General features: G+C 42.9%; 2 protein-coding genes across 2 annotated transcripts in view; both read left to right on the top strand.

Moving 5' to 3' along the window:
- Nucleotides 1-12,422, top strand: part of LOC311124856 (uncharacterized protein) — a 12,937-nt gene extending 515 nt beyond the window's left edge. The window contains exon 2 of the mRNA XM_084198958.1: nucleotides 10,745-12,422. Within this exon, the coding sequence (XP_084055084.1) occupies nucleotides 10,745-11,550 (806 nt within the window). The 3' untranslated portion in view covers nucleotides 11,551-12,422. The remainder of the gene's footprint in view (nucleotides 1-10,744) is intronic.
- A 21,416-nt stretch (nucleotides 12,423-33,838) lies between these two features.
- LOC311124845 (uncharacterized protein) lies at nucleotides 33,839-54,847 on the top strand. The gene is made up of 2 exons (XM_084198948.1): nucleotides 33,839-34,348; nucleotides 52,760-54,847. Exons 1-2 carry the CDS (start codon nucleotides 33,958-33,960, stop codon nucleotides 53,398-53,400), a joined length of 1,032 nt encoding a protein of 343 aa, XP_084055074.1. The 5' UTR covers nucleotides 33,839-33,957; the 3' UTR covers nucleotides 53,401-54,847.
- Nucleotides 54,848-72,089: the final 17,242 nt, after the last annotated feature.

Here is a 72,089-nt window from a genome sequence, read left to right as displayed (position 1 = left end):
AACAGAGTCACACTCCCACTATCAAAACGGCCATATCTTTTTTTTTTTACAATCAGGTCCAAGTCTTGGTCTTGTGAACCCTTATTCTTCTTCATGTGACTCTTCGTCAGACTAGACGCTGTATTGCTGCCTTCCGCAGGTCGGAGTGTGGTTTTGCACAATTTGGTCACAAAAAAAAAGGGGGAAATGGGAAGAATTGAAATTGCACCACCATCTAACCCTGCAACTATACACTAAAAACCCACCAGCTCATCCCACTACTTTGGCCCTAAACGATCCCCCACCAGGCCATCCCAATACTTTGGCCCTAAACGATCCCCCACCAGCCCATCCTACTAATTTGGTCCTAAACGATCCTACACCAGGCCATCGACCTGGGAGGATGGAACCCCTTCCCTTAAAACAAAAAAAGAAAGGCTAGAGAAGAGCGGAAGAGAGCGTCTTTCAGCGGTCCTTTTGCATTTATTGATGGAAACAAGATCGATTGCCATGACTACAAGTGAACGTCTCAATCTGACTTGAGAGGACTGACTGACTTACAGCCCAGGACCTCCACATCAGTAAAATCGTTGAAATTGTTGCATGTTGTGTTTACAAAATGTAAATAGTCCACTGTTTCATCAGCTCTCATCAGGTCTCAGAGGCCACTCTAAAATGTGCAGTTTTGTCACACAACACAATGCCACAGATGTCTCAAGTTTTGAAGGTGCGCGCAATTGGCATGCTGACTGCAGGAATGTCCACCAGAGCTGTTGCCAGATAATTTAATGTTAATTTCTCTACCATAAGCTGCCTCCAACATCTTTTTAGAGAATTTGGCAGTTCATCCAACCGGTCTCACAACCTCAGACCATATGTAACCACGCCAGCCCAGGACTTCCACATCTTGCTTCTTGACCTGCGGGATCATCTGAGACCAGCCACCCGGATAGCTGATGAAACTGTGGGTTTGCACAACCGAAGAAGTTCTTCACAAACTGTCAGAAATCGTCTCAGGGAAGCTCATTTGCGTGCTCGTCGACCTCACCAGGGTCTTGTGGTCCTCTGTAGCTCAGCTGGTAGAGCACGGCGCTCGTAACGCCAAGGTAGTGGGTTCGATCCCCGGGACCACCCATACACAAAAATGTATGCACGCATGACTGTAAGTCGCTTTGGATAAAAGCGTCTGCTAAATGGCATATCATCATCATATCATTGACCTGACTGCAGTTCGGTGTCATAACCGACTTCAGTGGGCCAATGCGCACCTTCGATGGCCACTGGCACACTGGAGAAGTGTGCTCTTCACGGATGCATCCCGGTATGGAGTCAGGTGGGCCAGCGGTTTGCTGATGTCAACGTTGTGAACAGAGTGCCCCATGGTGGGGTTATGGTATGGGCAGGCATAAGCTACGGACAACAAACACAATTGCATTTTATCGATGGCAATTTGAATGCAAAGAGATAGCGTGACGAGATCTTGAGGCCCATTGTCACTCCATTCATCCGCCTCCATCACCTCCATCACCTCCATCGCCTCCATGTTTCAGCATGATAAATCACGGCCCCATGTCGCAAGGATCTTTACACAATTCCTGGAAGCTGAAAATGGTCCAGTTCTTCCATGGCCTGCATATTCACCAGATATGTCACCCATTGAGCATGTTTGGGATGTTCTGGATCGCAGTGTATGACAGCGTGTTCCTGACAATATCCAGCAACTTTGCACAGACATTGAAGAGGAGTGGGGGAACATTCCACAGGCCACAATCAACAGCCTGATTAACTCTATGCGAAGATGTGTCGTGCTGTGTGAGGCAAATGGTGGTCACACCAGATACTGACTTGGTTTTCTGATCCATGCCACTATTTTTTTTTTTTAAGGTATTTGTGACCAACAGAAGCATATGTGTTCCCAGTCGTGAAATCCATAGATTAGGGCCTAATGAATTTATTTCAATTGACTGATTTCCTTATATATAAACTGTAACTCACTAAAATCATCAAAATTGTTGCAAGTTGTGTTTATATTTTTGTTCAGTATATACAGGCTATATTTATCCAGTTATTCATACCACTGTATTTTGGTTATATATATTTTTTTGTGCTTTAGCAGACGCTCTTATGCAGAGCCATTTACAAGAGCAATTAGGGTTAAGTGCCTTGCTCAAGGACACATCAACAGATTTGTCACTTAGTCTGCTCGGGGATTCGAACCAGTGACCTTTCGGTTAGTGGCCCAACGCTCTCTTAACCGCTAAACTACCTGCTAGAGGTTCTGCAAAACGTTGAACTCGACGCACTAAATGTTGTATCTCCAAATGCCTGGGGTTTACGAGACATAACTAAAAGAAAAGCACCGTTTTTTAAATATATTTTTTGTAAACACATTAATGCAGATTTCATTCTACTCCAGGAGACTCACTCCTGCAATTCAGATTCAACGTTTTGGAAATTCTGTTTATTATAGTCACGGATCTAACCAGTCAGCTGGTACTATGATATTGCTTCATAATTGTAGAGGCGATATTTCAGAGTCTTCTGCGTCCAAAGATGGGAGATGGGTTATATTTATCTCTAAACTAGAATGCTTGTTTAATTATATGCACTGTGTATGGGTACAATTCTCACACCTCAAACAATACCTTTTATTTTTCGGATTTTGCTGATAAGCTTACTGAGCTGCAAAACAAGTATACAAATGCATGGCTTATAATAGTTGGAGACTTCAATTAAACACCTGACAACTCTTCAGATAGATTTTCCACCTAGAATAGCTCAAAGATCTCATAATAGTGACATCGTCACCTCATTTCGCAGTAAACTGATAGTGGTCGATGCATGGCGTTTCTTTAATACAAACTGAAATGAATACACCTGGTGAATGACGGTCAGATCCAGAATTGATGTGCTTCTCATTTCACACTTTTCCAATAAGTAGTCAAGCTTATTACACACGGTAAGGAACTAAACAAGCATAAATGTTTGGAAGAACATCCGCTTTTGAATGAATGTAATATTTTTGGGGGGGAAACTGATAACCGTCAATACCGTTGAAACTATTCCTTTTGAAGTTTTTTTTTAAATACATTTGAATATTTGTAGCTGCTTTTTAAGTAAATACCTGCAGTCGAATTGTCAGGGTTCATACACATTTTGACAGATGGAATTTCATGACGTTTCCGTTACTTTTAACCAGATTTCCATGACCAATAATTGTCTATGTACGCATAGAAAAGTAAGCGTAATGTCTCCACTGGGGTTCTCTGCCTCTAACCCTGTTACAGGGGCTGAGTCACTGGCTTGCTGGTGCTCTTTCATGCCGTCCCTAGGAGGGGTGCGTCACTTGAGTGGGTTGAGTTACTGACGTGATCTTCCTGTCTGGGTTGGCGCCCCCCCTTGGTTTGTGCTGTGGTGGAGACCTCTGTGGGCTATACTCGGCCTTGTCTCAGGATTGTAAGTTGGTGGTTGAGGATTTCCCTCTAGTGGTGCGGGGGCTGTGCTTTGGCAGAGTGGGTGGGGTTATATCCTTCCTGTTTGGCCCTGTCCGGGGGTTTCTTCGGATGGGGCCACAGTGTCTCCGGACCGCTCCTGTCTCAGCCTCCAGTATTTATGCTGCAGTAGTTTATGTGTCGGGGGGCTGGGGTTAGTTGGTTATACCTGGAGTACTTCTCCTGTCTTATCCAGTGTCCTGTGTGAATTTAAGTATGCTCTCTCTAATTCTCTCGTTCTCTCTTTCTCTCTGAGAACCTGAGCCCTAGGACCATACGTCAGGACTACCGGGCATGATGACACCTTGCTGTCCCCAGTCCGCCTGGCCTTGCTGCTATTCCAGTCAACTGTTCTGCCTGCGGTTACGAAACCCCTACCTGTCCCAGACCTGCTGTTTTCAACTCTTAATGATCGGCTATGAAAAGCCAACTGAGAGACCTGAGCCCTAGGACCATACGTCGGGACTACCGGCCGTGGTGACTCCTTGCTGTCCCCAGTCCGCCTGGCCTTGCTGCTATTCCAGTTTCAACTGTTCTGCCTGCGGTTATGGAACCCCTACCTGTCCCAGACCTGCTGTTTTCAACTCTTAATGATCGGCTATGAAAAGCCAACTGAGATTTATTCCTGATTATTATTTGACCATGCTTGTCACTTATGAACATTTTTGAACATCTTGGCATGGTTCTGTTATAATCTCCACCCGGCACAGCCAGAAGAGGACTGGCCACCCCTCATAGCCTGGTTCCTCTCTAGGTTTCTTCCTAGGTTTTGCCTTTCTAGGGAGTTTTTCCTAGCCACCGTGCTTCTACACCTGCATTACTAGCTGTTTGGGGTTTTAGGCTGGGTTTCTGTACAGCACTTCGAGATATTAGCTGATGTAAGAAGGGCTATATAAAATAAAATTGATTGATTGATTAATGTGGTATCGACACCATGGGAGGCTGCTCTCTGATCCCATGTGTTGCGGATTCGATTCCCACGGGGGTATGAAAAAAAAAATAATGTATGTACTCACTAACTGTAAGTCGCTCTGGATAAGAGCGTCTGCTAAATGACTAAAATGTAAAATGTAAATGTAATGTACCAGCTCATTAAATATATCAAAGGTCAAATGGCTATGGTAGGCTACAAATCTTTTTATTCAGATGAAGCAAGCCCACAAATTGTCTTCAGGAAATATACCTTTTCTAGTTTAGTCATATTTATCTTAGCCACCTTAGAAGTATTTACTTTGCAGGCTGACTAGCATTTATTGAGTTGCAATGTCCCATACATTGGATGCCCAAATCAACTGGAAGTATATACAGTGGGGGGAAAAAGTATTTAGTCAGCCACCAATTGTGCAAGTTCTCCCACTTAAAAAGATGAGAGAGGCATGTAATTTTCATCATAGGTACTCGTCAAGTATGACAGACAAAATAAGATTTTTTTTTCCAGAAAATCACATTGTAGGATTTTTAATGAATTTATTTGCAAATTATGGTGGAAAATAAGTATTTGGTCAATAACAAAAGTTTCTCAATACTTTGTTATATACCCTTTGTTGGCAATGACACAGGTCAAACGTTTTCTGTAAGTCTTCACAAGGTTTTCACACACTGTTGCTGGTATTTTGGCCCATTCCTCCATGCAGATCTCCTCTAGAGCAGTGATGTTTTGGGGCTGTCGCTGGGCAACACGGACTTTCAACTCCCTCCAAAGATTTTCTATGGGGTTGAGATATGGAGACTGGCTAGGCCACTCCAGGACCTTGAAATGCTTCTTACGAAGTCACTCCTTCGTTGCCCGGGCGGTGTGTTTGGGATCATTGTCATGCTGAAAGACCCAGCCACGTTTCATCTTCAATGCCCTTGCTGATGGAAGGAGGTTTTCACTCAAAATCTCACGATATATGGCCCCATTCATTCTTTCCTTTACACGGATCAGTCGTCCTGGTCCCTTTGCAGAAAAACAGCCCCAAAGCATGATGTTTCCACCCCCATGCTTCACAGTAGGTATGGTGTTCTTTGGATGCAACTCAGCATTCTTTGTCCTCCAAACACGACGAGTTGAGTTTTTACCAAAAAGTTATATTTTGGTTTCATCTGACATTCTCCCAATCCTCTTCTGGATCATCCAAATGCACTCTAGCTAACTTCAGACGGGCCTGGACATGTACTGGCTTAAGCAGGGGGACACGTCTGGCACTGCAGGTTTTTTGTCCCTGGCGGCGTAGTGTGTTACTGATGGTAGGCTTTGTTACTTTGGTCCCAGCTCTCTGCAGGTCATTCACTAGGTCCCCCCGTGTGGTTCTGGGATTTTTGCTCACCGTTCTTGTGATCATTTTGACCCCACGGGGTGAGATCTTGCGTGGAGCCCCAGATCGAGGGAGATTATCAGTGGTCTTGTATGTCTTCCATTTCCTAATAATTGCTCCCACAGTTGATTTCTTCAAACCAAGCTGCTTACCTATTGCAGATTCAGTCTTCCCAGCCTGGTGCAGGTCTACAATTTTGTTTCCGGTGTCTTTTGACAGCTCTTTGGTCTTGGCCATAGTGGAGTTTGGAGTGTGACTGTTTGAGGTTATGGACAGGTGTCTTTTTTACTGATAACAAGTTCAAACAGGTGCCATTAATACAGGTAACGAGTGGAGGACAGAGGAGCCTCTTAAAGAAGAAGTTACAGGTCTGTGAGAGGCAGAAATCTTGCTGGTTTGTAGGTGACCAAATACTTATTTTCCACCATAATTTGCAAATAAATTCATAAAAAATCCTACGATGTGATTTTCTGGATTTTTTTTTCTCATTTTGTCTGTCATAGTTGACGTGTACCTATGATGAAAATTACAGGCCTCTCTCATCTTTTTAAGTGGGAGAACTTGCACAATTGGTGGCTGACTAAATACTTTTTTTCCCCACTGTACAAAACAAGTATTGAATTGGCTACCTAGTAAGTCTGTTCTCTGTCACATTTTATAGACTAGGCCTACCTGCTGCTGCTATTCGACTGTCTCTCTGGCCTTGAGCAACGGCCAACTCGTCTTGCGCACACACACAGGTGATGCTTGCAAAACACAGACGCTCTTCACTGTAATTCCCATCCTGGCTGATAGGTTGATTTTTTTTTATTTGAGTGATAAAATAGTTTTTATTTAAACGTCCTAAATAAAATTGATAATTTCCCTAAAATTCCATGACTTTTTTCCAGGTTTTTCATGACCATACAAACCCTGAATTGTGCAATATGTTAGGAGAGATAAAGAAGATTGTCACTTGATGTCATTATGTAGCTTACCGGTAGTTCCCAGTCATGTGGTGCTGGTTCACACCAACTAGAGACCGGAGCCTTCTGAGTCACTCACTGTTGTTGCAGCATGTGGTGCTGGTTCACACCAACTAGAGACCGGAGCCTTCTGAGTCACTCACTGTTGTTGCAGCATGTGGTGCTGGTTCACACCAACTAGAGACCGGAGCCTTCTGAGTCACTCACTGTTGTTGCAGCATGTGGTGCTGGTTCACACCAACTAGAGACCGGAGCCTTCTGAGTCACTCACTGTTGTTGCAGCATGTGGTGCTGGTTCACACCAACTAGAGACCGGAGCCTTCTGAGTCACTCACTGTTGTTGCAGCATGTGGTGCTGGTTCACAACTAGAGACCGGAGCCTTCTGAGTCACTCACTGTTGTTGCAGCATGTGGTGCTGGTTCACACCAACTAGAGACCGGAGCCTTCTGAGTCACTCACTGTTGTTGCAGCATGTGGTGCTGGTTCACACCAACTAGAGACCGGAGCCTTCTGAGTCACTCACTGTTGTTGCAGCATGTGGTGCTGGTTCACAGCAACTAGAGACCGGAGCCTTCTGAGTCACTCACTGTTGTTGCAGCATGTGGTGCTGGTTCACAGCAACTAGAGACCGGAGCCTTCTGAGTCACTCACTGTTGTTGCCGCATGTGGTGCTGGTTCACAGCAACTAGAGACTGGAGCCTTCTGAGTCACTCACTGTTGTTGCAGCATGTGGTGCTGGTTCACACCAACTAGAGACTGGAGCCTTCTGAGTCACTCACTGTTGTTGCAGCATGTGGTGCTGGTTCACAGCAACTAGAGACCGGAGCTTTCTGAGTCACTCACTGTTGTTGCAGCATGTGGTGCTGGTTCACAACTAGAGACCGGAGCCTTCTGAGTCACTCACTGTTGTTGCAGCATGTGGTGCTGGTTCACACCAACTAGAGACCAGAGCCTTCTGAGTCACTCACTGTTGTTGCAGCATGTGGTGCTGGTTCACACCAACTAGAGACCGGAGCCTTCTGAGTCACTCACTGTTGTTGCAGCATGTGGTGCTGGTTCACACCAACTAGAGACCGGAGCCTTCTGAGTCACTCACTGTTGTTGCAGCATGTGGTGCTGGTTCACACCAACTAGAGACCGGAGCCTTCTGAGTCACTCACTGTTGTGCACCTGGTGATCTAGTTACAGGAGGGAATTCACAACTAAATGTTTTTGCCAGCTAGATATCTTTATAACTAAAGTCAACTGTCTAAAACGTGCTAAATACTCTGCAGTTGTCCATTTGGTTGACTTGATTTAGTAGCTAGTTAGCTTTAGTGGGTAGCTGCTTCCAAGATCAACTGCAGAGAATCCGTCCTCCTGGACCAAGAGCCTTGCTGGCTAATATTACTTAGATAGCTTTATGAGCTGGGATGTCTGTCCTCCAAATAGTTTAGTTACCTATATAGCTTTATGAGCTGGGATGTCTGTCCTCCAAATAGTTTAGTTACCTATATAGCTTTATGATCTGGGATGTCTGTCCTCCAAATAGTTTAGTTACTTATATAGCTTTATGAGCTGGGATGTCTGTCCTCCAAATAGTTTAGTTACTTATATAGCTTTATGAGCTGGGATGTCTGTCCTCCAAATAGTTTAGGTCAGAGACTATAAAATGTTTGCAATGCGCTCGTTAGCTAAGTTAGCATTCTCTATGGGATTTTACATGAAGGTATGACAATATGGATACCTCCTATTAACCTGTCTCCTCCCTTTCATCTACACTGATTGGAGTGGATTTAACAAGTGGCATCAATAAGGGATCATAGCTTTCACCTGGATTCACCTGGTCAGTCTGTCATGGAAAGAGCAGGTGTTCATAATGTTTTGTACACTCAGTGTATTTAGTATTTTGTCCCTGTAGGTTCACATGTGGAACTGCATGAAATGTGTTTTTACTTTTGTTTCAAATCATTTAGAAATGTGATCCCAATGTCACACATTGTCCTCTTTATTAATAGAGAGACTCATATACAGTATAGCATTAGTTTTAAAACTAAAATGGATGGACCAATCCTGGATCGCCCCCTGTATTATCAGCCACTGAAATAGGAGAGACTCTGTCCCCTCTCTGTTTGTCTACTCAACCCAGAGTGAAACTAAAACACCCCATGCAGCCCATGGCAACCTGATGACTCAGAGTCACGTCATAAACAAGTACAACGGCCACCGTGGGAGAAAACAACTGCTGTTCATCATCTGGGACCATTCAACATCCTATATTTACCAGGTTATTACTTCTAAATAAACTGCTGTTCATCATCTGGGACCATTCAACATCCTAGATTTACCAGGTTATTACTTCTAAATAAACTGCTGTTCATCATCTGGGACCATTCAACATCCTAGATTTACCAGGTTATTACTTCTAAATAAACTGCTGTTCATCATCTGGGACCATTCAACATCCTATATTTACCAGTTTATAACTTCTAAATAAACTGCTGTTCATCATCTGGGACCATTCAACATCCTAGATTTACCAGGTTATTACTTCTAAATAAACTGCTGTTCATCATCTGGGACCATTCAACATCCTAGATTTACCAGGTTATTACTTCTAAATAAAAACTATTTTTGGGGTTCTCATAGGCTTAAAATTGTTGTTTTGATTATTGCTTTAACAGTCACTAAGATAATATTTAGTTGTGATAGTTGTAAAATATCTATTTTGGATGCAGCACTTGTTAGCTTGAATGCTAACGCTCATTAACAGACTGGTAGCGAAGCTAGCCAAAGAGCATTTTACTGGTTGAAGTTGAAGTGTTTTTTTAAATATAAAGCAGTTGATTTGAGACGATGGCACAAACATTATATTAAGCAGGACATTCAAACGAGCCTTACAATTATAATCCTAAAGTAGTGTGAAATGCAGTCATAAGCCAACCTGTAAATGGAGGCTATTGTTGCTGTCAGCCTCTGAGAACTCCCCTGAGTTTTCCCCCACGGTGGTGAATTAGTGAATAGTGACACATAGCTTAATGTGAGTTTCCTTGAGTAGCACTCCTGATCTTCCACTGATAGTGCGCTGTAATATTCAGAATACGTTGTGAAAAACTAAAATCTTCGCTCACCATTGTTGCTCCATGCAGATATACTACATCCATAACTAGAGGTTTCTGTATTAGCAGGGAGGAGTTCAGATATACTACATCCATAACTAGAGGTTATTAGCATGGAGGAGTTCAGATATACTACATCCATAACTAGAGGTTATTAGCATGGAGGAGTTCAGATAAACTACATCCATAACTAGAGGTTATTAGCATGGAGGAGTTCAGATATACTACATCCATAACTAGAGGTTATTAGCATGGAGGAGTTCAGATATACTACATCCATAACTAGAGGTTATTAGCATGGAGGAGTTCAGATATACTACATCCATAACTTGAGGTTATTAGCAGGGAGGAGTTCAGATATACTACATCCATAACTAGAGGTTATTAGCATGGAGGAGTTCAGATATACTACATCCATAACTAGAGGTTATTAGCATGGAGGAGTTCAGATAAACTACATCCATAACTAGAGGTTATTAGCATGGAGGAGTTCAGATATACTACATCCATAACTAGAGGTTATTAGCATGGAGGAGTTCAGATATACTACATCCATAACTAGCGGTTTCTGTATTCTCAGGGAGGAGTTTCTGCAACCAAATTGCATGTGTATCGCCCTCATGCCCCAATTTTAGCAAACACAGAAAGGGGCCAAAAGTGGTGACCAAAAGTGGTCTGGTGCATTGCCACTGCTTAGAGTTTCTGCAACTGTAGTAACGTATTTCTAGCCTAGGATCATCAACTTTACTACTAAAGTAAAATAATACGATTAAATATGACTGTTGTTGTTCACTGACTGTCTTATTATGACAATTGTCAAATAAGTTTGTAAAAGCATTTAAACATTCATTAAAAAGTGGGTTTCTGCTGTTGTGGGACTTTAACCATCTGTCTGACTTTGTCGTTCACACAGGAGAGAGACGTGACTATTGTGGATCCTCTGGGGAGCCTCAACAACATCATGAAGCTGAGGAGGCAGAGAAGAGTCCCTCCAGATCAGAACACCTCAAGAAACACCAGCGGAAACCCACAGGGAAGAAATCTCACCGCTGCTCTGACTGTGGGAAGAGTTACTCAAGATCAGATTCACTAAAAGTACACCAGAGAATTCACACAGGCGATACAGCTCACTGCTGCTCTGACTGTGGGAAGATATTCACTTCTTCAGCAGACCTCAAAAGACATGAGAGAATCCACACAGGGGAGAAACCTTATAGCTGTGATCAATGTGGGAAGAGTTTTAATGTTCCAAGCAGCCTGAAAACACACCAGAGAACACACACAGGGGAGAAACCTTATAGTTGCGCTGTCTGTGGGAAGACCTTTTCGAAATTATATACATTACAATCACACCAAAGAATTCACACTGGAGAGAAGCTTCATAGCTGCTCTGACTGTGGGAAGAGTTTTTCAAAATTATATACATTACAATTACACAAGAGAATTCACACTGGAGAGAAACTTTATAGCTGTAACCAATGTGGGAAGAGTTTTACTCACTCAAGCTGCCTGAAGGTTCATCAGAGAACACACACTGGAGAGAGACCTTATAGCTGTGATCAATGTGAGAAGAGATTTGTTACATCTAGCAGTCTGACTATACACCAGAGAACACACACAGGAGAGAAACCTTATAGCTGTGATCAATGTGGGAAAAGTTTTACTTCATCTAGCCATCTGACTATTCACCAGCGGACACACAAGAGAGAAACCTTATAGCTGTAATCAATGTGGGAAGAGTTTTACCTAGCCAAACATCCTGATATCACACCAGAGAACACACACAGGAGATAAATCATATAGCTGTGATCAATGTGGAAAGAGATACTTTACCAGTGTATCTCTGAATGAACATCAGAAAATACATACATGAAGGAGTTGTTTCATGATATCAATAAAATAATGTCACAGTGTAGAATGTTTTTAACATTGTAGGAGGAGTATTTTAATGAATAATGTCCCAATGTAGAACCTTAAACGTTTGCCCCCCTGTTCTATTGATTTCAGCGTGATATGGATATTAGCCTCATCAGGGGGAAAATCCACTGGTCAAAACAACAGCGGTTTTTGGTGATTGTGAGGTTTTATAAGGTGGTTGTTTAAAAAAAATATTTAAATAAATACAAGTAATATGATTACTATTATGTTTCTGTAGATTTTAGGTTTAGGTTTTCATTATATCACTAACTGTTTTCGGGTATTGATTTGGACACATTAAAGGGGGTGTACGTTCGGTTTTGATATTTCATCATATTTACATTTCATGTAACATTTAGTAATCATAATTATTTATGCAACCTACTGACAATTTTTTGGTACAATTTATATTGTTTACAAACAATGTAGTAAAACTAGCTTATATTTTGGGCTGGATATTACATCATATTCTTACTGTTTTAACCAATGTTATTTCCTTAGATGCTCTTTAGTCTTTCAGCTTTTATTGTTATTCTTTAGTTTTTTTATCCACTGTTTGTTGTGTAGTAAATATTTGTTTTTATTTTCATAGTTTTTATAAATTTGTGAAGCCATTGCTTTGCATCCATGTCTGAAATGTGCTATATAAATAAAGCTTGATTTGATTTGAACATATTTTTAAAACAAATGAACCCAATGACTGACCGATCAACAGACTCCAATGAACAAATATGTGTAAAAGCAACACATATCTTGGTCCATCTTAGTATGAAAACAGTATCAATTCTGTATATCTAACACTATGTCAAAATTGTGCATGGTACGTAAGTTTATCACTTTTCAACCATTCCAGTGCATTTTGGTTGAAAATGACGTATTGTTGATTTAAACATTTTTCAAAGGATTCAACTACTAAAATCTGAAATGAACAAATGGATCAAACCGATCAACTTTTCAAGCCTGCTAAACTCTATTTAAAAAACAGAAACACCTTATTTACATACGTATTCTGACCCTTTGCTATTAGACTCGAAATTGAGCTCCGGTGCATCCTGTTTCCATTGATCATCCTTGAGTTGTTTCTACAACTTGATTGGAGTCCACCTGTGGTCAATTAAATTGTTTTGCCATGATTTGGAAAGGCACACACCTGTCTATGTAAGGTCCCACAGTTGACAGTGCATGTCAGAGCAAAAACCAAGCCATGAGGTCGAAGGGATTGTCAGTAGAGCTCCAAAACAGGATTGTGTCGAGGCACAGATCTGGGGAATGGTACCAAAAAATTTCTGTAGCATTGAAGGTCCCCAAGAACACCGTGACCTCCATCATTCTTAAATGGAAGAAGTTTGGAACCACCAGGACTCTTCCTAGAGGTGGACGCCCGGCCAAACTGAGCAATCGGGGGAGAAGGGCCTTGGTCAGGGAGGTGACCAAGAACCCGATGGTGACTCTGACAGAGCTCCAGAGTTCCTCTGTGGAGATGGGAGAACTTTCCAGAAGGACAACCATCTCTGCAGCACTCCACCAATCAGGCCTTTATGGTAAAGTGGCCAGACGGAAGTAAAAGGCACATGACAGCCCGATTGGAGTTTGCCAAAAGGCACTTAAAGGACTCTCAGACCATGAGAAACAAGATTCTCTGGTCTGATGAAACCAAGCGTCATGTCTGGAGGAAACCTGGCACCATTCCTACGGTGAAGCATGGTGGTGGCAGCATCGTGCTGTGGCGATGTTTTTCAGTGGCAGGGACTGGGAGACTAGTCAGGATCGAGGGAAAGATGAACGGAGCAAAGTACAGAGAGATCCTTTTTTACATGTTTTATTATTATTATTTAATTTTTTCGTGATATCCAATTGGGTTGGATAGGTTACTTTCTAAATGTAATATGTTACAGTTACCTGTCCAGAATTGTAATCAGTAACGGAGCTTTTGGATTACCAAAACTCAGTAACGCAAATCTGATTACTTTTAGATTACAAGAGGCACAGGTTAGTACCCCAGTCATAAAATCAGATTTAACTTTAACCACACTGCTAACCCTAATGCCTAAACCTAACCTGAAATAACCCTAATCTTAACCACACTGCTAACCCTAATGCCTAAACCTTACCTTAAATAACCCTAACCTTAACCACACTGCTAACTCTTACCTTAAATAACCCTAACCTTAACCACACTGCTAACCCTAATGGCTAAACCTAACCTTAAATAACCCTAACCTTAACCACACTGCTAACCCTAATGCCTAACCCTAACCTTAAATAACCCTAACCTTAACCACACTGCTAACCCTAATGCCTAACTCTTACCTTAAATAACCCTAACCTTAACCACACTGCTAACCCTAATGCCTAAATCTTACCTTAAATAACCCTAACCTTAACCATACTGCTAACCCTAATGCCTAACTCTCACCTTAAATAATGCTAACCGTAACCACACTGCTAACCCTAATGCCTTACCTTAAATAACCCTAACCTTAACCACACTGCTAACTCTTACCTTAAATAACCCTAACCTTAACCACACTGCTAACCCTAATGACTAACTCTTACCTTAAATAACCCTAACCTTAACCACACTGCTAACCCTAATGCCTAAATCTTACCTTAAATAACCCTAACCTTAACCACACTGCTAACTCTTACCTTAAATAACCCTAACCTTAACCACACTGCTAACCCTAATGCCTAACTCTCACCTTAAATAATGCTAACCTTAACCACACTGCTAACCCTAATGCCTAAACCTTACCTTAAATAACCCTAACCTTAACCACACTGCTAACTCTTGCCTTAAATAACCCTAACCTTAACCACACTGCTAACCCTAATGCCTAAACCTTACCTTAAATAACCCTAACCTTAACCACACTGCTAACTCTTACCTTAAATAACCCTAACCTTAACCACACTGCTAACCCTAATGCCTAAACCTTACCTTAAATAACCCTAACCTTAACCACACTGCTAACTCTTACCTTAAATAACCCTAACCTTAACCACACCGCTAACCCTAATGACTAACTCTTACCTTAAATAACCCTAACCTTAACCACACTGCTAACCCTAATGCCTAACTCTCACCTTAAATAATGCTAACCTTAACCACACTGCTAACCCTAATGCCTAAACCTTACCTTAAATAATGCTAACCTTAACCACACTGCTAACCCTAATGCCTAACTCTTACCTTAAATAACCCTAACCTTAACCACACTGCTAACTCTTACCTTAAATAACCTTAACCACACTGCTAACCCTAATGCCTAACTCTTACCTTAAATAACCCTAACCTTAACCACACTGCTAACCCACCCTAACCGTAACCACACTGCTAACCCACCCTAACCGTAACCACACTGCTAACCCTAATGCCTAAACCTTAGATTTCAGAGTCCAGCAGATGGAGCCACCGCCTCGTGACGTATACTCCATCTGTTACCAGGCCTCGACGAGTCTTCCCCTGGTGGCTGACCTGCTGTATGCGGGTGTTACGAGAATCGGATGGGAGCACAGCGCTTCCTTCAGACGGCTGAACGCCGCTTCTGTCTCTTTCCGTCCATTTCACTGTTTTCGGGAGGCGGGCCTTGGTCAGATCGGTGAGGGGGGGAAGCTATAGCCGCAAAGTTAGGGATAAACCGGCTATAGTATCCTGCAAGTCCCAGGAAGGACTTGACCTGTGTCTTGGTGCATTGGAACGGGCCAGTCTCGTACCGCGTGAACCTTCCTCTCCTGGGGCTTGACGTTTCCCCCGTCCGATCATATACCCCCAGGTACTCCACCTCCTCAAACGCTAGCTTGCATTTCTTGGGGTTTTGCGGTCAACCAGGCTTGTCTGAGCACGTCCAGCACCGCCTGGAGGTGCATCAGGCGCTCCTCCCAACCTTGGCTGTGGGTGATATCGTCCAGATAGGCCGCTGCATACTGCTGGTGGGGTCGAAGCACTCTGTTCATCAGTCGCTGGAATGTGGGCGGGGCTCCGTGGAGACCGAACGGGAGCACCCGGTACTGGTAGAGACCATCTGGTGTCGAGAACGCCGTCTTCTCCCGTAGAGGAGTTCAAACGGGGAAAACCCAGTGGAGGATTGGGGGTACTTCTCGGATTGAGAACATTAGGTGGGGTAGCAGCTGGTCCCAGTTCTTCCCGTCCTGCTCGATGACCTTCCACAGCATCTGTTTGAGCGTTTTGTTAAAGCGCTCGACGAGCCCATCCGTCTGCGGGTGAAAAACGGAGGTCCGGATCTGCTTGATCTGCATGAGGGCACACAACTCTTTCATGAGGCGGGACATAAACTCTGTAACTTGGTCTGTCAGGATCTCGTTTGGGATGCCCACCCGGCTAAAGAGGTGGAACAGCTCTCGGGCGATTCCCTTGGATACCGCCGCCCATAGGGGAATGGCCGCGGGATACCGGGTGGCATAGTCTACTATTACCAAGATGTACCTGTGTCCTCGTGCAGTCTTTACCAGGGGTCCCACTATGTCCATGGCGATGCGTTCAAAGGGCACCCCGATGATCGGCAGGGGGACCAGAGAGTTTCGGAAGTGTGCTTTCGGGGCAGTGAGTTGACACTCCGGGCAGCTGCGACAGTAGTCTTCCACGGCCCTCCTCATCCCGGGCCAGTGGAACCGGGCGGCGACCTGTTCCCGGGTCTTCTCCATTCCCATGTGCGCCCCCAACAGGTGGGTGTGGCCCAGCTGAAGAACGGTTCCTACGTACCGTCGGGTCAGCAACAATACCTCTCAAAGTTCCCCCTGTTGGCGCGAACCTGATACAAAAGGTTATTCTTAATTTGGAAATATCGCCAGTCACTCACCACCGGAAGTAGCTGTCCGTCCACCGCTATCGCTTGGGCTGCGGCAGCTTTCAAATTTGGATCCCCCCACTGGGCCGTCCCGAATTATCCCCTCAGTTGGCCTCCAACGGGGTCTCGACTGGCCCCTCGAAATCGAGAAGGGGTAACTATGGAGTTACCTCTTCACACTATCAAGACAATTCTTATTGCATGCTCAATATTTCAAGTACACTCGAAAACATATTTATCTGATTTCAGTCTTCGGGAGCTAGATATATCTGTTTCTCTTCATCAAACAGCAGTTTTCACAAGAGGCTGTAGTTACATCGTAGATAGAAGCAGGCCATTGGCTGCCTTCATCACGAGGGATATGTACTCTGATTGGTTCTGAGTTTAGGAGTTCGGCAATGTTGCATGAGCAGTTGAAATATATTTTTTATGAGAAAATGTGCAAGAATTGAAGGTGACAACAAATGTTATAGTCATAACAATATTTTACTGTCATATACAAAAAAGACCACAGATAGAACAATGAGCCAGATATTTCACCTGATGTATAATGTGAAGCATCCGGTTGCTGTTTCCACTCACTACCAAATATGGTGATGAGAGGAAGCCCAGTGGGAGAGGAAGTAGCCAGATGGATTCTGAAGACATTTTGCTAATTGTCTCATTGATGAAACGTTTGATCTCAATACAGTTTTCTGTTTCCATAACTACAATCTGTAACAAACAGAGTGGACTACGTTTTGTAGACTTTATCCTTTGCCAAAGTTTTTCAAAAAAATTGCATTGTTTAGAAGGAGTTCAAGGGCGAATTTAGTTGTTGCAGACATCACAGCATAGGCGTTCCCTAAATGAAATATGCAAATAAATGCTAGAACGGGCCAATAGGAGCTCGCTTGCACCTGCTTGGCTCTGCCCACTTCCTTGTTTGTTCTGCCCATTATGATTAATTTGCTCCTATTGGAAACGACAGGCTCTGGTCTTTCTTGGGTTAGTTATAAAAGTATTTGGCCACACAGTCTGAGAAGAGCATGAGGTGTGGCTGAGATTAGTCAGTTTGAGTTAGCATAGGATCTCGGTAGCACAGAGTAGATCAATTTGACATTGCAAAATCGTGCATTGTGGGTAGTTTAGAAGATATACGGAAATAAGTTAATAAATATGTAATAACGCAAAAACATAACTGTAGGTAACCCAATCCTGACTACAATTAAGTTACTAAGTCTTTAACCACAAAGTGTTGTTAAATTGGTGAGTAAAAACTCATGCTTCCTACCCTTTAACTTTTTGTCTGAAAATAAAATCTACATTTTACTCAACTTCGTTACCCACTCCAGTCAGCAGATGGCGATGTGGGGCTTTAAGGCTATGCTGCTAGTGTGACGTATAATCTAGTGGACGGGACGCTTCTTTCAACAGCAGCAACAGTTAGTCAGACACCTCGGTAGCTTGCTAGCCAAAATAGCCGAACCAATAAAGCTCTTTAGACGCTTTCGTGTATATTAGCCACTGTGTTTTAAACCCACTTCTGTCGTCTAGTTAGTTATCCCATTTAATGTCATATTTACGGTGTTGTTGTTATTGGTCAGCTATCTGGCTGGTTAAGTTAGCACTAGCCTAGCTAGCTAACATCCCCGACCATGAGCTCACTAAGCTACTCTCCTCCTGCTAAAGAAGAGGAGGTCTGCTGGACGGAGAAAGAAGCTCGAGTGAAAGAGGAGGAGGAAGAGGAGGATGTTACAATACAAAAACAAGTAGAGGGTGAAGCTGTTACCGTGAAAGAAGAAGAGAAATACGTTACAGTGAAAGAGGAGGAAGACGCGTTCAGAGTGAAAGAGGAGGAGGATGTTACAGTGAAAGAAGAGGGAGACGCGTTCAGAGTGAAAGAGGAGGAAGATGTTACAGTGAAAGAAGAGGAAGACGCGTTCAGAGTGGAAGAGGAGGAGGAGGAGATGACTGTCACATCGATAAAGGAGGAGGAAGAAGAGGAGGAAACTGGATATCTGGTTCCGGTTTCCCAAAGGCATCTTAAGGCATCCAATGGTTCTAATGATGAACTTAGCAGTAAGATGGTTTTGGGAAACCGGGCCCTGATTAACACTAGTAAGTACTGTCTTAAAAACAGAGACACAAACTCTGCAGTTGTTGAACTGATGTGTGGTGTTAAAGGGGGAATCTGCAGTTGCTACATCCATATTTGGACTTTTATATTATTTATATATATCCATTGATTCTTGAAGAATATAACACATGCCTCATTGAGCTTAGTTCATCTGTCGTACCCCATCAGATCCCAAAATAAGCTTTTTTTACTCCAATGTTTAGAAACAATGTAAATGTAAACCAACACTGTATCGCCTCAACATGGTTAAAACTATAATATTGATATCATGGATGGTCAGTCCTTGCATCCATAGGTCTGTCTATGATTTTGAGAGTAGTTACATTTCTCCAGTCCCATCCTCATCTTATTACCAAAACAGTGGTGGAATGACAGCTTTGTTATTGTTTGAACTGCAGATTGGTTGATTGATTGATGTGTGGCTTTTTTTAAAGGGGCAACCTAGGTTTTAAACAGCAGCAAAATTGGGGGCTGGAGAAATGTAACCACTCTCAAATTCATAGAGAAAGTTATTGTAGCAACCTTAACCCAAAACCTAGCGACCTCATCAAGAAGTTCAGACATCTTGGTATAACAGTTATAAGGTGTTGGCTTGACAGTCTCTGGACCCAGGTTTGAGTCCAGCTCAGGGCTACCCCCTGAATTCACTACACTATGAATACAAGGACTGGCCATCCATGAGGTCAAAATCATAGCTTTAACCTGTTTTTGAAGATATACAGTGTTTGTTTACAACAGTGGCATTATACAGTGGGGAAAAAAAGTATTTAGTCAGCCACCAATTGTGCAAGTTCTCCCACTTAAAAAGATGAGAGAGGCCTGTAATTTTCATCATAGGTTCACGTCAACTATGACTGACAAAATGAGAGAAAAAAAATTCAGAAAATTACATTGTAGGATTTTTTATGAATTTATTAGCAAATTATGGTGGGAAATAAGTATTTGGTCAATAACAAAAGTTTCTCAATACTTTGTTATATACCCTTTGTTGGCAATGACACAGGTCAAACGTTTTCTGTAAGTCTTCACAAGGTTTTCACACACTGTTGCTGGTATTTTGGCTCATTCCTCCATGCAGATCTCCTCTAGAGCAGTGATGTTTTGGGGCTGTCGCTGGGCAACACAGACTTTCAACTCCCTCCAAAGATTTTCTATGGGATTGAGATCTGGAGACTGGCTAGGCCACTCCAGGACCTTGAAATGCTTCTTACGAAGCCACTCCTTCGTTGCCCAGGCGGTGTGTTTGGGATCATTGTCATGCTGAAAGACCCAGCCACGTTTCATCTTCAATGCCCTTGCTGATGGAAGGAGGTTTTCACTCAAAATCTCACGATACATGGCCCCATTCATTCTTTCCTTTACACGGATCAGTCGTCCTGGTCCCTTTGCAGACAAACAGCCCCAAAGCATGATGTTTCCACCCCCATGCTTCACAGTAGGTATGGTGATCTTTGGATGCAACTCAGCATTCTTTGTCCTCCAAACACGACGAGTTGAGTTTTTACCAAAAAGTTATATTTTGGTTTCATCTGACCATATGACATTCTCCCAATCCTCTTCTGGATCATCCAAATGCACTCTAGCAAACTTCAGACGGGCCTGGACATGTACTGGCTTAAGCAGGGGGACACATCTGGCACTGCAGGATTTGAGTCCCTGGCGGCGTAGTGTGTTACTGATGGTAGGCTTTGTTACTTTGGTCCCAGCTCTCTGCAGGTCATTCACTAGGTCCCCCCGTGTGGTTCTGGGATTTTTGCTCACCGTTCTTGTGATCATTTTGACCCCACGGGGTGAGATCTTGCGTGGAGCCCCAGATCGAGGGAGATTATCAGTGGTCTTGTATGTCTTCCATTTCCTAATAATTGCTCCCACAGTTGATTTCTTCAAACCAACCTGCTTACCTATTGCAGATTCAGTCTTCCCAGCCTGGTGCAGGTCTACAATTTTGTTTCTGGTGTCCTTTGACAGCTCTTTGGTCTTGGCCATAGTGGAGTTTGGAGTGTGACTGTTTGAGGTTGTGGACAGGTGTCTTTTATACTGATAACAAGTTCAAACAGGTGCCATTAATACAGATAACGAGTGGAGGACAGAGGAGCCTCTTAAAGAAGAAGTTACAGGTCTGTGAGAGCCAGAAATCTTGCTTGTTTGTAGGTGACCAAATACTTATTTTCCACCATAATTTGCAAATTAATTCATTAAAAATCCTATAATGTGATTTTATGGAATTTTTTTCCTCAATTAGTCTGTCATAGTTGACGTGTACCTATGATGAAAAGTACAGGCCTCTCTCATCTTTTTAAGTGGGAGAACCTGCACAATTGGTGGCTGACTAAATACTTTTTTACTCCACTGTACAAGCTTATGTTTTGGTTTTTGATGGGGAAATACATTTGAGGCATTTATAAGTTATATTCTTCAAGAATCAATGGCTATACAGTATATGGGTCTTTCTATAACTGCCAGTGAGGGTTTCCTTGCATTTATGGCAGTGTAGTTCCCTTAAGGGTCAGTCAACTTTGGTACAACATACTATGGGGAGTCACACTCTCGCGACTTCGAGGCTATATACAGGGGGTACCGGTACCGAGGTAATGTGCTGGGGTACAGGTTAGTCAAGGTAATAATGAGGCTATATACAGGGGGTACCGGTACCGAGGTAATGGGCTGGGGTACAGGTTAGTCCAGGTAATAATGAGGCTATATATAGGGGGTACCGGTACCGAGGTAATGGGCTGGGGTACAGGTTAGTTCAGGTAATTTGTACATGTCGGTAGGGGTAAAGTGACTGTGCTTAGATGATAAACAGCGAGTAGCATCCAGTGTAAAAACAAAGGAGGGAGGGGATTAATTGTTCAGCAGTCTTATGGCTTGGGGGTAGAAGCTGTTAAGGAGCCTTTTGGTCCTAGACTTGGCGCTCCGGTACCGCTTGCTGTGCGGTAGCAGAGAGAACAGTCTATGACTTGGGTGACTGGAGTCTTTGACGATTTTCCTCTGACATGCCTAGTATCTAGGTCCTGGATGGCAGGAAGCTTGACCCCAGTGATGTAAAAAAACAAACAAAATATAACTATTGTAAAATAGATTGTGTCCGTAAAATGTTGGAAATAGAAGCCTAAGTGTTGTTGTTCATTACTTTGCTGCAATTAGGGGAGAGGTGGTAGTGTTAGTGGAAAATAATACATTTACATTTAAGTCATTTAGCAGACGCTCTTATCCAGAGCGACTTACAGGAGCAATTAGGGTTAAGTGCCTTGCTTAAGGGCACATCGACAGATTTTTCACCTAGTCGGCTCGGGGATTAGAACCAGCGACCTTTCGGTTACTGGCACACCGCTCTTAACCACTAAGCTACCTGCCGCCATAATAAAGGAAAATATATTTTAAAAAGATATATATATATATATGTCTGTGTATATTTATATGTGTATATTTACATTTGAGTCATTTAGCAGACGCTCTTATCCAGAGCGACTTACAGTTAGTGTACACTATGTACACTACCAGTCAAAAGTTTGGACACACCTACTCATTCAAGGGTTTTTCTTTATTTTTTACTATTTTCTACATTGTAGAATAATAGTGAAGACATCAAAACTATGAAATAACACATATGGAATCATGTAGTAACCAAAAAAGTGTTCAACAAATCAAAATATATTTTTTATTTGAGATTCTGTAAAGTAGCCACCCTTTGCCTTGATGGCAGCTTTGCACTCTTGGCATTCTCTCAACCAGCTTCATGAGGTAGTCACCTGGAATTGTCAAGGGGTGCTGAAGGTGGGTGTGGTGCAGGAATCAAGCGCAGGACGCAGAAGCTAAGTCCAAAAGACTTTAGTGAGTTATTCACGTAGTACACGAGAACAATAAGCCCGGAGGCGAAATAACGGCACACACAGGCGTCAAACAAACGGCGCACTAACATGTGCGAAAACCTCTCCAAACACGGAGGGAAGAATACGTAGCTCAGAACACCAAACAGACGAGCAATCACACACAACACCATACACACACAACGAGAACTAAATAGGACACTAATGAGGACTAACTAGACACAGGTGTACAACATCAAGACAAAACCAAACGAACATGAAACATAGATCGGTGGCAGCTAGTACTCCGGGGACGACGACCGCCGAAACCTGCCCGAACAAGGAGGAGGAGCAGCCTCGGCCGAAACCGTGACAGTACCCCCCCCCTTGACGCGCGGCTCCAGCCGTGCGCCGACCCCGGCCTCGGGGACGACCAGGAGGACGCGGAGCAGGGCGCGCGGGATGGTCCCGGTGGAACTCCGACAGGAGAGATGGGTCTAGGATGTCCCTCCGCGGCACCCAGCACCGCTCCTCCGGGCCGTACCCCTCCCACTCCACGAGATACTGGAGACCCCCCATCCGGCGTCTCGAGTCCAAGATGGACCGAACGGTGTACGCCGGATCCCCCTCGATGTCCAGTGGGGGCGGAGGAGTCTCTCCTATCTCACCTTCCTGGAGTGGACCAGCTACCATCGGCCTGAGAAGAGACACATGGAACGAGGGGTTAATATTCTTGTATTCAACAGGCAGATGTAACCTATAACACACCTCGTTCAATCTTCTCAGGACTTTAAAAGGCCCCACAAACCGCCGACCCAGCTTCCGGCAGGGCAGGCGGAAGGGTAGGTTTCTGGTAGAGAGCCAGACTCGATCTCCGGGTGCGTACACCGGTGGAGATCGGCGCTCGCCTTGTGACAACGGATGGCCCGCTGCAGGTGGACGTGTGCAGCGTTCCACATCTCCTCCGAGCGCCTTATCCAATCATCCACCGCAGGGGCCTCGATCTGGCTCTGCTGCCAAGGTGCCAGAACCGGCTGGTAACCTAATACACATTGGAAGTGGGTTAGGTTGGTAGAGGAGTGGCGGAGAGAGTTCTGGGCCATCTCGGCCCAGGGAATGTACCGAGCCCACTCCTCAGGCCGGTCCTGGCAATACGACCTCAGAAACCTACCCACATCCTGGTTGACTCGTTCTACCTGCCCATTACTCTCCGGGTGGTACCCTGAGGTAAGGCTCACCGAGACCCCCAAACGCTCCATGAACGCTCTCCATACTCGGGAGGTAAACTGGGGGCCTCGATCAGACACTATATCCTCGGGTACCCCGTAATGCCGGAAGACGTGGGTAAATAGGGCCTCTGCGGTTTGTAGGGCAGTAGGAAGACCCGACATAGGGAGAAGACGACAGGCCTTAGAGAACCGGTCCACAACGACCAGGATGGTGGTATTCCCCTGAGAGAGGGGAAGGTCTGTCACAAAATCCACCGAGAGGTGGGACCATGGTCGTTGTGGAACGGGCAGGGGTTGTAACTTACCCCTGGGCAGGTGTCTGGGCGCCTTACACTGGGCGCACACCGAGCAGGAGGAGACATAAACCCTCACATCCCTGGCTAACGTGGGCCACCAGTATTTAGTGCTAAGACAATGCACTGTCCGGCCAATACCCGGATGTCCAGAGGAGGGTGACGTGTGAGCCCAGTAAATGAGTCGATCCCGAATCTCGAGCGGAACGTACTTCCGACAACCGATAACCCAAAAAGGAGACCGACTCCTGGAAAAACAGACATTTCTCTGCCTTGACATATAGGTCGTGCTCCAACAGCCTCCTCAATACACGACGCACCAGGGCTATATGCTCGGCTCGGGTAGACGAGTACACTAGAATGTCATCAATGTACACGACCACCCCTTGCCCCTGCATATCCCGGAAAATGTCATCTACGAAGGATTGGAAGACTGATGGAGCATTCATCAACCCATATGGCATGACGAGATACTCGAAATGACCTGACGTGGTACTAAACGCTGTTTTCCATTCGTCGCCCTCCCTAATGCGCACCAAGTTATACGCGCTCCTGAGATCCAGTTTTGTGAAAAACCACGCTCCATGCAATGACTCCGTCATGGTCGCAATCAGAGGGAGTGGATAACTGTATTTCACAGTAATCTGATTGAGACCACGGTAATCGATGCACGGGCGCAACCCTCCATCTTTTTTCTTCACAAAAAAGAAGCTCGAGGAGGCGGGAGAAGTGGAGGGCCGTATGTATCCCTGTCTCAAGGATTCGGCTATGTACGTTTCCATAGCTTTTCTCTCCTCTTGAGACAAAGGATACACGTGGCTCCGTGGGAGCGCTGCTCCTGCCTGGAGATCAATCGCACAATCCCCCTGTCTATGAGGAGGCAACTGCGTCGCCCTAGCTTTACTAAACACGAGAGCTAAATCCCCATATTCAGGTGGAATGTGCAGTGCGGGCACTTGGTTTGGACTTTCCACCGAAGTCGCTCCCACGGAAACACCCAGCCAACGCCCCTCACACTGAGCAGACCACCCATTGAGAGCCCTCTGTTGCCACGAAATAGCAGGGTTATGGGTGCTTAACCAGGGAATTCCCAGCACCACCGGGTACGCAGGAGAGTCGATCAGATACAACTGTATAGTCTCTTCATGACCCCCCCTGCGCACACATCCTAAGTGGCGCTGTGACTTCCCTAATCAACCCCGACCCCAACAGGTAGGAGAGGGATCCCTAAATCTAAACAAAACTTCCGATCAACAAAATTCCCAGCTGCGCCTGAATCTACTAGCGCCTTATGCTGGGAATGAGGTGCAACCTGTGGAAAAAAAAAAACAGGTATACAAAAGTGCGCAACAGAGAGCTCTGGGTAAGTGGGGCGTCTACTCACCTGGGAGGGCTCCCCAGTGCGTGGCCTGTTGTCTCCTCCCTCTGGGAACCCTCCCCAGCACCTGGCCGCAGTGTGCCCTCCACGACCGCACTTGGTGCAGGGGACAGGCCCCCTCGGGCTTCTCCTCCTCCTCTCTCTAGCGCCAGCACCCCCGAGCTCCATAGGGCTCGGCTCGGAGGTGCCGGAGGGTGGAATGGACGGACCCCACTCGGGACGTCCACGGGTGGCCAGCAGGGTGTCCAGACGGATGGACATATCGACCAACTGGTCGAAAGTGAAATTGGTATCCCTGCAGGCCAACTCACGTTGAACGTCCTCCCGTAGGCTACATCGAAAATGGTCGATGAGGGCCCGTTCATTCCACCCTGCGTCTGCCGCTAGAGTCCGGAACTCCAGCGCGAACGCCTGTGCGCTCCTCCTCCCCTGTGTCAGGTGGACTAGACGCTCCCCCGCCGCTTTGCCCTCTGGTGGATGGTCGAACACGGCCTTGAAGCGACGGGAGAACTCGGCGTAGGAGATGGTGGTGGCGTCCATCCTCCTCCACTCGGCGTTGGCCCATTCCAACGCCTTGCCCGTGAGACAGGAGATGAGGGCGGAAACGCTCTCGTGTCCCGAGGGCACCGGGTGTACAGTGGCCAGGTAGAGCTCCACCTGCAGGAGGAACCCCTGACACCCGGCAGCTGTTCCGTCATACGCCCTCGGGAGCGAGAGCCGAATCCCACTGGGTTCCGGACCTGGGACTGGTGGACCGGCCGATGGGGGTGGCAGGGTAGGTGGAGGTGTGGGTACCCCTCTGGACTCCCATCGGTGCAGGGTGTTGATGACGTCCTGTAGAGCGGTCCCCAGTTGTCGTATCTGGTCATCCTGGCCGCGGACATGCTCCTCCAACGACTCAGGCGTGATTGTTGCTCCTGCTGATTCCATTATAAATGGTGTGTGATTCTGTCAAGGGGTGCTGAAGGTGGGTGTGGTGCAGGAATCAAGCGCAGGACGCAGAAGCTAAGTCCAAAAGACTTTAGTGAGTTATTCACGTAGTACACGAGAACAATAAGCCCGAAGGCGAAATCACGGCGCACACAGGCGTCAAACAAACGGCGCACTAACATGTGCGAAAACCTCTCCAAACACGGAGGGAAGAATACGTAGCTCAGAACACCAAACAGAGGAGCAATCACACACAACACCAAAACACACAACGAGAACTAAATAGAACACTAATGAGGACTAACTAGACACAGGTGTACAACATCAAGACAAAACCAAACGAACATGAAACATAGATCGGTGGCAGCTAGTACTCCGGGGACGACGACCGCCGAAACCTGCCCGAACAAGGAGGAGGAGCAGCCTCGGCCGAAACCGTGACAGGAATGCATTTCAATTAACAGGTGTGCCTTAAGTTAATTTGTGGAATTAATTTCCTTCTTAATACATTTGAGCCAATCAATTGTGTTGTGACAAGGTATACAGAAGATAGCCCTATTTGGTGAAAGACCAAGTCCATATTATAGCAAGAACAGCTCAAATAAGCAAAGAGAAACGACAGTCCATCATTACTTTAAGACATGAAGGTCAGACAATACGGAACATTTCAAGAACATTGAAAGTTTCTTCAAGTGCAGTCGCAAAAACCATCAAGCGCCATGATGAAACTGGCTCTCATGAGGACCGCCACAGGAATGGAAGACCCAGAGTTAGCTCTGCTGCAGAGGATAAGTTCATTAGAGTTACCAGCCTCAGAAATTGCTGCCCAAATAAAGACTTCACAGATTTCAAGTCACAGACGTATCTCAACATCAACTGTTCAGAGGGGACTGGGTAAATCAGGCCTTCATGGTTGAATTGCTGCAAAGAAACAACTACTAAAGGACACCAATAATAAGAAGAGATCTGCTTGGGCCAAGAAACACGAGCAATGGACATTAGACCGGTGGAAATTGAGATTTTTGGTTCCAACCGCCATGTCTTTGTGCGACGCGATGTGGGTGAACGGATGATCTCCGCGTGTGTAGTTCCTACCGTGAAGCATGGAGGAGGAGGTGTGGTGATGGTGACACTGTCTGTGATTTATTTAGAATTCAAGGCACACTTATCCAGCATGGCTACCACAGCATTCTGCAGTGATACGCCATCCCATCTGGTTTGGGCTTAGTGGGACTATCATTTTGCTTTTCAACAGGACAATGACCCAACACTCCTCCAGGCTGTGTAAGGGCTATTTTACCAAGAAGGGGAGTGATGGAGTGCTGCATCAGATGACCTGGCCTCCACAATCCCTCGACCTCACCCCAATTGAGATAGTTTGGGATGAGTTGAACCGCAGAGTGAAGGAAAAGCAGCCAACAAGTGCTCAGCATATGTGGGAACTCCTTCAAGACTGTTGGAAAAGCATTCCAGATGAAGCTGCTTGAGAGAATGCCAAGTGTGCAAAGTTGTCATCAAGGCAAACGGTGGCTACTTTGAAGAATCTAAAATCTAAAATATTTTGATTAGTTTAACACTATTTTGGTTACTGCATGATTCCATATGTGTTATTTCATAGTTTTGATGTCTTCACTATTGTTCTACAATGTAGAAAATAGTAAAAATAAAGAACAACCCTTGAATGAGTAGTTGTGTCCAAACTTTTGACTGGTACTGTATGTTATTGTTAGATGAAGTTATGGGCCAATTTGGCAAACACTTAGTGTGTAAAGGTAGCCAAAGAGCATTTTACTGAATTAGTGGTGAATTAGTGAATAGCGACACAGAGCTTAATGTGAGTTTCCTTGAGTAACACTCCCGATCTTGCTCTGATAATGTGTGGTAATGTTCAGAATACATTGTGAAATCTTCGCTCACCATTGTTCCTCCATGCAGATATACTACATCCATAACTAGAGGTTATTAGCATGGAGGAGTTCAGATATACTACATCCATAACTAGAGGTTATTAGCATGGAGGAGTTCAGATATACTACATCCATAACTAGAGGTTATTAGCATGGAGGAGTTCAGATATACTACATCCATAACTAGAGGTTATTAGCATGGAGGAGTTCAGATATACTACATCCATAACTAGAGGTTATTAGCATGGAGGAGTTCAGATATACTACATTCATAACTAGAGGTTATTAGCATGGAGGAGTTCAGATATACTACATCCATAACTAGAGGTTGTTAGCATGGAGGAGTTCAGATATACTACATCCATAACTAGAGGTTATTAGCATGGAGGAGTTCAGATATACTACATCCATAACTAGAGGTTATTAGCATGGAGGAGTTCAGATATACTACATCCATAACTTGAGGTTATTAGCATGGAGGAGTTCAGATATACTACATCCATAACTAGAGGTTATTAGCATGGAGGAGTTCAGATATACTACATCCATAACTAGAGGTTATTAGCATGGAGGAGTTCAGATATACTACATCCATAACTAGAGGTTATTAGCATGGAGGAGTTCAGATATACTACATCCATAACTAGAGGTTATTAGCATGGAGGAGTTCAGATATACTACATCCATAACTAGAGGTTATTAGCATGGAGGAGTTCAGATATACTACATCCATAACTCGAGGTTATTAGCATGGAGGAGTTCAGATGTACTACATCCATAACTAGAGGTTATTAGCATGGAGGAGTTCAGATATACTACATCCATAACTAGAGGTTATTAGCATGGAGGTGTTCAGATATACTACATCCATAACTAGAGGTTATTAGCATGGAGGAGTTTCTGCAGCCAAATTGTGTTGCATAGCAACAAACAGCAAACACAGAAAGGGTCCTATATTGGAGAGTAAAAGTCGTCTGGCACTCTGCTTAGGATTTCAACAACTTTAAACTTTAACTTATTTCTAGCCTACAGTCATCGATGTTACTACTAATGTGAAAACAAGACAAAATATGACTATTGTTGCTCACTTGACTGTATAAAAGACAATTGTCAAATAATTTAAGGCATCAATTGTTGTACAATTTAATGGGTACGCTCTGGGTATCACCTTTTACCTCAAATAAACAGTGTATTTCTGCTGTTGTGGTTCTTTAACCATCTGTCTGACTTTGTTGTTCACACAGGAGAGAGACGTGGCTATCGTGGATCCTCTGGGGAGCCTCAACAACATGATGCTGATGAGGCAGAAAGGTCTCTCTCCAGATCAGAACACCTTAAGAAAAACCATCTGAGACCCACTGGGAAGAAATCTCACTGCTGCTCTGACTGTGGGATACGTTGCAAGTTTTCATCAGAACTTAAAATACACCAGCGAGTACACACAGGAGAGAAACCTTATAGCTGTGATCAATGTGGGAGGAGTTTTACTCGGTCAAGCTACCTGATAGTACATCTGAGAATACACACAGGAGAGAAACCTTACGACTGCTCTGACTGCGGAAAGACTTTTGTTAATTTAATAGATTTCAAATCACACCAGAGAACACACACAGGAGAGAAATCACCATATAGTTGTACTCAATGTGGGAAGAGTTTTACTCGGTCAAGCTCCCTGATAGTGCACCAGAGAACACACACAGGAGAGAAACCTTATAGCTGTACTCAATGTGGGAAGAGTTTTTATGCATCTTGCCATCTGACGAGACACCAGAGAACACACACAGGAGAGAAACCTTACTACTGCTCTGACTGCAGAAAGACTTTTGTTAATTTAATAGATTTAAAATCACACCAGAGAACACACACAGGAGAGAAATCACCATATAGTTGTACTCAATGTGGGAAGAGTTTTACTCGGTCAAGCTCCCTGATAGTGCACCAGAGAACACACACAGGAGAGAAACCTTATAGCTGTACTCAATGTGGGAAGAGTTTTGTTGTATCTTGCCATCTGACGAGACACCAGAGAACACACACAGGAGAGAAACTATATAGCAGGAGATAAATGATATAGCTGTGATCATGTGACAAGAGATACTTTGATAAAAGATCTCTGATCAAACATCAGAAAATACATACATGAGTTGTTTCATGATATCAATGAAATAATGTCACAATGTAGAATGTTTTAACATTGTAGAAGGAGTATTTTAATTAATAATGTCACAATGTAGAACCCTAAACATTTCCCCCTGTTCAATTTATTTCAGCGTGATATGGATATTAGCCTCTGGGAAAAATCCAGGCTATGAATTGAAAGAGTATTTATGTGATTTAACAAAAAGTAAAAAAAATATAAAAAAAAGTTGTGTTCCACGTTAATCAAAATGCAACACTTCTAAATGCAGCTAGCTGTTTTCTACAAATTGTCCTCTGACCAGTGATGTACACATTATTCCCAGATTCCGTGTGGTGTTTGAGCTGTTAGTTTTAACAGGACGTGCAACCTCATCTCCCCCCTCTTGCGCAATTGATTTCAACATGATATCGATGAAATAAGTGTTGCGTTCCTTTGTTTAGCAACCCATAAATGTAAATGCATCATTCCAAAATGTAGCTGACTGTCTTCTGCAGGTTGTCCTCTAACCAGTGAGGTAAAAGTTATCTCCCATTTCCATGTGTTTTTTTAGTTGTGTTAGTTTCAACAGCAGGTACAACCTGATCTCCCCCATAATCGATATCAGTGACTTATTGTTGGTGCTTGTGCAGTTTATAAGGTGCTTGTTTTAATATGATTATTGTGGCACATTTGTGTAGATAGTACAGTTTAGGTTTCGGTTTTCAATATATCACAAACTGTTTTTGCATATTGGTTATTGATTTGGACATGTTAAAACTGTGTTTTGACATTGAGGTTTCCCACGTAGCAAAATGTCATTGAAAAGACATTGAAAAGAAGACTATGCCTGATGTCCAATATAAACTCAGCAAAAAAAGAAACGTCCCCTTTTCAGGACCCTGTCTTTCAAAGATAATTTGTAAAAATCCAAAATAACTTCACAGATCTTCATTGTAAAGGGTTTAAACACTGTTTCCCATGCTCGTTCAATGAACCATAAATAATTAATGAACATGCACCTGTGGAACGGTCGTTAAGACACAAACAACTTTAGATGGTAGGCAATTAAGGTCACAGTTATGAAAACTTAGGACACTAAAGAGGCCTTTCTATTGACTCTGAAAAACACCAAAAGAAATATGCCCAGGGTCCCTGCTCATCTGCGTGAACGTGCCTTATGCATGCTGCAAGGAGGCATCCTCCCTCATGTGGTACCCTTCCTGCAGGCTCATCCTGACATGACAATGCCACCAGCCTTACTGCTCATTCTGTGCGTGATTTCCTGCAAGACAGGAATGTCAGTGTTCTGTCATGGCCAGTGAAGAACCCGGATCTCAATCCCATTGAGCACGTCTGGGACCTGTTGGATCGGAGGGTGAGGGTGAGGGCTAGGGCAATTCCCCCCAGAAATGTCTGGGAACTTGTATGTGCCTTGGTGGAAGAGTGGGGTAACATCTCACAGCAAGAACTGGCAAATCTGGTGCAGTCCACGAGGAGGAGATGCACTGCAGTACTTAATGCAGCTGGTGGCCACACCAGATACTGACTGTTACTTTTGATTTTGATAATGTGTCCCCCCAGGGACACATTATTTGTGTGTGGAACTTGTTCAGTTTATGTCTCAGTTGTTGAATCTTGTTATGTTCATACAAATATTTACACATGTTAAGTTTGCTGAAAATAAACGCAGTTGACAGTGAGAGGACTTTTTTTTGTTGCTGAGTTTACATTCGGTTTTAGTTGAAAATATGTATTTTCAGGTCATTTTTTCAACGACTTGACAACAACTTAATTTCAACGTACTTGCAGCCTATAAACATGGACGCAGTATAATAAATTGGTCTATAATCAGTTTTATTAACAATCTTACATCACTCCAGTATTTCTTTACAACATTAAAGTGCTACTTGTCTTTTCCACTACTGAAGAAGCATGACTCAAATCACCTACTCATATTTCAAACATCCAGCCTGACAAAATATATATGTTTTATTATTCAATGCCTCACCATTAAGTGAATTATTGCCAATACATATTAACAAAGGGGTGATCATTCTGTTTTGATATTTCATATTTACAATTCATGCAACATTTAGTGAACCCTGAAAAGAGAGAGAAGCTCCGCAGTGAGGTGTAAAGTTCCTACGGATATTGCAGGAGTTTCCTCTTGAAATCAGACATGTCCGTGGTAAGGACAACTTGGTTGCTGATTGTCTCAAGGGTGGGCAGTCAAAACGATTTGTGTTTTGCATTTAGCCAGTGCGTTGTCATGGATCACAATTTATTTTGACTGCACGTTTTTCTGTATTGGAGATGAGTTTTGTTTGGGCTCGTTCCAAGGGGACGAGAGTTCTAGAAGCTAATGAGTTTTAGGAAGACGAGAGTTCTAGAAGCTAATGAGTTTTAGGAAGACAAGAGTTCTAGAAGCCAGTGAGTTTTGGAAGCTAATGAGTTTTAGGACGACCAGAGTTCTAGAAGCTAGTGAGTTTTAGGAAGACCAGAGTTCTAGAAGCTAGTGAGTTTTAGGATGACCAGAGTTCTAGAAGCTAGTGAGTTTTAGGAAGACCAGAGTTCTAGAAGCCAGTGAGTTTTAGCAAGACGAGAGTTATAGAAACTAGTGAGTTTTAGGAAGACGAGAGTTATAGAAACTAGTGAGTTTTAGGATGACCAGAGTTCTAGAAGCTAGTGAGTTTTAGGATGACCAGAGTTCTAGAAGCTAGTGAGTTTTAGGAAGACCAGAGTTCTAGAAGCTAGTGAGTTTTAGGAAGACGAGAGTTATAGAAACTAGTGAGTTTTAGGTCAGTAACTTATAACCACGGAACCACCCCAGACCTTTCATGCATGACTTAAAGCACCTGAGTATTAGATTTACTGCCAGGGTCTGATTTTCTCTTTGGTTTTGAGCCCACGGCAAGAAGGCACCAGAGCCTATTGTGGTAACAGGTTCACACTAGATAACACAACCACACAGTGCATGAAAAACATGAGGTGTGGCTAACGTTTGCAAGCTTGAGCTAGCTACCGAGCTAGCATACAAACTCGGTAGCACAGAGTAGATCCTCCATATGACGTTGAGAAATAGTGCATTGTGGGTAGTTTAGAAGATATCCGGAAATAAGTTAATAAATATGAAATTACGCAAAAACATAACTGTTTGTACTTATAGGTAACCAGATCGTGACTACAACTAAGTTCCTAAGTCTTTAACCACACTGTGTTGTTACATTGGTGAGTAAAAACACATGCTTCCTACCCTTTAACTTTTTGTCTGAAAATAAAATCTACATTTTACTCAACTTCGTTACCCACTCCAGTCAGCAGATGGCGATGTGGGACTTTAAGGCTATGCTGCTGGTGTGACGTATAATCTAATGGACGGGACGCTTCTTTCAACAGCAGCAACAGTTAGTCAGACACCTCGGTAGCTTGCTAGCCAAAATAGCCGAACCAATAAAGCTCTTTAGACGCTTTCGTGTATATTAGCCACTGTGTTTTAAACCCACTTCTGTCGTCTAGTTAGTTATCCCATTTAATTTCATATTTACGGTGTTGTTGTTATTGGTCAGCTAGCTGGCTGGTTAAGTTAGCACTAGCCTAGCTAGCTAACATCCCCGACCATGAGGTCACTAAGCTACTCTCCTCCTGCTAAAGAAGAGGAGGTATGCTGGACGGAGAAAGAAGCTCTAGTGAAAGAGGAGGAGGAAGAGGAGGATGTTACAATACAAAAACAAGTAGAGGGTGAAGCTGTTACCGTGAAAGAAGAAGAGAAAGACGTGTTCAGAGTGAAAGAGGAGGAGGATGTTACAGTGAAAGAAGAGGAGGCTCCCGTTTTTGGAGTGAAAGAGGAGGAGGGGGAGATGACTGTCACATCGAAAAAGGAGGAGGAAGAAGAGGAGGAAACTGGATATCTGGTTCCGGTTTCCCAAAGGCATCTTAAGGCATCCAATGGTTCTAATGATGAACTTAGCAGTAAGATACTTTTGAGAAACCGAGCCCTGATTAACACTAGTAAGTACTGTCTTAAAAACAGAGGCACAAACTCTGCAGTTGTTGAACTGATGTGTGGTGTTAAAGGGGGAATCTGCAGTTGCTACATCCATATTTGGACTTTTTCATTATTTATATATAGCCATTGATTATTGAAGAATATAACACATGCCTCATGAGCTTAGTTCAACTGTCGTACCCCATCAGTACCTAAAATAAGCTTTTTTTACTCCAATGTTTAGAAACAATGTAAATGTAAACCAACACTGTATAGCCTCAACATATGGTTAAAACTATAATGGTGATATCATGGATGGTCAGTCCTTGCATCCATAGGTCTGTCTATGAATGTGAGAGTGGTTACATTTCTCCAGCCCCATCATCTTATTACCAAAACAGTGGCAGAATGACATCTTTGTTATTGTTTGAACTGCAGATTGGTTGATTGATTGATGTGTGGCTTTTTTAAAAGGACAACCTAGGATTTAAACAGCAACAAAATGGCTGCCCTTAGACTTGGTTTGGTAAACAGCTGAGGGATGGGGGCTGGAGAAATGTAACCACTCTCAAATTCATAGAGAGAGCTATTGTAGCAACCTTAACCCAAAACCTAGCGACCTCATCAAGAAGTTCAGACATCTTGGTATAACAGTTATAAGGTGTTGGCTTGACAGTCTCTGGACCCAGGTTTGAGTCCAGCTCAGGGCTACCCCCTGGAATTCACTACACTATGAATACAAGGACTGGCCATCCATAAGGTCAAAATCACAGTTTTAACCTGGTTTTGAAGATATATAGTGTTTGTTTACAACCAGTGGCGTTATACAAGCTTATAAAACATAATGGGGGAATACAGTTGAAACATATGAGGCATTTATAAGTTATATTCTTCAAGAATCAATGGCTATTTGTGCTGACCCCATTTAGTCGACTGGTCGATTGTTTGGTCGATAGGCTGTTGGTCGAGCCAAGATTTTTTTGTCGAACAGTCGCAAATATACAGTCAGTGTTTTCCTCATTTAAGTGTGGCCCAGTAGAATCATTGCTGCCACACCAACAGAAACATCCTATTTCCACCAAACATAGTTTCAATAAAGTTCTGTGAAGCACATTTGCTTTTCTAGGTAGATAGATAATCAGTCTGGGTTGAACACAGGCCTGAAGGTTATTTAGCTCTGTGAGCTGTGGCAGGCAGCCTGCAACTCAAGAAACACAGCCAGTTCTCGAAACACTGCGGCGCGAAACACAATTCACTTTAATCACCATCAGAATGCGCACGAAACGTCACGCCAGGGACCACAGAGCGCAATACAGAAGCTCTGCGGCGCGATACACAATTCACTTGAATCACCTCAGAGTGCTCCTGTGTGAGAAACTGCAAGAAACATCGTTTTCAATAAAGTTCTGTAAAGCACATTCGCGAGAAACGGCAAGAAAGGTACGTTAGCTTGTTTGTTTGACTAACGTTAGCTAGCCAACTAGTTAACTACATAAGCTAGCTAAAACCTAAAAACTCTACTAACATCATCTAGATCTATAATATTGCTGCCACAATTGTAACGGCAATTATCTATCCAATATCCACAGAGTATGATGATAGAAACATGTTTAACTAACATTACTAGTCTAGCAAGTTAGCTAGCTAGTTCCTTTGGAACTCTATCAAGTGCAAGCAAGATGGCTACATTTATCTGTCTTCGATTAGATTTCTTTTTCTCAGATGAGTTTATTGAAATATTTCCAGCCACAGCAGCGGAAGAGAAAGGGGGAGCGGGACAAGAGTGTCAGGTAACGTTAACTTAGCTAGCTAAGGTCAAATCAGCCTAAATTAAATGAAACTTTCTTTAGTTAGCCAACTCTTTAAAAAGCTTACGCTATCGTTTTTATAACAAGTGTTTGGCTTATTTTACTAGACAGAGAAGAGGCAGAATCCCGGGAGTGAGGTAGGGATGCATGAGGGACAGAATGGAGGAGAGGAGGGGAGAGAGCCAGGAGGGGAGATGGAAGGAGAGAGGAGAGTGGAAAGGAGAGAGGAGAACAGAGGAGAGGAGAGGAGGGGAGAGTGGAACAAAGGAGAGGAACAGAGGAGAGGAGAGAGGAGAGCAGAGGAAAGGAGAGAGGAGAGCAGAGGAGAGGAGAGGAGGGGAGAGAGCCAGGAGGGGAGATGGAAGGAGAAAGGAGAGCAGAGTGGGAAGGAGAGAGGAGAGGAGAGGAAAGGAGAGGAGAGGAGGGGAGAGAGCCAGGAGGGGAGATGGAAGGAGAAAGGAGAACAGAGGAAAGGAGAGAGGAGAGGAGGGGAGAGAGCCAGGAGGGGAGATGGAAGGAGAGAGGAGAGAGGAGAGGAGAGGAGAGAGGAGAGCAGAGTGGAACAGAGGAGAGGAGAGAGGAGAACAGAGAGGAACAGAGACAGGAGAGCAGAGTGGAACAGAGGAGAGGAGGAGAGAAGAGAGGATTATACCAGTGTCTTCTGTTAATAGTGAGAAGGACTTCTATATCAGTGTCTTCTGTTAATAGTGAGAGGGACTTCTATACCAGTGTCTTCTGTTAATAGTGAGAGGGACTTCTATACTTCTATACCAGGGTCTTCTGTTAATAGTGAGAGGGACTTCTATACTTCTAAACCAGGGTCTTCTGTTAATAGTGAGAGGGACTTCTATACCAGTGTCTTCTGTTAATAGTGAGAGGGACTTCTATACCAGGGTCTTCTGTTAATAGTGAGAGGGACTTCTATACCAGTGTCTTCTGTTAATAGTGAGAGGGACTTCTATACTTCTATACCAGTGTCTTATGTTAATAGTGAGAGGGACTTCTATACCAGTGTCTTCTGTTAATAGTGAGAGGGACTTCTATACTTCTATACCAGTGTCTTATGTTAATAGTGAGAGGGACTTCTATACCAGTGTCTTCTGTTAATAGTGAGAGGGACTTCTATACTTCTATACCAGTGTCTTATGTTAATAGTGAGAGGGACTTCTATACCAGTGTCTTCTGTTAATTGTGAGAGGGACTTCTATACTTCTATACCAGTGTCTTCTGTTAATAGTGAGAGGGAATTCTATACCAGTGTCTTCTGTTAATAGTGAGAGGGACTTCTATACCAGTGTCTTCTGTTAATAGTGAGAGGGACTTCTATACCAGTGTCTTCTGTTAATAGTGAGAGGGACTTCTATACTTCTATACCAGTGTCTTATGTTACTAGTGAGAGGGACTTCTATACTTCTATACCAGTGTCTTCTGTTAATTGTGAGAGGGACTTCTATACTTCTATACCAGTGTCTTCTGTTAATAGTGAGAGGAACTTCTATACCAGTGTCTTCCGTTAATTGTGAGAGGGACTTCTATACTTCTATACCAGTGTCTTCTGTTAATAGTGAGAGGGACTTCTATACTTCTATACCAGTGTCTTATGTTACTAGTGAGAGGGACTTCTATACTTATATACCAGTGTCTTCTGTTAATAGTGAGAGGGACTTTTATACTTCTATACCAGTGTCTTCTGTTAATAGTGAGAGGGACTTCTATACTTCTATACCAGTGTCTTCTGTTAATAGTGAGAGGGACTTCTATACTTCTATACCAGTGTCTTCTGTTAATAGTGAGAGGGACTTCTATACCAGTGTCTTCTGTTAATAGTGAGAGGGACTTCTATACCAGTGTCTTCTGTTAATAGCGAGAGGGACTTCTAAACCAGTGTCTTCTGTTAATAGTGAGAGGGACTTCTATACCAGTGTCTTCTGTTAATAGTGAGAGGGACTTCTATACCAGTGTCTTCCGTTAATTGTGAGAGGGACTTCTATACTTCTATACCAGTGTCTTCTGTTAATAGTGAGAGGAACTTCTATACCAGTGTCTTCCGTTAATTGTGAGAGGGACTTCTATACTTCTATACCAGTGTCCTCTGTTAATAGTGAGAGGGACTTCTATACTTCTATACCAGTGTCTTCTGTTAATAGTGAGAGGGACTTCTATACCAGTGTCTTCTGTTAATAGTGAGAGGGACTTCTATACCAGTGTCTTCCGTTAATTGTGAGAGGGACTTCTATACTTCTATACCAGTGTCTTCTGTTAATAGTGAGAGGAACTTCTATACCAGTGTCTTCCGTTAATTGTGAGAGGGACTTCTATACTTCTATACCAGTGTCCTCTGTTAATAGTGAGAGGGACTTCTATACTTCTATACCAGTGTCTTCTGTTAATAGTGAGAGGGACTTCTATACCAGTGTCTTCTGTTAATAGTGAGAGGGACTTCTATACCAGTGTCTTCTGTTAATAGTGAGAGGGACTTCTATACCAGTGTCTTCTGTTAATAGTGAGAGGGACTTCTATACTTCTATACCAGTGTCTTCTGTTAATAGTGAGAGGGACTTCTATACCAGTGTCTTCTGTTAATAGTGAGAGGGACTTCTATACCAGTGTCTTCCGTTAATTGTGAGAGGGACTTCTATACTTCTATACCAGTGTCTTCTGTTAATAGTGAGAGGGACTTCTATACCAGTGTATTCCGTTAATTGTGAGAGGGACTTCTATACTTCTATACCAGTGTCTTCTGTTAATAGTGAGAGGGACTTCTATACCAGTGTCTTCTGTTAATAGTGAGAGGGACTTCTATACCAGTGTCTTCCGTTAATTGTGAGAGGGACTTCTATATTTCTATACCAGTGTCTTCTGTTAATAGTGAGAGGGACTTCTATACCAGTGTCTTCCGTTAATTGTGAGAGGGACTTCTATACTTCTATACCAGTGTCTTCTGTTAATAGTGAGAGGGACTTCTATACCAGTGTCTTCCGTTAATAGTGAGATTGACTTCTATACTTCTATACCAGTGTCTTCTGTTAATAGTGAGAGGGACTTCTATACTTCTATACCAGTGTCTTCTGTTAATAGTGAGAGGGACTTCTATACCAGTGTCTTCTGTTAATAGTGAGAGGGACTTCTATACCAATGTCTTCCGTTAATAGTGAGAGGGACTTCTATACCAGTGTCTTCTGTTAATAGTGAGAGGGACTTCTATGCTTCTATACCAGTGTCTTCTGTTAATAGTGAGAGGGACTTCTATACCAGTGTCTTCTGTTAATAGTGAGAGGGACTTCTATACTTCTATACCAGTGTCTGAGAAGGAATTCTATACTTCTATACCAGTGTCTGAGAGGGACTTCTATAATTCTATACCAGTGTCTGAGAGGGAATTCTATACTTCTATACCAGTGTCTGAGAGGGACTTCTATATTTCTATACCAGTGTCTGAGAGGGACTTCTATACCAGTGTCTGAGAGGGAATTCTATACCAGTGTCTGAGAGGGACTTCTATACTTCTATACCAGTGTCTGAGAGGGACTTCTATAATTCTATACCAGTGTCTGAGAGGGACTTCTATAATTCTATACCAGTTTCTGAGAAGGAATTCTATACTTCTATACCAGTGTCTGAGAGGGAATTATATACTTCTATACCAGTGTCTGAGAGGGACTTCTATACCAGTGTCTGAGAGGGAATTCTATACTTCTATACCAGTGTCTGAGAGGGACTTCTATATTTCTATACCAGTGTCTGAGAGGGACTTATATAATTCTATACCAGTGTCTGAGATTGACTTCTATACCAGTGTCTGAGAGGGACTTATATAATTCTATACCAGTGTCTGAGAGGGACTTCTATACCAGTGTCTGAGAGGGACTTCTATACCAGTGTCTGAGAGGGACTTCTATAATTCTATACCAGTGTCTGAGAAGGAATTCTATAATTCTATACCAGTGTGGTAGAACAGGGAGTTATTATCTCTGTTACTGCAGGTCAGAACAGACTTCAGGAACAGACTGCAGGGAGAGCATTTAGTGCATTAGACCGCTGCGCCACTCGGTGGACCTTGAGATGTTTACCTGTGGTAAATTCAATTGATTGGACTTGATTTGGAAAGGCACACAACTGTCTGTATAAGGTCCCACAGTTGACAGTGCAGTGTCAGAGCTAAAACCAAGCAATGAGGTTGAAGGATTTATCCATAGAACATGTTGGTTTTGAACATTTATAAAAACTAAAAAAAAACTGAAATATCACATTTACAGTGGGGGAAAAAAGTATTTAGTCAGCCACCAATTGTGCAAGTTCTCCCACTTAAAAAGTTGAGAGAGGCCTGTAATTTTCATCATAGGTACACGTCAACTATGACAGACAAATTGAGAAAAAAAAATCCAGAAAATCCCATTGTAGGATTTTTAATGAATTTATTTGCAAATTATGGTGGAAAATAAGTATTTGGTCACCTACAAACAAGCAAGATTTCTGGCTCTCACAGACATGTAACTTCTTCTTTAAGAGGCTCCTCTGTCCTCCACTCGTTACCTGTATTAATGGCACCTGTTTGAACTTGTTATCAGTATAAAAGACACCTGTCCACAACCTCAAACAGTCACACTCCAAACTCCACAATGGCCAAGACCAAAGAGCTGTCAAAGGACACCAAAAACAAAATTGTAGACCTGCACCAGGCTGGGAAGACTGAATCTGCAATAGGTAAGCAGCTTGGTTTGAAGAAATCAACTGTGGGAGCAATTATTAGGAAATGGAAGACATACAAGACCACTGAAAATCTCCCTCGATCTGGGGCTCCACGCAAGATCTCACCCCGTGGGGTCAAAATGATCACAAGAACGGTGAGCAAAAATCCCAGAACCACACGGGGGGACCTAGTGAATGACCTGCAGAGAGCTGGGACCAAAGTAACAAAGCCTACCATCAGTAACACACTACGCCGCCAGGGACTCAAATCCTGCAGTGCGAGACGTGTCCCCCTGCTTAAGCCAGTACATGTCCAGGCCCGTCTGAAGTGCATTTGGATGATCCAGAAGAGGATTGGGAGAATGTCATACGGTCAGATGAAACCAAAATATAACTTTTTGGTAAAAACTCAACTCGTCATGTTTGGAGGACAAAGAATGCTGAGTTGCATCCAAAGAACACCATACCTACTGTGAAGCATGGGGTTGGAAACATCATGCTTTGGGGCTGTTTTTCTGCAAAGGGACCAGGACGACTAATCCGTGTAAAGTAAAGAATGAATGGGGCCATGTATCGTGAGATTTTGAGTGAAATCCTCCTTCCATCAGCAAGGGCATTGAAGATGAAACGTGGCTGGGTCTTTCAGCATGACAATGATCCCAAACACACCGCCCGGGCAACGAAGGAGTGGCTTCGTAAGAAGCATTTCAAGGTCCTGGAGTGGCCTAGCCAGTCTCCAGATCTCAACCCCATAGAAAATCTTTGGAGGGAGTTGAAAGTCTGTGTTGCCCAGCGACAGCCCCAAAACATCACTGCTCTAGAGGAGATCTGCATGGAGGAATGGGCCAAAATACCAGCAACAGTGTGTGAAAACCTTGTGAAGACTTACAGAAAACGTTTGACCTGTGTCATTGCCAACAAAGGGTATATAACAAAGTATTGAGAAACTTTTGTTATTGACCAAATACTTATTTTCCACCATCATATGCCAATAAATTCATAAAAAATCCTACAATGTGATTTTCTGGATTTTTTTTTCTCATTTTGTCTGTCATAGTTGACGTGTACCTATGATGAAAATTACAGGCCTCTCTCATCTTTTTAAGTGGGAGAACTTGCACAATTGGTGGCTGACTAAATACTTTTTTTCCCCACTGTACATACGTTTTAAGACCCTTTACTCAGTACTTTGTTGAAGCCTCTTTGGCAGCAATTACAGCCTCAAGTCTTCTTGGGTATGACGCTACAAGCTTGGCACACCTGTATTTGGGGAGTTCCTCCCATTCTTCTCTGCAAATCCTCTCAAGCTCTGTCAGGGTGGATGGGGAGCGTTGCTGCACAGGGTTCAGGCTCTGATCTAGAGTGTTCACTGAGGGAGGGAGAACAGCGATTTAGAGTACCGATGCTCCCAAAAGTAGGTTATCCAGACCGATGGCCATCGGAGAGGAGAGGTTGTCGTCTCGACAGGCCAATTCGGTCTGGACCTCCTCGCGCAGACCACTTTTGAATAGCGAAGCGCCGGCTAGTTCCATCCGCTGAATGCTGCTACTGTCCGGAAGGTGAGCGCGTACTCTGCAGCCGTCTGGTCCCCCTGCCATAATTGGAGTAAGCGCTCACCCCTCTCTCTGCCCTCCGGGGGGATGATCGAAGATGCATTTGAACAGAACCATGAACCCCTCATATGAATCTAGCTCCTCCTCTCATCTCTTCCAGACGGCCGTGGCCCGTTCCAACGCCCGCCCAGTCAGCAGAGAAATAACCGTGGCAACCTTGGACCTCTCTGTGGTGGGATCTCCCATCTGGTGCGTAAAGTAGAGGGAGCGCTGAAGTAGGAAGCCACAGCATTTAGATGGTGTGCCGTCATATTTGTCCGTGAATGGGCTGTTGTGCTCGCTCGCAGTGTCCTCCGCTAGTTGACGGCAACGCCTCCCGGGTATGTTGGAGACATTGCACACTACGAAGATCCGGGCCCGTCCCCAGTTGTGCCAGCTGGTCCTGGTGTTGACGTAGAAGGTATCCAACATACCCGGGCCCGTCCTGGAATGCTTTTCCAACAGTCTTGAAGGAGTTCCCACATATGCTGAGCACGTGTTGGCTGCTTTTCCTTCACTCTGCGGTCCAACTCATCCCAAAACCATCTCATTTGGGTTGAGGTTGGGTGTTTGTGGAGGCCAGGTCATCTGATGCAGCACTCCATCACTCTCCTTCTTGGTCAAATATCCCTTACACAGCCTGGAGGTGTGTTGGGTCATTGTCCTGTTGAAAAACAAATGATAGTCCCACTAAGCCCAAACCAGATGGGATGGCGTATCGCTGCAGAATGCTGTGGTAGCCATGCTTGTTAAGTATTCCTTGAATTCTAAATAAATCATTGACAGTGTCACCAGAAAAGCACCATCACACCTCCTCCTCCATGCTTCACGGTGGGAAATACACATGCGGAGATAATCCGTTCACCTACTCTGCGTCTCACAAAGACACAGTGGTTGGAACCAAAAATCTCAAATTTGGACTAATCAGACCAAAGGACAGATTTCCACCAGTCTAATGTCCATTGCTTGTGTTTCTTGGCCCAATCAAGCTCTTCTTATTGGTGTCCTTTAGTAGTGGTTTCTTTGTAGAAAATAGTAAAAATAAAGAAAAACCCTTGAATGAGTAGGTGTGTCCAACCTTTGGCTGGTACTGTACGTGTTCGTGAGAGACTTACCTTTCCAAAGAGGGGTCATATCAGTGGCCTAAACTTTCTGGAGGACTGAGTTTTGAAATCAGTGGAATGTCCGGTGGAAGCAGAGTATGATAGCTAAGGAGATGGAGAAGATTCTGGAGTTTTCACTGTCTGACAAACACAGCTGTAACTCTACCACCTTTCACTCACCGCAGCTTAAACAGACAGATTGCCAATATGAGGAGGGAGTCGAAAAGAGAAGACACAGAAGGCTGTTGTATAAAACACCTGTCTCCGGATGACATCTTCAAACTAAGGGCAACCATGGCATCCGTGACAGAGAGGGAGAAACGCTCATCCATGTATACGGGTAAGATAGTCTAGCTAGCTACATCAGATATTACAAGTTTTCAAATTTTGTCAGCAAGTTGTTTTCATTTGCAAGTTAAAGTGTACTGTTAGATAGCTAGCTAACGTTAGCTGTCTGGCTCGCTAGCTAACGTTACGTGTATGATCTGTGTAGCAATAACTGAGCTGGTCCTCCTGTAGCTCAGTTGGTAGAGCATGGCGCTTGCAATGCCAGGGTTGTGGGTTCGATTCCCACGGGGGGACAGAATGAAATATGTATGCACTCACTAACTGTAAGTCGCTCTGGATAAGAGCGTCTGCTAAATGACTAAAATGTAAATGTAATATTATTCGTATCTCAGAGCCATTTGCATTGCTAGTTATAGCCTAATGTTAGCTAGCTAGCTAACATTGAATCTAGTTGGTTAGCTTTAGCTACTTGCAGATTCATGCAGGGTAGTAACGTAATGAGTTGGGATTATGGTTAACTGTCTAGCTAGCTAGCTACATGTCTAAACAAAAGACTCCACTATGCAAGTAACCATTTCACTGTACCGTTTACACCTTCTGTATCCTGTGCATGTGACAAATAAACGTTTTGATTTTATTTGATATAGTGTGTGTTTCAGGGACGGCTTGTTCAATAGGGCGATATGGGCGACGCACTGCCAAACGGGAAAAGGAAGGGATTTTTTTTCTAATCAATTATATCACGGCAACAGTAGTTATCAGTGTTCACGTCTGATCTGCCAGCCACTAAATGTCAAATCAGGCTAAAGTCGTGCTTCAAATGGCCCCGCCCGTTTTTTGGGCGATTTCAGTCAGGTTGAAAATCGCCCAGAAGTCTCTCATAGCCTGTCATGTAAAATCTATTTTTTTCACATTTCAAAGCTTTCAATACATTCTCTATGGGTGTCTGTGTGCATGCACTTACGCGCTTTCGTCATACGTGACGTAACGTTGAACGTAACTAAGACAATGGCGGCTAGCAGAGTCTATGTTGCGACCTGCTGTGTGGCGTTATTTTATGTTTTTAATTTGTAGACTTAGTTTACAAACATTCTGCAAACATTCTGCTTTGGACTGATCTTCGGTTTTGGACTGATCTTGTTGATCGTGTACATACCCGCTACGAACGGACTAAATAATGAAAACGCTGCTGGCAGCGGAATCCCAATACAGCTGGGAGACTTGACTGGATGACAGAGTCCCGGACAGAGAGGTGGAGCCGGCCACCTTCACCCTGGTCAAAAAAAAAGAGAAAAAGTAGAGACTTTTGGACAAGGTGGATAATTGTATAATATAAGGCAGTTTATTCAGAGGTAAAGATATCTGGAATCGCGTGCACGGACCCGTTCGTCAAACTCGTAGGGAGTTTATCAGAAGAGCCCCTAAACATTGTGTGCTGACATTTTATACAATAAAATGAAGTAGGTTGAATCTAGTAGTTCTGATCTTCTGATTGGTCCTGATGAGTTGGGCGATGTCACCTCCAGGCTAGTGTCACTGTTGCATTGGCTCTGAGTCGGGTTCTCTGTCTTCAGATGTTCAGCCTAAGAGAAGAGGATTTGTGTGTGTGTGTGTGTGTGTTTGTTATCAGTGTGTGTGTGTGTGTGTGTGTTTGTTATCAGTGATTACATTTACATTTACATTTACATTTTAGTCATTTAGCAGACGCTCTTAACCAGAGCGACTTACAGGAGCAATTAGGGTTAAGTGCCTTGCTCAAGGGCACATTAACGTCATTTAGCAGACGCTCTTAGCCAGAGCGACTCACAAATTGGTGCGTTCACCCTATAGCCAGTGGGATAACCACTTTACAATTTGGGGGGGGGGGGGGGGGTTAGAAGGAATACTTTAGCCTATCCCAGGTATTCCTTAAAGAGGTGGGGTTTCAAATGTCTCCGGAAGGTGGTGAGTGACTCCGCTGTCCTGGCGTCGTGAGGGAGCTTGTTCCACCATTGGGGTGCCAGAGCAGCGAACAGTTTTGACTGGGCTGAGGGGGAGCTGTGCTTCCGCAGAGGAAGGGGAGCCAGCAGGCCAGAGGTGGATGAACGCAATGTCCTCGTTTGGGTGTAGGGACTGATCAGAGCCTGAAGGTACAGGGGTGCCGTTCCCCTCACTGCTCCAAAGGCAAGCACCATGGTCTTGTAGCGGATGCGAGCTTCAATTGGAAGCCAGTGGAGTGTGCGGAGGAGGGGGGTGACGTGAGAGAACTTGGGAAGGTTGAACACCAGACGGGCTGCGGCATTCTGGATGAGTTGTAGGGGTTTAATGGCACAGGCAGGGAGCCCAGCCAACAGCGAGTTGCAGTAGTCCAGACGGGAGATGACAAGTGCCTGGACCAGGACCTGCGCCGCTTCCTGTGTAAGGCAGGGTCGCACTCTCCGAATGTTGTAGAGCATGAACCTGCAGGAGCGGGTCACCGCCTTGATGTTGGCGGAGAACGACAGGGTGTTGTCCAGGGTCACGCCTAGGCTCTTCGCACTCTGGGAGGAGGACACAGCGGAGTTGTCTACCGTGATGGCGAGATCATGGAACGGGCAGTCCTTCCCGGGGAGGAAGAGCAGCTCCGTCTTGCCAGGGTTCAGCTTGAGGTGGTGATCCGTCATCCATACTGATATGTCTGCCAGACATGCAGAGATGCGATTCGCCACCTGGTGATCAGAAGGGGGAAAGGAGAAGATTAGTTGTGTATCGTCAGCGTAGCAATGATAGGAAAGGCCATGTGAGGATATGACAGAGCCAAGTGACTTGGTGTATAGGGAGAAAAGGAGAGGGCCCAAAACCGATCCCTGGGGGACACCAGTGGTGAGAGCACGTGGTGCGGAGACAGCTTCCCGCCACGCCACTTGGTAGGAGCGACCGGTCAGGTAGGACGCAATCCAGGAGTGAGCCGCGCCGGAGATGCCCATTTCGGAGAGGGTGGAGAGGAGGATCTGATGGTTCACAGTATCAAAGGCAGCAGACAGATCTAGAAGGACAAGAGCAGAGGAGAGAGAGTTAGCTTTAGCAGTGCGGAGAGTCTCTGTGACACAGAGAAGAGCAGTCTCAGTTGAATGACCAGTCCTGAAACCTGATTGGTTTGGATCAAGAAGGTCATTCTGAGAGAGATAGCAAGAGAGTTGGCTAAAGACGGCACGCTCAATAGTTTTGGAAAGAAAAGAAAGAAGGGATACTGGTCTGTAGTTGTTGACATCAGTGGGGTCGAGTGTTGGTTTTTTGAGAAGGGGAGTAACTCTCGCTCTCTTGAAGACGGAAGGGACATGGCCAGCGGTCAAGGATGAGTTGATCAGCGAGGTGAGGTAGGGGAGAAGGTCACCGGAGATGGTCTGGAGAAGGGAGGAGGGGATGGGGTCAAGCGGGCAGGTTGTTGGGCGGCCTGCAGTCACAAGTCGCAGGATCTTATCTGGAGAGAGAGGGGAGAAAGAAGTCAAAGCATAGGGTAGGGCAGTGTGAGCAGGACCAGCAGTGTCATTAGGCTTAACAAACAAGGATCGGATGTCGTCAACCTTCTTTTCAAAGTGGTTGACGAAGTCATCCACAGAGAGAGAGGAGGGGGGGAGGGGGGGGGGAGGATTCAGGAGGGAGGAAAATGTGGCAAAGAGCTTCCTAGGGTTAGAGGCAGATGCTTGGAATTTAGAGTGGTAGAAGGTGGCCTTAGCAGCAGAAACAGATGAAGAAAATGTAGAGAGGAGGGAGTGAAAAGATGCCAGGTCGGCAGGGAATTTAGTTTTCTTCCATTTCCGCTCCGCTGCCCGGAGCTCTGTTCTGTGAGCTCGCAATGAGTCATCAAGCCACGGAGCTGGAGGGGAGGACCGAGCCGGCCGTGAGGATAGGGGACACAGAGAGTCAAAGGATGCAGAAAGGGAGGAGAGGAGGGTTGAGGAGGCAGAATCAGGAGATTGGAGGGAGAAGGATTGAGCAGAGGGAAGAGATGATAGGATGGAAGAGGAGAGAGTAGTGGGAGAGAGAGAGCGAAGGTTGCGGCGGCGCATTACCATCTGTGTAGGGGCAGAGTGAGTAGTGTGGGAGGAGAGTGAGAGAGAAAAGGAAACAAAGTAGTGGTCGGAGACTTGGAGGGGAGTTGCAGTGAGATTAGTAGAGGAGCAGCATCTAGTGAAGATGAGGTCAAGCGTATTGCCTGCCTTGTGAGTAGGGGGGGACGGTGAGAGGGTGAGGTCAAAAGAGGAGAGGAGTGGAAAGAAGGAGGCAGAGAGAAATGAGTCAAATGTGGACATAGGGAGGTTGAAATCCCCCAAAACTGTGAGGGGTGAGCCATCCTCAGGGAAGGAACTTATCAAGGCGTCAAGCTCATTGATGAACTCTCCAAGGGAACCTGGAGGGCGATAGATGACAAGGATATTAAGCTTAAATGGGCTAGTGACTGTGACAGCATGGAATTCAAATGAGGAGATAGACAGATGGGTTAGGGGAAAAATTGAGAATGTCCACTTGGGAGAGATGAGGATTCCTGTACCACCACCCCTCTGACCAGATGCTCTCGGGGTATGCGAGAACACATGGTCAGACGAGGAGAGAGCAGTAGGAGTAGCGGTGTTTTCAGTGGTGATCCATGTTTCCGTCAGCGCCAGGAAGTCGAGGGACTGGAGGTTGGCATAGGCTGGGATGAAGTCAGCTTTGTTGGCAGCAGAACGGCAGTTCCAGAGGCTGCCTGCGACCTGGAACTCCACGTGGGTGGTGCGTGCAGGGACCACCAAATTGGAGAGGCAGCAGCCACGCGGTGTGGTGCGTTTGTGTAGCCTGTGCAGAGAGGAGAGAACAGGGATAGGCAGAGGCATAGTTGACAGGCTGTAGCAAATGGCTACAAAAATGCAGAGGAGATCGGAATGAAATGGGCTAAGCATCTGGGAGTGGAGAGAGCAGGGCCTCCCTCACCAAATCTTCTAGCTCGGAAACTAAAATTGTTTCACTGAACCACCCGAACAAAAACTCTCCCAACTTCCGCCTTTGGAAATCAGAATTGTTGTGAACCACAGCGGTTCAATGTTTAAAGGAGTAGACTCAACCCACTTTGTTCAGCTAGCCTACTATGACTCCATAGCCAACTAGCAGACTAGCATCCAATAACAATAACACACCGTTTAGCGCCAACACTTGGTCACAACAAACCACCAATATTGTGATATCACACTAAACAGATCATTCGTGTCTGTGTCAAGTTCCTTATATGACGCAGCAATGATTAGACGTTGGCTAGCTAGGACAAGTAAATTGTGGTTAGCTACTACAGTACAGCCAAATGGTCATGCTGGGTAGCTAGCAATGGCCACTGTGTCGACTCTGTTTGAAGAACGGCTAGCTAGCTAGCTTCGTGCTACAGCTGGCACGGCCGAGGACACTGCCAAGACACAGTAACTACCCACAACAACCCACGAAGCCTAGCTATGACGCCGTAGCCAACCTGCAAGCTAGCATCCATTAACACACAACTTAGCATCAACACCTGGCCACAACAAACTGCCAAGAGTGTGTCAGCACACCAAACAGACAATTCAAGTCCGTGTCGAGTTCCCTTCACAACGCAGCAAAAAAAAAAAAAAAAATAATAATAATAATAATAATTAAACGTTGGAACCAGCTCTCCAGCGTTGCTAATCGTTACCAATAGCTACCCGCTAGCTAGCTAGCCTCGTGCCTCGATACTAGTCCACAATTACCTATGGAAAGCTACTACAACCACAATACTAACCTACAATAAATTCAATACCTAACTACAGCTAGCTACCTACCTACGATCTAATACATGGTTAAGCAAAAGTTAAACGTTGGGTAGGAGTACATTACCGTTGGAACCAGCTCTCCAGCGTTGCTAATCGTTACCAATAGCTACCCGCTAGCTAGCTAGCCTCATGCCTCGAAACTAACCCACAAATTACCCACGGAAAGCTACAATAACAACAATAATACTAACCTACAATAAATACAATACCTAACTACAGCTAACTACCTACCTACGATCTAAGTGATGATGTGTGTGTGTGTGTGTGTGATGATGTGTGTGTGTGTGTGTGTGTGTTTATCAGTGATGATGTGTGTGTGTGTGTGTGTGTGGGTGTGTGTGTGTGTGTCCTCAGGGCAAGAACTCGTGAGTTGGAAGAACTGAGAGACCTATGGCGTGGGTGTTATCCTTAGCCACCTGCTGACAAGGCTGACAAGATAGGACTCTTGTTCATTGTATTGAATACAAAGGCCCAACACAAAATGGGTCATGCACAAGATTTTAGTCAGACCAAGCTATAACATTATATATTTACTACGACAGTACATTCAACCAAAAGCTAATATAACAAAGGCATCAGAGATTATTTATAATCTGTCACAGAAACTGGAATCCATCTCCCCAGATCAGTCAATAAATGCTTCTGGTATTGACTTATATGCTGCCCCTGTCTTCATGTTGTTGCTGGACATATCTTTTTTAAAATGTGTGTAGGTCACCTAAATCATCAGAAAAATTGCCCCTCCTGAGAATTTTTTCAGGAGCCGCCACTGGTGTGTTTACCAGCTACGGTAATGTGAAGAACGTTACCTGCACCAAAGTCAAATTCGGATATAACGTTAGGTTAGGATATAACGTTAGGTTAGGTTAGGATATAACGTTAGGGTTAGGTTAGGTTAGGATATAACGTTAGGGTTAGGTTAGGTTAGGATATAACGTTAGGGTTAGGTTAGGATATAACGTTAGGGTTAGGTTAGGATATAATGTTAGGTTAGGTTATAACGTTTAGGTTAGGTTAGGATATAACGTTAGGTTAGGATATAACGTTAGGGTTAGGATATAACGTTAGGGTTAGGTTAGGATATAACGTTTAGGTTAGGTTAGGATATAACATTAGGTTAGGTTAGGATATAACGTTAGGTTAGGTTAGAATATAAGGTTAGGTTAAGTTAGGATATAACGTTAGGGTTAGGTTAGGATATAACGTTAGGTTAGGTTAGGATATAACGTTAGGTTAGGTTAGGATATAACGTTAGGGTTAGGTTAGGATATAACGTTAGGGTTAGGTTAGGATATAACGAATGTAGAATGCCCTGCTTTTATTTAGTCACATTCCAACCGTAAGCTATTTTCTGTAATTAGCTCACCATTAACTTGTAAATAATGATCTTGTTGTGAGTTTATTTTCATGTAATAATTAATACAAATTAGCTAAAGTAAAGACGACGTCAGCTATATGATATGGTTATTATTTGAACTGGCTAGCCAGCTAACTTAACGTTAGCTAGCTAGCTAACAAGCTAGAAACTAACCAAAACATTGTTTAGAAAGTTGCTTTTAATTGCCTAGTTTGCTAGATTGACATATACTAAATTCATTTTTAAACAGATGGGTTTATTGGTGTTAAAATACACTAGTTACAGTGAGGGGGAAAAAGTGTTTGATCCCCTGCTGATTTTGTACGTTTGCCCACTGATAAAGAAATGATCAGTCTATAATTTTAATGGTAGGTTTATTTGAACAGTGAGAGACAGAATAACAACAGAAAAATCCAGAAAAACGCATGTCAAAAATGTTATGAATTGATTTGCATTTTAATGAGGGAAATAGCTACTGTTATAGCTTGCCATTGTTTACAGAAGTCTTCTAAGTCCCTATAGCAACAAGCCATGGTTTACAGATGTCTTCTAAGTCCCTATAGCAACAAGCCATTGTTTACAGATGTCTCATTGTGGGATGAAGCAACATTAAGAAAGCTAGCTGTGCTGGCCAGTTGCGTTCTGCTGTTAATGTTGATTGGGACACATGCTAAGTTGGCTGGCTAGCTAGACACTATTAAATGATAGCTAAATAGCTAGCTAGCTATTGGATTATAGATTTTGAGGTCGTATTTTTGCATATTCAACTAGCTTGTTATGTAATTATGAAGCTAAATGTTTACTAAATCTAGCTAGTTATCTTGTCTGCATTGCAATTGTTGGGCTGGAAGCAGGTTAAGCGTGTACAGGGCATTTTAGTACCACTAATAACAAGCTATAGGACATTTAATTAATTACTTTTTTTACCTATTTTCTGGAATTTTCCCTTTCAGCATAAACCTGCTCTCAAGCAACACTTCAGGTATTTTGTCTTTGTACTTTGAGCTTATTGCTTGAGCTTGGGGCTTAGGGTTACATCCTTCCTCCCAGAGAGGTGAAAGCATCCCTCGGACTGGACACAACCCGGCAAACAAATCTTTTTGAGAAGATCAGGACTTTTGCAATGAAGAAGGCCATGGACATTACATTTCCAAAGAAATGTTTCAAAAGCAACATTTCTCCAAAGGGCAGGACAGAAATATGCTCTCAGGCTAGATTTAATTTGTTCAACCAAAGTTCCTCAAAGGACCTGATGATATAGGCCCTAGGTCTAGATATTGTTTTTTTGTCTTTAAGTGTTTTAGGTTTTTCCTAATTGTAATCTACTACCTTTAGTACTTGAAGTTAATAAAGTATTTTGTTGAAATCTTTTCTTTGTTATTTCAGCACTACTACCTCACTGCTTTAGCACACGGCCACATTCCCATGTTCCAATGTGAATTCTTTAATTATTTAAGAGATGGGGAGGGTCTACGGCTGGAGAGAACGATGCTAAATGGGCGGGAACAAAGAGCAGCACTGTAGCTATACAAACACATAGGGAAAAAGTCATCTGGCAACACTGCTTAGGGTTTCAGCAACTTTAATAATGTATTTCTAGCCTAGAATCATCCACTTTACTACTGTGGAAAATGAAGACTAAATATGGCTGTTGTTGTTCACTTGACTGTCTTATTAAGACAATTGTCAAAAAGCGTTTCAATATTCATTAGAGACGTCAATTGTTGTACAACATAATGGTCATCACCTTTTAGCTAAAATAAACAGTGGATTTCTGCTGTTGTGGGCCTTTAACCGTCTGTCTGACTTTGTTGTTCACACAGGAGAGAGACGTGACTATCGTGGATCCTCTGGGGAGCCTCATCAACATCATGAAGCTGACAAGGCAGAGAAGAGTCTCTCCACATCAGAACACCTCAAGAAACACCAGCGGAAACCTACAGGGGAGAAATCTCACCATTGCTCTGACTGTGGGAAGAGATTCACCTTAAAAGCAGTACTTAACAGACATAAGAGAACACACACAGTAGAGAAATCTTATAGCTGTGATCAATGTGGGAAGAGTTTTCCTCACTCAAGCAACCTGAGGGTACATCAGAGAACTCACACTGGAGAGAAACCTTACAGCTGTGATCAATGTGGGAAGAGTTTTGTTGAATCTGGAGCTCTGACTATACACAAGAGAACACACACAGGAGAGAAACCTTACAGCTGTGATCAATGTGGGAAGAGTTTTTCTCAGTCAAACATCCTGATAACACACAAGAGAACACACACAGGAGAGAAACCTTACAGCTGTGATCAATGTGGGAAGAGTTATGCTTATTCAAACGTGATGATAATACACCAGAGAACACACACAGGAGAGAAACCTTATAGCTGTGATCAATGTGGGAAGAGTTTTGTTGCATCTGGAGCTCTGACTAGACACAAGAGAACACACACAGGAGGAAAAACCTTATAGCTGTGATCAATGTGGGAAGAGTTTTTCTCGCTCCATCTGCCTGAAGGTACATCAGAGAACACACACAGGAGAGAAATCTTACAGCTGTGATCAATGTGGAAAGAAATACTCCCATTCAGGTTCTCTGATTAAACATCAGAAAATACATACATGAGTTGTTTCATGATATCAATAAAATAATGTCACAGTGTAGAATGTTTTTAACATTATAGTAGGACTATTTTAATTAATGTCACGATTCAGAATGATTTAAACATTTAAGTAGAAGGAGTATTTTAATGAATAATGTCACAATGTAGAATCCCCCTGTTCTATTGATTTCAGCGTGATATGGATATTAGCCTCATCAGGGGAAAAATCCAGTCTGAATTGAAAGAGTAATATTATGTGATTAACAAAAAAAAGTGTTGCGTTACACTTACCCCGTTGGCGACCCACTTGAATCAAAACGCAACACTTCTAAATGTAGCTAGCTGTTTTCTACAAATTGTCCTCTGACCAGAGATGTACACATTATTCCCAGATTCCATGTGGTGTTTGAGCTGTTAGTTTTAACAGGATGTGCAACCTCATCTCCCCCCTCTCCTGCAATTGATTTCAACGTGATATCGATATGAGTGATGACAAATACGTTTTGCGTTTCTCTTCGTTTTGGGGACCGCTAAATGTAAATGCATCACTCCAAAATGTAGCTGACTGTCTTCTGCAGGTTGTCCTCTAACCAGTGAGGTAAAAGATATCTCCCATTTCGATGTGTTTTTTTAGTTGTGTTAGTTTCAACAGCAGGTACAACCTTATCTCCCCCATAATATATATCAGTGATTTATTGCCACTTGTCAAAACAACACAAGTATTATGATTACTATTGTGTTTGTGTCGATAGTACATGTTATGTTTATGTTTTCAATAGATCACAAACTGTTTTTTTCATATTGGTTATTGATTTGGACACATTAAAACTGTTTTGACATTGTGCTATCCCACCTAACAAAATGTTTTTTAAAAGACTATGCCGGTCGTCCAATCATCCTTGATGAAAACCTGCCAATAGGACAATGACACACAGAGAGATCCTTGATGAAAACCTGCCAATAGGACAATGACACTAAGCACACAACGCAGGAGTGGCCTCGGGACAAGTCCCAAGCCCGGACTTGAACCCGATCTAACATCTCTGGAGAGAGCTGAAAATAGCTGTGCAGCGACGCTCCCCATCCAACCTGACAGAGCTTGAGAGGATATGCAGAGAAGAATGGGAGAAACTCCCCAAATACAGGTGTGCCAAGCTTTTAGCGTCATACCCAAGAAGACTCAAGGCTGTAATCGCTGCCAAAGGTGCTTGAACGAAGTACTGAGTAAAGGGTCTGAATACTTTTGTAAATTTTATCTTTCAGTTTTTTTAACTTTTATACATTTGCTAAAATGATTAAACGTATTTTGCTGTCTCATTATGGGGTATTGTGTGTAGATTGATGAGGAAATTTAAAAAAAAATACATTTTAGAATAAGGCTGTAACGTAACAGTCATGGGGTCTGAATACTTTCCAAATGCACTGGATCAAGGGTTGGATAGGTATACTTTCCACTGGATATACTGGATCAAGGGTTGGATAGGTATACTTTCCACTGGATATACTGGATCAAGGGTTGGATAGGTATACTTTCCACTGTATATACTGTATCCAGGGTTGGATAGGAATACTTTCCAAATGCACTGTATATACTGGATCAAGGGTTGGATAGGTATACTTTCCAAATGCACTGTATATACTGGATCAAGGGTTGGATAGGTATACTTTCCACTGGATATACTGGATCAAGGGTTGGATAGGTATACTTTCCACTGTATATACTGTATCAAGGGTTGGATAGGTATACTTTCCACTGTATATACTGGATCAAGGGTTGGATAGGTATACTTTCCACTGTATATACTGTATCCAGGGTTGGATAGGTATACTTTCCAAATGCACTGTATATACTGTATCAAGGGTTGGATAGGTATACTTTCCACTGTATATACTGGATCAAGGGTTGGATAGGTATACTTTCCACTGTATATACTGGATCAAGGGTTGGATAGGTATACTTTCCACTGTATATACTGTATCCAGGGTTGGATAGGAATACTTTCCAAATGCACTGTATATACTGTATCAAGGGTTGGATAGGTATACTTTCCACTGGATATACTGGATCAAGGGTTGGATAGGTATACTTTGTAAATGTAATCCACTAGTTACCTGTTCAACATTGTCATTAGTAACATACATGTTGGATTACCCTAACTCAGTAACGTAATCTGATTGCTTTTAGATTACTTTCCCCTTAAGAGCACAGGTTAGTACCACAGTCATAAAATCTGACTTTAAATCTAACCTTAACCACACCGCTAACCCTAATACCTAACCCTAACCTTAACCACACTGCTAACCCTAATGCCTAACCCTAACCTTAACCACACTGCTAACCTGAAATAACCCTGCTTGTCAACCTGCTTAAGAGGCATTAGAAGAAGACAAAAAATAATATGACCAATTGAACATCTATTGCAGGATAAATCAATGTTAGAGTTTACATACAGTTGAAGTCGGAAGTTTACTTACACCTTAGCCAAATACATTTAAACTCAGTTTTTCACAATTCCTGACATTTAATCCTAGTAAAAAATTCCCTGTCTTAGGTCAGTTAGGATCACCACGTTATTTTAAGAATGTGAAATGTCAGAATAATAGTAGAGAAAATGATTTATTTCAGCTTTTATTTCTTTCATCACATTCCCAGTGGGTCAGAAGTTTACATACTCTCAATTATTATTTGGTAGCTTTGCCTTTAAATTGTTTAATTTGGGTGAAACGTTTCGGGTAGCCTTCGACAAGCTTCCCACAATAAGTTGGGTGAATTTTGGCCAATTCCTCCTGACAGAGCTGGTGTAACTGAGTCAGGTTTGTAGGCCTCCTTGCTCACACACGCTTTTTCAGTTCTGCCCACAAATGTCCTATAGGATTGAGGTCAGGGCTTTGTGATGGCCACTCCAATATCTTGACTTTGTTGTCCTTAAGCCATTTTGCCACAACTTTGGAAGTATGTTTGGGGTCATTGTCCATTTGGAAGACCCATTTGCGACCAAGCTTTAACTTCCTGACTGATGTCTTGAGATGTTGCTTCAATATACACACATAATTTTCCTTCCTCATGATGCGTTTTACTGTGTACATAGATACTTTTGTACATGTTTCCTCCAGCATCTTCACAAGGTCCTTTGCTGTTGTTCTGGGATTGATTTGCACTTTTCGAACCAAAGTACATTCATCTCTAGGAGACAGAACGCGTCTCCTTCCTGAGCGGTATGACGGCTGCGTGGTCCCATGGTGTTTATACTTGCGTACTATTGTTTGTACAGATGAACGTGGTACCTTCAGGCATTTGGAAATTGCTCCAAGAATGACTTGTGGAGGTCTACAATTTTTTTTCTGAGGTCTTGGCTGATTTCTTTAGATTTTCCCATGATGTCAAGCAAAGAGGCACTGAGTCTGAAGGTAGGCCTTGAAATACATCCACAGGTACACCTCCAATTGACTCAAATTATGTCAATTAGCCTATCAGAAGCTTCTAAAGCCATCATTTTCTGGAATTTTCCAAGCTGTTTAAAGGCACAGTCAACTTAGTGTATGTAAACTTCTGACCCACTGGAATTGTGATACAGTGAATTATAAGTGAAATAATCTGTCTGTAAACAATTGTTGGAAAAATGACTTGTGTCATGCGCAAAGTAGATGTCCTAACCGACTTGCCAAAACTATAGTTTGTTAACAAGAAATTTGTGGAATGGTTTTAATGACTCCAACCTAAGTGTATGTCAACTTTCGACTTCAACTGTAGCTGGCCATAAATGGATGTTGCATTTAACTTTATGAGTTTGTTATGTAGGCTTCTTCTAACCCATTGCTCTCTACTATAGATAATAATATGATTAGGTTATATCTTTAGGCCTACAGAAAAAACTGTCTGTCGGATTTCCAGTCTTCAAGAACAGGATTTGGAATTATGGAAGTATAGATTAGCCAAATAGCTTTACCTGAGCATAACTCATAAACTAAGGACTTATTAACCTACTCTGTTGTTTATGATTTTGTTGTCATCAAGGACTTATTGGGCACATTGCTTCCAGTTGAAAAGGAAATGTTGCTCTCGGAAAGGCATGATTTATTTGAGCAGTACTGAAAAGTGCTATTTGCAGGGGGTCATGTCCCTCCCACATCTGAAATTGCAGTTTTATCATTTATCATTGCAATGTGATACAACAAGCGGCAACGGTGTGCATTAGGATCATGCGAATGCCTCAGAGCGGTCGGGTAGGCTGTTTGGAGTTCTCAGTCTGCTGGATTTAGTTATTTTTTAGCTGTTAAGGAGCCTTTTGGTCCTAGACTTGGCGCTCCGGTACCACTTGCCGTGTGGTAGCAGAGAGAACAGTCTATGACTTGGGTGACTGGAGTCTTTGACAATTTTTTGGGCCTTCTTCTGACACTGCCTAGTATATAGGTCCTAGATGGAAGGAAGCTTGGCCCCAGTGATGTACTGGGCCATACGCACTACCCTCTGTAGCGCCTTGCGGTCGGATGCCGAGCAGTTGCCATACCAGGCGGTGATGCAACTGGTCAGGATGCTCTCAATGGTGCAGCTGTATAACGTTTTGAGGATCTGGGGACCCATGCCAAATCTTTCTCCTGAGGGGGAAAAGGTGTTGTCGTGCCCTCTTCACGACTGTCTTGGTGTGTTTGGACCATGATAGTTCGTTGGTGATGTGGACACCAAGGAACTTGAAACTCTCAACCCACTCCACTACAACACCGTCGATGTTGATGGGGGCCTATTCGGCCCTCCTTTTCCTGTAGTCCTCGATCAGCTCCTTTGTCTTGCTCACGTTGAGGGAGGGGCTGTTATCCTGGCACCACACTGCCAGGTCTCTGACCTCCTCCCTATAGGCTGTCTCATCGTTGTCGGTGATCAGGCATTCCACTGTTATGTCATCAGCAAACTTAATGATGGTGTTGGAGTCGGGCTTGGCCACGCAGTCATGGGTGAACAGGGAGTACAGGAGGGGACTGAGCATGCACCCCTGAGGGGCCCCCGTGTTGAGGATCAGCGTGGCAGATGTGTTGTTGCCTACCCTTACCACCTGGGGGCGGCCCGTCAGGAAGTCCAGGATCCAGTTGCAGAGGGATATGTTTAGTCCCAGGGTCCTTAGCTTAGTGACAAGCATTTCGCTACACCCGCAATAACATCTGCTAAACACGTGTATGTGACAAATAACATTTGATTTGATTTGATTAGTGGTGAGCTTTGTGGACACTATGATGTTGAATGCTGAGCTGTAGTCAATGAACAGCATTCTTACATAGGTCTTCATTTTGTCCAGGTGGGAAAGGGCAGTGTGAAAAGCGATTGAGATTGTGTCATCTATGGATCTGTTGGGGCGGTATGCGAATTGGAGTGGGTCTAGGGTTTCCAGGAAGATAGTATTGAAGTGACCAGCCTTTCAAAACACTTCATGGCTACCGACATGAGTGCTATGGGGCGGTAATCATTTAGGAAGGTTACCTTTGCTTTCTTGGGCACAGGGGCTAGGTATTACAGACTTGGTCAGGGAGAGGTTGAAAATGTCAGTGAAGACACTTGCCAGTTGGTCCGCGCATGCTTTGAGTACAAGTCCTGGTAATCGGTCTGGCCCTGCAGATTTGTGAATGTTGACCTGTTTAAAAGTCTTGCTCATATCGGATATGGAAAGCGTGATCACACAGTCATCTGGAACAGCTGGTGCTCTCATGCATGCTTCAGTGTTGCTTGCCTCGAAGCGAGCATAAAAGGCATTTAGCTCGTCTAGTAGGCTCGCGTCACTGGGCAGCTCGCGGCTGGGTTTCCCTTTGTAGTCCGTAATAGTTTGCAAGCCCTGCCACATCCGACGAGCGTCAGAGCTGGTGTAGTAGGATTCAATCTTAGTCCTGTATTGACGCTTTGCCTGTTTGATGGTTCATCTGAGGGCATAGCGGGATTTCTTATAAGCGTCCGGATTAGTGTCCCACTCCTTGAAAAGCGGCAGCTCTATCCTTTAGCTCGGTGCCGACGTTGCCTGTAATCCATGGCTTCTGGTTGGGATATGTACGTACGGTCACTGTGGGGACGACTTCGTTGATGCACTTATTGATGAAGCCGGTGACTGAGGTGGTATACTCCTCAATGCCATTGGATGAATCCCGGAACATATTCCAGTCTGTGCTAGCAAAACAGTCCTGTAGCGTAGCATCCACGTCATCTGACCACTTCCGTATTGAGCGAGTCACTGGTACTGCCTGCTTTAGTTTTTGGGTGTAAGCAGGAATCAGGAGGATAGAATTATGGTCAGATTTGCCAAATGGAGGCAAGGGAGAGCTTTGATAGCACAGTTATTTTTGTATTGCAGTCAAAAAACATATATTTATCTTATTTCAGTCTTTGGGATCTTTTAGATATATGTTTCTCTTCATCAGCTCACGTTTTCGTTGCTGTAGTTACATCATAGATAAAAAGCAGTCCATTGGCTGCCTCCATCACGAAGGGTATGTATGGGACTTCCGATTGGTTCCAAGTTTAGGAGTTAGGAGTTCGTCAAATTTGCCTGAAATATATTTTTCATGAGAAAATGTGTAAGAATTGAACTAGGGCTGTGGCGGTCACGAAATCTCGTCAGCCGGTGATTGTCAAGCAGATAACTGTCAGTCTCACGGTAATTGACCATTAATTAACATAAACACATTTAGCATCTCCTGGCTTCCACACACAGACTACAAGCCACTGATGCTGACCTTTGGAACATCTGCATCAGACTAATCAGACCAAAGGACACATTTCCACCGGTCTAATGTCCATTGCTCGTGTTTCTTGGTCCAAGCAAGTCTCTTCTTCTTATTGGTGTCCTTTTAGTAGTGGTTTCTTTGCAGCAATTCGACCATGAAGGCCTGATTCACACAGTCTCCTCTGAACAGTTGATGTTGACATGTGTATGTTATTTGAACTCTGTGAAGCATTTATTTGGGCTGCAATTTCTGAGGCTGGTAACTCTAATGAACTTATCCTCTGCAGCAGAGCTAACTCTGGGTCTGCCTTTCCTGTGACGTTCCTCATGAGAGCCAGTTTCATCATAGCGCTTGATGGTTTTTGCGACTGCACTTGAAGAAACATTCAAAGTTCCTGAAATGTTCCGTATTGTCTGACCTTCATGTCTTAAAGTAATGATGGACTGTCGTTTCTCTTTGCTTATTTGAGCTGTTCTTGCCATAATATGGACTTGGTCTTTTACCAAATAGGGCCATCTTCTGTATTCCAACCCTACCTTGTCAGAACACAACTCATTGGCTCAAATGCATTAAGGAAAGAAATTCCACAAATTAACTTTTAACAAGGCACACCTGTTAATTGAAATGCATTCCAGGTGACTACCTCATGAAGCTGGTTGAGAGAATGCCAAGCGTGCAACGCTGTCATCAAGTCAAAGGGTGGCTACTTTGAAGATTCTCAAATATAAAATATATTTGTTTAACACTTTTTTGGTTACTACATGATTCCATGTGTTATTTCATAGTTTTGATGTCTTCACTATTATTCTACAATGTAGAAAATAGTAAAAAAATTCAGAAAAACCCTTGAATGAGTAGGTGTGTCCAAACTTTTGACTGGTACTGCATTTGTTCATTGGTTTTGCAAGAGTCTGTTGATTGGTTGGTCATTGGGTTAATTTGTTTTGCAATATGTTCAAATCAAATCAAGCTTTATTTATACAGCACATTTCAGACATGGATGCAACACCGTGGATTCACAGGAAAAATCGAATGAAAACTATGAAAATAAAAACTGAAATATTTACTAGACAACAAACAGAAGATAAAAAACTAAAGAATATCAATAAAAGCTGAAAGACTAAAGAGCATCTAAGGAAATAACATTGGTTAAAACAGTAAGAATATGATGTAATATCCAGCCCAAAATATAAGCTAGTTTTACTACGCTGTTTATTTTCCAACCCATTATTGTATTGGCAATAATTCACTTAATGGTGATGATAATTACAAATGTAAACGTAGAAATAAATAAGTATTTTCAACTTATAAAAATAAAACGAAGGTAGATTGGACTTCGGGCATAGTCTTTTCAAAAACATTTTGCAAGGTGGGATACTGCCCAATGTCAAAACACAGTTTTAACGTGTCCAAATCAATAACCAATATGCAGAAACAGTTTGTGATAAATGGAAAACCTAAACATTAAATGTACTATCAACACAAACATGTTCCACAATAGTAATCATAGTACTTGTATTTTTTTAAACAAGCAGCTTATAAACTGCACAAGCACCAAAAACACTGTTGTTTTGACAAGTGGCAATAAATCCCTGATATCGATTAGGGGGGAAATCAGGTTGTACATGCTGTTGAAACTAACACAACTAAAAAAAACACGGAAATCAATTGCGCGAGAGGGGGGAGATGAGGTTGCACATCCTGTTAAAACTAACAGCTCAATAACCACACGGAATCTGGGAATAATGTGTACATCACTGGTTGAAGGACAATTTGTAGAAAACAGCTAGCTACATTTTGAAGTGTTGCGTTTTTATTCAAGAGGGTCACCAACGCGGTAAGTGTAACACCATTTTTTGGGGGGTTAATCACTTTTTGTTAATCACAGGATATCCAAACCGTGACAATAATTAAAATACTCCTACTACAATATTAAAAACATTCTACATTATTTTATTGTATCTGTATCTGTAGGATAGAACGTTCCTCTGTAGCTCAGCTGGTAGAGCACAGTGCTGGTAACGCCAGGGTAGTGGGTTTGATCCCCGGGACCACCCATACGTTTAAAAAAAATTATGCACACATGACTGTAAGTGGCTTTGGATAAAATAATGTTATTATTATTATTATTCATGTATGTATTTTCTGATCTTTAATCAGAGATATTTTCCCAGCGTATCTCTTTCCACATTGATCACAGCTATCAGATTTGTCTCCTGTATGTGTTCTCTGGTGTACAGTCAGACTGCTAGATGTAACAAATCTCCTCCCACATTGATCACAGCTATAAAAGATGTATCTTCAGTGTGTGTTTTCTGATGTACCTTCAGCAAGCTTGAGTGATTAAAACTCTTCCTACATTGGTTACAGCTATACATTTTCTCTCCAGTGTGAATTTTCTGGTGTAATTGTAATGTATATAATTTTGAAAAGGTCTTCTCACAGTGAGAGCAGCTAAAAGGTTTCTCCCCTGTGTGTGTTCTCTGGTGTGCTTTCAGGCTGCTTGGAACATTAAAACATTTCCCACATTGATCACAGCTATAAGGTTTCTCTCCTGTGTGTGTTCTCTGGTGTATAGTCAGACGGCTAGATGTAACAAAACTCTTCCCACATTGATCACAGCTAAAAGGTTTCTCCCCTGTGTGTGTTCTCTGATGAACCTTCAGGCAGCTTGAGTGAGTAAAACTCTTCCCACATTGGTTACAGCTATAAGGTTTCTCTCCTGTGTGGATTCTCTCATGTCTTTTGAGGTCTGCTGAAGAGGTGAATCTCTTCCCACAGTCAGAGCAGTGAGCTGTATCGCCTGTGTGAATTCTCTGGTGTACTTTTAGTGAATCTAATCTTGAGTAACTCTTCCCACAGTCAGAGCAGTGGTGAGATTTCTTCCCTGTGGGTTTCCGCTGGTGTTTCTTGAGGTGTTCTGATGTGGAGGGACTCTTCTCTGCCTCCTCAGCTTCATGATGTTGTTGAGGCTCCCCAGAGGATCCACGATAGTCACGTCTCTCTCCTGCGTGAACAACAAAGTCAGACAGATGGTTAAAGGCCCACAACAGCAGAAACCACTGTTTCTTTTAGCTGAAAGGTGATGCCCATGATGTTGTACAATAATTTATTTATGACAGTCAGTGATCAACAACAGTCATATTTAATCTTATTTTTTTCCCACATTAGTAGTAAAATTGATGATTCTAGGCTAGAAATAAGTTATTAAAGTTGAATGAACCTTAGGCAATGCACCAGACCACTTTTGGTCACCAATTATAGGCCCCTTTCTGTGTTTGCTAAAATTGCCACACGAGGGCGATGCACATGCAATTTAGCTGCAGAAACTCCTCCATGCTAATAACCGCTAGTTATGGATGTAGTATATCTGAACTCCTCCATGCTAATAACCTCTAGTTATGGATGTAGTATATCTGAACTCCTTCCTGCTAATAACCTCTAGTTATGGATGTAGTACATCTGAACTCCTCCCTGCCAATACAGAAACCGCTAGTTATGGATGTAGTATATCTGAACTCCTCCATGCTAATAACCGCTAGTTATGGATGTAGTATATCTGCATGGAGCAACAATGGTGAGCAAAGAATTTAGTTTTCACAACGTATTCTGAATATTACAGCGCACTATCAGTGGAAGATCAGGAGTGCTACTCAAGGAAACTCACATTAAGCTCTGTGTCGCTATTCACTAATTCACCACCGTGGGGGAAAACTCAGGGGAGTTCTCAGAGGCTGCCAGCAACAATAGCCTCCATTTACAGGTTGCTTATGAGTGCATTTCCCACTACTTTTGGCATTTCCCACTACTTTTGGATTATAATTGTAAGGCTCATTTGAATGTCCTGCTTAATATAATATTTGTGTCATCGTCTCAAATCAACTGCTTTATACTTAAAAAATATTTCAACTTCAACCAGTAAAATGCTCTTTGGCTAGCTTTGCTACCAGCTTGTTAATGAGCGTTAGCATTCAAGCTAACAAGTGCTGCATCCAAAATAGGTATTTTGCAACTATCACAACCAAATATCTTAGCGACTGTTCAAGCAATAATCAAAACAACAATTTTAAGCCTATGAGAACCCCAAAAATTGTTTTTATTTAGAAGTAATAACCTGGTAAATCTAGGATGTTGAATGGTCCCAGATGATGAACAGCAGTTTATTTAGAAGTAATAACCTGGTAAATCTAGGATGTTGAATGGTCCCAGATGGTGAACAGCAGTTTATTTAGAAGTAATAACCTGGTAAATCTAGGATGGTGAATGGTCCCAGATGATGAACATCAGTTGTTTTCTCCCACGGTGGCCGTTGTACTTGTTTATGACGTGACTCTGAGTCATCAGGTTGCCATGGGCTGCATGGGGTGTTCTGGTTTCACTCTGGGTTGAGTAGAGAAACAGAGGAGGGGACAGAGTCTCTCCTATTTCAGTGGCTGATAATACAGGGGTCGATCCAGGATTGGTTCATCCATTTTAGTTTTAAACTAATGCTATACTGTATTTGAGTCTTTGTATTAATAAAGAGGACAATGTGTGACGTTGGGATCACGGTTCTAAATGATTTGAAACAAAAGTAAAAACACATTTCATGCAGTTCCACATGTGAACTTACAGGGACAAAAGATTATATACACTGAGTGTACAAAACATTATAAACACCTGCTCTTTCCATGACAGACTGTCCAGGTGAAAGCGATGAATCTTATTGATGTCACTTGTTAAATCCACTTCAAATCAGTGTAGATGAAAGGGGAGGAGACAGGTTAAACCCCTAGAGTTAATGTCTGCACCGCCAATGACATCTAATTAGCATAATACAACATTTGCCGATTTTGCAGGTTTTCCTACTTACAAAGCATGTAGAGGTCTGTAATTTTTATCATAGGTACACTTCAACTGTGAGAGACGGAATCTAAAACAAAAATCCAAAAAATCACATTTTATGATTTTTAAGTAATTAATTTGCATTTTATTGCATGACATAAGTATTTGATCACCTACCAACCAGTAAGAATTCCGGCTCTCACAGACCTGTTAGTTTTTCTTTAAGAAGCCCTCCTGTTCTCCACTCATTACCTGTATTAACTGCACCTGTTTGAACTTGTTACCTGTATAAAAGACACCTGTCCACACACTCAATGAAACAGACTCCAACCTCTCCACAATAGCCAAGACCAGAGAGCTGTGTAAGGACATCCGGGATAAAATTGTAGACCTGCACAAGGCTGGGATGGGCTACAGGACAATAGGCAAGCAGCTTGGTGAGAAGGCAACAACTGTTGGCGCAATTATTAGAAAATGGAAGAAGTTCAAGATGACGGTCAATCACCCTCGGTCTGGGGCTCAATGCAAGATCTCACCTCGTGGGGCATCAATGATCATGAGGAAGGTGAGGGATCAGCCCAGAACTACACGGCAGGACCTGATCAATGACCTGAAGAGAGCTGGGACCACAGTCTCAAAGAAAACCATTAGTAACACACTACGCCGTCATGGATTAAAATCCTGCAGCGCATGCAAGGTCCCCCTGCTCAAGCCAGCGCATGTCCAGGCCCGTCTGAAGTTTGCCAATGACCATCTGGATGATCCAGAGGAGGAATGGGAGAAGGTCATGTGGTCTGATGATACAACAAATAAAGCTTTTTGGTCTAAACTCCACTCGCCGTGTTTGGAGGAAGAAGAAGGACGAGTACAACCCCAAGAACACCATCCCAACCGTGAAGCATGGAGGTGGAAACATCATTCTTTGGGGATGCTTTTCTGCAAAGGGGACAGGACGACTGCACCGTATTGAGGGGAGGATAGATGGGGCCATGTATCGCGAGATCTTGGCCAACAACCTCCTTCCCTCAGTAAGAGCATTGAAGATGGGTCGTGGCTGGGTCTTCCAGCATGACAACGACCCAAAACACACAGCCAGGGCAACTAAGGAGTGGCTCCGTAAGAAGCATCTCAAGGTCCTGGAGTGGCCTAGCCAGTCTCCAGACCTGAACCCAATAGAAAATCTTTGGAGGGAGCTGAAAGTCCGTATTGCCCAGCGACAGCCCTGAAACCTGATGGATCTGGAGAAGGTATGTATGGAGGAGTGGGCCAAAATCCCTGCTGCAGTGTGTCCAAACCTGGTCAAGACCTACAGGAAACGTATGATCTCTGTAATTGCAAACAAAGGTTTCTGTACCAAATATTAAGTTCTGCTTTTCTGATGTATCAAATACTTATGTCATGCAATAAAATGCAAATTAATTACTTAAAAAATCATACAATGTGATTTTCTGGATTTTTGTTTTAGATTCTGTCTCTCACAGTTGAAGTGTACCTATGATAAAAATGACAGACCTCTACATGCTTTGTAAGTAGGAAAACCTGCAAAATTGGCAGTGTATCAAATACTTGTTCTCCCCACTGTATATTTAATATGTAAAATATATATAACCTGGTAAATATATATATATATTTAATACGTAAAATATATATATAACCTGGTAAATATATATATATATATATATATTTAATATGTCAAATATATATAACCTGGTAAATATATATATATATGTAAAATATATATAACCTGGTAAATATATATATATATATATTTAATATGTAAAATACATATAACCTGGTAAATATATATATATATATATATTTCATATATATAACCTGGTAAATATATATATTTAATATGTAAAATATATATATATATATATATATATATATAACCTGGTAAATATATATATTTAATATGTAAAATATATATAACCTGGTAAATATATATATATTTCATATATATAACCTGGTAAATATATATATTTAATATGTAAAATATATATATATATAACCTGGTAAATATATATATATATATATATATATATATATATATATATATATATATATATATATATATTTAATATATAAAATACAGTGGGGGAAAAAAGTATTTAGTCAGCCACCAATTGTGCAAGTTCTCCCACGTAAAAAGATGAGAGAGGCCTGTAATTTTCATCATAGGTACACGTCAACTATGACAGACAAAATTAGAGAGAAAAAATCCAGAAAATCACATTGTAGGATTTTTAATGAATTTATTTGCAAATTATGGTGGAAAATAAGTATTTGGTCAATAACAAAAGTTTCTCAATACTTTGTTATATACCATTTGTTGGCAATGACACAGGTCAAACGTTTTCTGTAAGTCTTCACAAGGTTTTCACACACTGTTGCTGGTATTTTGGCCCATTCCTCCATGCAGATCTCCTCTAGAGCAGTGATGTTTTAGGGCTGTCGCTGGGCAACACGGACTTTCAACTCCCTCCAAAGATTTTCTATGGGGTTGAGATCTGGAGACTGGCTAGGCCACTCCAGGACCTTGAAATGCTTTTTACGAAGCCACTCCTTCGTTGCCCGGGCGGTGTGTTTGGGATCATTGTCATGCTGAAAGACCCAGCCACGTTTCATCTTCAATGCCCTTGCTGATGGAAGGAGGTTTTCAAAATCTCACGATACATGGCCCCATTCATTCTTTCCTTTACACGGATCAGTCGTCCTGGTCCCTTTGCAGAAAAACAGCCCCAAAGCATAATGTTTCCATCCCCATGCTTCACAGTAGGTAAGGTGTTCTTTGGATGCAACTCAGCATTCTTTGTCCTCCAAACACGACGAGTTGAGTTTTTACCAAACATTTCTATTTTGGTTTCATCTGACCATATGACATTCTCCCAATCCTCTTCTGGATCATCCAAATCCAAACTTCAGACGGGCCTGGACATGTACTGGCTTAAGCAGGGGGACACGTCTGGCACTGCAGGATTTTAGTCCCTGGCAGCGTAGTGTGTTACTGATGGTTGGCTTTGTTACTTTGGTCCCAGCTCTCTGCAGGTCATTCACTAGGTCCCCCCGTGTGGTTCCGGGATTTTTGCTCACCGTTCTTGTGATCATTTTGACCCCACGGGGTGAGATCTTGCGTGGAGCCCCAGATCGAGGGAGATTATCAGTGGTCTCGTATATCTTCCATTTCCTAATAATTGCTCCCACAGTTGATTTCTTCAAACCAAGCTGCTTACCTATTGCAGATTCAGTCTTCCCAGCCTGGTGCAGGTCTACAATTTTGTTTCTGGTGTCCTTTGACAGCTCTTTGGTCTTGGCCATAGTGGAGTTTGGAGTGTGATTGTTTGAGGTTGTGGACAGGTGTCTTTTATACTGATAAGTTCAAACAGGTGCCATTAATACAGGTAACGAGTGGAGGACAGAGGAGCCTCTTAAAGAAGAAGTTACAGGTCTGTGAGAGCCAGAAATCTTGCTTGTTTGTAGGTGACCAAATACTTATTTTCCACCATAATTTGCAAATAAATTCATAAAAAATCCTACAATGGATCTTCTGGATTTTTTTTCTTCTCAATTTGTCTGTCATAGTTGACGTGTACCTATGATGAAAATTACAGGCCTCTCTCATTTTTTTAAGTGGGAGAACTTGCACAATTGGTGGCTGACTAAATACTTTTTTCCCCCCACTGTATATATAACCTGGTAAATATATATATATATTTAATATGTAAAATATATATAATCTGGTAAATATATATAGATTTAATATGTAAAATAAAATAGTTTAGTTTTTAGTTTTTTGGTTATTCATTGTTAAGCCTACAACATGTTTAAACTTTCAGTCTGGTAGATACCATTAGTGATACGATACAGCTTTCAGTCTGGTAGATACCATTAGTGATATGATCCAGCTTTCAGTCTGGTAGATACCATTAGTGATACGATACAGCTTTCAGTCTGGTAGATACCATTAGTGATATGATACAGCTTTCAGTGTGGTAGATACCATTAGTGATATGATACAGCTTTCAGTCTGGTAGATACCATTAGTGATACGATCCAGCTTTCAGTCTGGTAGATACCATTAGTGATATGATACAGCTTTCAGTCTGGTAGATACCATTAGTGATATGATCCAGCTTTCAGTCTGGTAGATACCATTAGTGATATGATACAGCTTTCAGTCTGGTAGATACCATTAGTGATACGATACAGCTTTCAGTCTGGTAGATACCATTAGTGATACGATACAGCTTTCAGTCTGGTAGATACCATTAGCGATATGATACAGCTTTCAGTCTGGTAGATACCATTAGTGATATGATACAGCTTTCAGTCTGGTAGATACCATTAGTGATACGATACAGCTTTCAGTCTGGTAGATACCATTAGTGATACGATACAGCTTTCAGTCTGGTAGATACCATTAGTGATATGATACAGCTTTCAGTCTGGTAGATACCATTAGTGATATGATCCAGCTTTCAGTCTGGTAGATACCATTAGTGATATGATACAGCTTTCAGTCTGGTAGATACCATTAGTGATACGATACAGCTTTCGGTCTGGTAGATACCATTAGTGATACGATACAGCTTTCAGTCCGGTAGATACCATTAGTGATATGATACAGCTTTCAGTCTGGTAGATACCATTAGTGATATGATACAGCTTTCAGTCTGGTAGATACCATTAGTGATATGATACAGCTTTCAGTCTGGTAGATACCATTAGTGATACGATACAGCTTTCAGTCTGGTAGATACCATTAGTGATACGATACAGCTTTCAGTCTGGTAGATACCATTAGTGATACGATACAGCTTTCAGTCTGGTAGATACCATTAGTGATATGATACAGCTTTCAGTCTGGTAGATACCATTAGTGATATGATACAGCTTTCAGTCTGGTAGATACCATTAGTGATATGATACAGCTTTCAGTCTGGTAGATACCATTAGCGATACGATACAGCTTTCAGTCTGGTAGATACCATTAGTGATACGATACAGCTTTCAGTCTGGTAGATACCATTAGTGATAGGATACAGCTTTCAGTCTGGTAGATACCATTAGTGATATGATACAGCTTTCAGTCTGGTAGATACCATTAGTGATACGATACAGCTTTCAGTCTGGTAGATACCATTAGTGATGTGATACAGCTTTCAGTCTGGTAGATACCATTAGTGATGTGATACAGCTTTCAGTCTGGTAGATACCATTAGTGATATGATCCAGCTTTCAGTCTGGTAGATACCATTAGTGATATGATACAGCTTTCAGTCTGGTAGATACCATTAGTGATATGATACAGCTTTCAGTCTGGTAGATACCATTAGTGATATGATACAGCTTTCAGTCCGGTAGATACCATTAGTGATATGATACAGCTTTCAGTGTGGTACAGTGCCTTGCAAAAGTATTCAACCCCCTTGGCGTTTTTCCTATTTTGTTGCATTACAACCTGTAATTTAAATTGATTTTTATTTGGATTTCATGTATTGGACATACACAAAATAGTCCAAATTGGTGAAGTGAAAGGAAAAAAATAACTTGTTTAAAACAATTCTAAAAAATAAATAACGGAAAAGTGGTGCGTGCACATGTATTCAGCCCCTAAATAAGATCTGTTGTAACCAATTACCTTCAGAAATCACATAATTAGTTAAAGTCCACCTGTGTGCAATCTAAGTGTCACATGATCTGTCACATGATCTCAGTATATATATACCCCTGTTCTGAAAGGCCCCAGAGTCTGCAACACCACTAAGCAAGGGGCACCACCAAGCAAGCGGCACCATGAAGACCAAGGAGCTCTCCAAACAGGTCAGGGACAAAGTTGTGGAGAAGTACAGATCAGGGTTTGGTTATAAAAAAATATCAGAAACTTTGAACATCCCACAGAGCACCATTAACTCCACAGCGGAGATTGGAGTATCTGTCCATAGGACCAATTTAAGCCGTACACTCCACAGAGCTGGGCTTTACGGAAGAGTGTACAGAAAAAAGACATTGCTTAAAGAAAAAAAATAGCAAACACGTTTGGTGTTCGCCAAAAGGCATGTGGGAGACTCCCCAAACATATGGAAGAAGGTACTCTGGTCAGATGAGACAAAAATGTAGCTTTTTGGCCATCAAGGAAAACGCTATGTCTGGCGCAAACCCAACACCTCTCATCACCCCGAGAACACCATCCCCACAGTGAAGCATGGTGGTGGCAGCATCATGCTGTGGGGATGTTTTTTTCTATCAACGGGACATTAAGAACTGTAATATACTATGCTTCTTCATGGCTGAACAAGGACAAGGATAATATACATCTAGCTGGTTTGGTACGGCAGAGTCCGGTAAGATTGGGGGGGGTGGGGGGGGGGGGTTTGTCTTTGTCAACAACAGCAGCCATCTCTAATATTAAGGAAGTCTCGAGGTTCTGCTCGCCTGAGTTGAATACCTCATTTTAAGTGTAGACCATTAACTATATATAGACTATTATTTATCAATATCAATATAATCAATAAATTATCAATTTACCAAGAGAGTTTATCTGTATTATTCGTAGCTGTCCATTTACCACCACAAACTCATTCTGGCACTAAAACCAACTCAACCAGCTGTATAAGGCCATAAGCAAACAAACCAATGCTCATCCAGAGGAGGCGCTACTAGCGGTGATTTTAACGCAGGAAAACTGAAATCAATTTGAAGTCATTTCTACCCGTGCAACTAGAGGGAGAAATATTCTCGATCACCTTTACTCCACACACAGAGACACATACAAAGCTCTAGACCACCTTTACTCCACACAGAGAGACACATACAAAGCTCTAGACCACCTTTACTCCACACAGAGACACATACAAAGCTCTCCCTCACCCTCCATTTGGCAAATCTGACCATAACTCTTTCCTCCTGACTCCTGCTTACAAGTAAAAACTCAAACAGGAAAGTACCAGGTCAATACGGAAGAGGTCCGATAAAGCAGATGCTAAGCTACCGGACTGTTTCTCTAGCAACAGACTGGAATATGTTCAGGGA

The sequence above is a fragment of the Coregonus lavaretus genome (assembly GCF_964263955.1).
Source record: "Coregonus lavaretus genome assembly, contig: HAP1_SCAFFOLD_106, whole genome shotgun sequence".
Classification (NCBI taxonomy): Eukaryota; Metazoa; Chordata; class Actinopteri; order Salmoniformes; family Salmonidae; genus Coregonus; species Coregonus lavaretus.
The sequence above is the reverse complement of the archived record's forward strand: the minus strand, read 5'-3'. Positions and strand labels throughout refer to the sequence as shown.

Excerpts from the sequence above, each read along its gene's own strand:
- LOC311124845 (XM_084198948.1), top strand. The coding sequence starts at position 33,958 with ATGAGGTCACTAAGCTACTCTCCTCCTGCTAAAGAAGAGGAGGTATGC. Across the intron at positions 34,349-52,759 it reads CCGAGCCCTGATTAACACTA|GAGAGAGACGTGACTATCGT; the intron begins GTAAGTACTGTC and ends TTGTTCACACAG.